We start from the raw sequence: 72,089 nt of genomic DNA, 5'->3' as shown, positions 1-72,089 counted from the left end.
CAATCTCTGTGTCTATGTGTCTGTTTGTTGTTGTTGTTGCTGTTATCCTCTATTTATGAGTGAGATCATATGGCATTTGACTTTCTCCATCTGACTTATTTTGCTTAGCATAATACCCTCTAGGTCCATCCATGTTGTCATAAATGGCAAGAATTCATCTTTTTTTGTGGCTAAGTAGCATTCCATTGTGTATATATATCACATCCTATTTATCCATTCAGCCCTTGATGGGCACTTAGATTGTTTCCAAGTCTTGGCGAATAATACCACAATGAAGATGGGGTGCATATATCTTTATGCATTCGTGTTTTCATGATCTTTGGATAAATACCCAGCAGTGGAATAGCTGGATCATATAGTAGTTCTTAATTTTTTGAGGAATCTCCATACTATTTTCCATAGTGACGGCACTGGTTTGCATATGCACCAGCAGTGTATGAGGGCACACTTTTCTCCACATCCTCAACACTTGTTATTTCTTGTCTTCTTAATTATAGTTATTCTGATGGCTGTAAAGTGATATCTAATTGTAGTATTCATTTGTGTTTCCCTATAATTAGTGATGTTGAACATCTTCTCACATGCCTTTTGGAGCTGAATATCTTCTTTCAAAAAATGTCTGTTCATATCTTTTGCCCATTTTTAATTGGATCGTTAGCTTCTTGATGTTGAAATGTATGAGTTCTTTATATAGTTTGGATATTAACTCTTTTTCACATATATGGTTTTCAAATATCTTTTCTCAATTGTTATGTTGTCTTTTCACTTTGTTAATGGTTTCCTTTGCTAGAGGGAGCCCTTTAGTCTGATATAGTCCCATTTGTTTATTTGTTCTATTGTTTCCCTTTCCTGGTCACACATGGTATTTGAAAATATGCTTCTAAGACCAATGTGGGAGAGGGTACTGCCTATGTTTTATCTAGAAGTTTTATGGTTTCAGGTCTTAAATTCAAGTCTTTAATTCATTTTGAGTTAATTTTTGTGTATGGTGTAAGATAGTGATCTATTTTCATTCTTTTACATGTGGCTGTCCAGTTTTCCCAACATCATTTATTGAAGAGACTTCCTCTTCTCCATTGTATGGTCTTGGCTCCTTTGTTAAAGAGTAGCTGTAAATAGATGGGTAGGTTTATTTCTTGGCTTTCAATTCTGTTCCATTGATCCATGTGCCTATTTTTGTGCTACTACCATACTGTTATGGTTCCTATAACTTTGTAGTACATTTTGAAATCATAGAGTGTCATACCTTCATCTTTGTTGTTTTCTCTCATGATTCCTTTGGTATTTGGAGTCTTTTGTCATTCCATATTAATTTTAGGAATATTTGTTCTATTTCTTTAAAATCTTTCATGAAACTTTGAAAGAATTGCATTGAATCTGTAGACTGCTTTAGGATGTATGTAATTTTTAACCATGTTAATTCTTCCAATCCAATAGCATGGAATATCTTTCCATTTCTTTGTGTCTTCTTCATTTTTTCCAGCAACGTTTTATATTTTTAAGTGTATAGCTCTTTCAGGTCATTAGTTAAATTTAATCCTGGGTATTTGATTCCTTTTGTCCCATTGTAAATTTGATTGTGGTCTTAATTTCTTTTTCGGGTACTTTGTTGTTAGTGTATAGAAATGCAACTGACTTTTGTATGTTGATTTTCTATCCTGCAACTTTACTGCATTCGTTTATTATTTCTAAAATTTTTTTGGTAGATTCTTTAGGATTTTCTATATGTAAAATCATGTCACCTGCAAACAGCAAAATTACAATTCTTCCTTTGCAATTTGAATCCCTTTTATTTCTTTTTATTACCTGATTGCTCTCGCTAGGACTCCCAATACTATAATAAATAAGAATGGCAAAAGTGGACATCTTTGCCTGGTTCCTGTACTTAGAGAGATAGCTTTCAGTCTTTCTCCATTGAGAATGACATTAGCTGTTGGTCTGCCATATACGGTCTTGACTATGTTGAAATATTTTCCTTCTATACACATTTTATCAGAGTTTTTATCATAAATGGATGCTGTACTTTTTTGTCAAATGCTTTCTCTGCATCTATTGAGGTGATCATGTGATATTTATTCTTCAATTTGTTAATGTAGTGTATCACATTGATTGATTTGTGGATGTTGAACCATCCTTGCATTCTTGGAGTGAATCCCACTTGATCATGGTGTATCATCTATTTAATGCATTGTTGTATTTGATTTGCTAGTATTTTGTTGGCAATTTTTACATCAATGTTCATCACTGATATTGGCTTCTAATTTTCTTTTCTGTATTGTCCTTGTCTGATTTTGGTGTCAAGGTAATGCTGGCATCATAGAATGAGGTAGGAAGCCTTCCCTCCTCTTCAAACTTTTGGAAGTGTTTGAGAAGGATAGGTATTAAGTTTTCTTTGAATGTTTGGTAAAATTCACCAGGGGAGTTATCTGGTCCTGAATTTCTATTTTTGGGAGGTTTTTGATTACTGTATTGATCTCCTTACTGATGGTTGGTCTATTCAAATTCTCTATTTCTTCTTCATTTAGTTGTGGAAGGTTGTATGATTGTGAGAATTTATCAATTTATTCTAGATTATCCCATTTGTTGTTGTATAGTGTTTCATAGTTTTCTCTTAGATTCTTTTGTATTTCTGAGTTCTCCATTGTAATTTCTCTTCTTTCATTTCTGAGTTCATTTATTTGTGCCTTCCCTCTTTTTTTCTTGTTGCATCTAGGTAAAGTTTTGTGAATTCTGTTTATCTCTTTAAAGAACAAGCTGTTAGTTTCATTGATTTTTAAAATTATTTTTCAGTCACTATTTCATTTATTTCTGCTCAATTTTTATTATTTCCTTCCTTCTACTGCTTTGAGATTTTGTCTGTTCTTCTATTTCCAGTTCCTTTAGGCATGCTGTTTCCCTGTCTATATGGAATTTTTCTTGCTCATTGAAGTAGGCCTGAATTGCTATGAACTTTGCTCTTAGTACTGCTTTTGCTGTATCCCATAAATTTTGGTATGTTGTAATTTTATTTTCATTTATCTCCAGGAATTTTTTATTTCTCCCTTGATTTCTTCATTGACCCAGTCATTTTTCAGTAGCATTTTGTTTAATCTCCACATGTTTGTGACTTTTCCATTTTCTTCCTGTAGTTGATTTTTAGTTTCTTACCTTTGTGGTCAAAAAATTTGTTAGTATTATTTCAATATTCTTAAATTTATTAAGGCTTATTTTGTGTCCTAATATGTGATCAATCCTGAAGAATGTACTATGTGCAATTAAAAAGAATGTACATTCTGTTGTTTCAGGTGTAATGTTCTGTATATATCTACTAAGTCCATCTGGTCTAGTGTGTCATTTAAGGTCAATGTTTATTGTTGGTCTTTTGTTTAGATGATGTATCCATTGGTGTAAGTGGAGTGTTAAAGGCCCCTACTGTTATTGTGTTACTGTCTATTTCACCTTTTATCTGTTAATAATTCCTTTATATGTTTAGATGCTCCTATGTTGGGTGCATATATGTTTACAAGTATTATATCCTCTTTCTGGATTGTTCCCAATATCATTATGCACTTCTTCTTCCTCTATGTTACCTTTACCTGGCAGGCAATATCCTCCCTGTTATTTAAAAATTTTCCCCACCAACAGAATATTACTACCACTTGCATCCATAGTGTATGCCAGCTCTGGACAATGACTCTCTTGAAAAATCACTACTAGGCTCTTTCTATGCCACTTTCTTCCATGCATCACTGCCTGGCCCAAAGCCTCCAATAAGCACTCACAAGTTAATTATTAGACCAATTTCAGGGTATTTTACCATTTAACCATAAATATACTTCTAAACATCTGTGCATACTTTTCTACATGAGAATCCCTTTGATAGCATGAACAAAGATATAAAGGTAAAAATGGATAAAGTTTACTGTGAATGTGACAAAGTCAGCTAAAAGACAATTATTGGGTAGGAGGGAGATATAAATTTTGGACTGAAGACAAGGAAAGAACAAATAGAGTTGATATAAAAAGAAGAAAGATTTAAAGAGGTTGTTATTAGGAGATGACAGATATAGAAGTAAAGAAAGTTTGGAAATGAGTGACTAAGTAAAGAAACAAGGGATGGAAGAACGAAAGGAGTGAGGGAAATAAAAAGAAAGGAAGTCAGGTAGGAAAAGCAATTATATGAGCAAAAATCATCTCAGCTGATGTGTAACCAGAGGAGGGAGTTTATACTTAAATTCTTCTAATGTATATGTTTAAAGGTGAGAAAACAGAATTTTCCTGATACAATAAAATGTGATTTTCCACTATAATCAAAGTGAGGAAGTCATTAGAAACAAAACCGTGGTCCTATCATACCTTTTATTCCTTACATATGCAGGTGAAAAAGCTGTTGATAAGAGTTTTGAGGAAATAGTGCCTAATATCTGGTGATAACTGGACTGACCATGAACAGTCTTGAGAAGTCTATACTTTCTAAATGAAAACAGAATTAGAACCAATTACTGCACTTTCACATAGACAGACTTGATTATTTAGGAGTTATGAATTACATGCAAACATGAAATTGATGACAAAGTAGGGGACTTATTTAATTAACCCTTTTTTCTACAATTGGTCATATATATTATGTATACTTTTTCTCCTTTACTTACTTGTGTATAAAAATGTGATTACTCATTATTTAAGATAAGATTTTACCCTGGAAAATGTTCAGTCAAAGCTACAAAAAAATTACATATCTGAATAAATAATGCTAAATTACTTTCTTGAAAGATTTTACTAACTTAGAGTTCCACCAAGAATAGCAAGTTCTTATTTCTCCACAGATGGCATCCACGTTTTGCAAGATAAATTGAGACACAATAATGTGGTCTTTAAATGCTGTTTGAATTAGGAATATACACAATGGGTGAGAGTCAGGTGGAGCGCTCATGATGACTTTACTATAATGGAGCCTCAACCTCATATCCCTATCACACTTTGAAGGATTTCTCTGAATACACTAAATTTTAACTTTCTGTAGTTTTAGAAAAATGTATGGCTATTGATTATATTCTGTTTTTCTTAGCATATATGTTTTTAATCATTAGTGGAAAAAATGAGGTGGTACATGGTACTCTGGGATGACCACCCTGAACATTTTCCCAATTCACAATAGAGAGGACACCCCTTTTCTGTCCTATCTTCCACTAACTCCAAAATTAGTAAACAATATTTGATATCAAATATTTCTTTAATGATGGTTAATATGCTTTTGAAGGAAAATGTACACATTAAATACATTAAAGAGAAAAAATCTGACCTTCCCACTGCAGACCTGGTGCACAGCCAACACATTGCAGACTCAGTAGGGAGCTGCAGCCAAGGACTAGGACCCATTGGCTGCTCATGTTCTTACACATTTTCTCTCCTAGCTCTGGTGGAACCTTTCTGCTGGGCCTCTTTATCTGAGGTCTTGGCCAGAGGTCCTCTTCAGGTGGCTCTACCAAGACCTCCTTAAGGGTGGGAAGAGGAAAAACTTGAAGACACATTTGCCTATTCAGACTCAACAGCTGGTACGTTCCCCCTCTTAGCCTTTTGCCCTCACTACCACCCCTTTGACCCGACAGTCCATAAAAGAATATCAAAAGGTCAAATAATTCAGTCAATATTTAAGACATCACTAATATTTTCTCACATTATTGACAGGAAAAGTTATTGCAGTTGCATTTTTATGTCTTTCATAGATAGGAATCTGTAAGTTATCTGAGTGTGTGTGGTAGAAAGAATCCTGAGCTGTTCCCATGATCTATATCCCCTGGCATTGCTTCCACGATTAGGATATTCCATAAGGCAAGAGTTAAGTGATTGTGAAGATGTCATGAAGATTCCAGTTAGTCGGCTGTAAGTAATCCAGGAGAGATTGTCCTGCAATGGCCTGACTTAACCAGATGGTGGACCTTCAAAAGAGGACTTAGGCCTTCCCTCCTTTAATTTGTTCAGTGATTCACTGCTTGTTCAATAGCATATTGTTTAGTCTCCACATCTTTGTCCCTTTCTCAGCTTTTTTTTTGTAATTAATTTCTAGCTTTATAGCATTATGATAGGAAAAGATGCTTGTTATTATTTCAATCCTCTTAAATTTGTTGAGGCTTGCCTTATTTCCCAACGTATGGTCTATCCTTGAGAATGTTCTTTCCACACTTGAGAAGAATGTGTCTCCTGCTGTTTTTGGATGGAGTGTTCTATATATGTCTATTAAGTCCATCTTGTCTAGCTTTTCATTTAATTGCACTGTCTCCTTGTTGATTTTCAGTCTGGATGATCTATCCATTGATGTGAGTGGAGTGTTGATTTCCCCTACTATTATTTGTTATTATTAATATCTTCTTTTAGGTTTGTTAATAGTTGCTTTATGAAGTTTGTTGCTACTGTGCTGGATGCATAGATATTTTTAAGTGTTATTTCTTCTTGATGTAGTGGCCTTAATAGCTCTACCAACTTGAGTTTTTTGATGATAGCCATTTTGAATTCATTCTCATTTAGATTACATATTCCTGTGTCCTCAGGACTGAATTCTGGGTGCTTGTCCTTCTCTTTCTGGTCTGGAGATTTGATATACTGTCTGATGTCATTAGAGGAGATAGGTTGGGTCTTTTGCATTTTGATATTATTTGGTTTCAGTTACCATGTACTGGCTCTGGATGGGGGTTGAGAGCTGGGTATTCTGAGCCCTGCACCTTCAGCCAAGATACCAGGCACTGGGCAGGTTTGGGGAGGGGCACTTTTTCCGGTGTTCTATCAGGGCTTTCTCACTTTCACTATCTGGTCTCCTGAGGTGTTGGCTTAATGAGGTCACCCCCCCTGCAAAAGCTTTTGCCCCATTAGAGGGCTTCCCTCTAGGCTGCAAGGGCCCTAGTGAGTCCTTGATGATCCTGCAAATGAGCAACACTTCCCCCATTCCTTCCCTCACAGAACCTCCCATGGTCTTGGATCACAGTTTTTAGTTGAGGGGTGAAGTTCCCTCTTACCCCATTGCAGCTCATCTGATGGGGGCTCCAGCCTCTCTACCCTTCATCCATTGTGTGGCTCTGTGTCTCTCTGTCATTTTTTCTGTTGTGTTAGGATGTGATCTTTTGGAGTGTGAATGCCCCTTTTCATTGTATGTTGGAAGGGAGGGAGTCCCGGGAAAGTTCACTCTGTCATCATGCTGACATCACCAGCTGCTCCCTTAGGCCTTCCCTGAGGGCAGAGAGACTCTCCTGCTGGCCTTGAAGAAGCATGCTAGCATGAGTTACTCAGGTACAAGAAATAAATTATTTCAATGACTACATGGGCTTGGAATATGAACCTGAGCCTCAGGTGAAACTATGTCCCAGCCAGCACATGGATTGCCACCTTGTGATACCTTAAGCAGAATACCCAGGTTAGTCACACCAAAATTCCTATTCATATATACTATGAGATAATAAATAGGTGTTATTTAGAGCTGCTAAGCTTGTATTAATGTTATATTCAGTGAAGGAAATAATATAGTGGGGATGTTACAATGGAGTTTTAAAACAACAGTTTAAGGCATAGTGATTGTTTCTCATAAAAACACAAGATTCTTCAGAATTGCAGTAAATTTTATATAAATATCATTACAACAATACCTATAATGATGTCACACATGATATATAGAAAATATCTAGACTTCATAAAACCTAGATTTTTTTTATTTACAAAACTGATCACTTTTACATGCAAAACAGTACATGACCCACATAAGGGTCAAGATGTCTAAGGATGAAAAATCCAAATTTGAGGATTCTTGTTCACATTTCAGTCTCCCATGTAGAAGGCTGATGTCTGTAGAAAAAGGAAATAAATGGGGGCTCCCAAAACTCTTATATCCTGAAGGAGGATGGTGTTCATTACTAGATAGGCTCAATAAGCCTAACCACCAGTCTAATACCTGTGTTATCTACTGGATAAATTTTATTAATTTTTTAACAATCTCATATATATAGCTATAACTTTGAATATAATTAACTTGATCATTCATTTTAACAAGTTGACCAATTTGAGGTATGATATTAAACTCCTCAGAATTCTTTGATTGGCCAAAGATAAAACTATTATATGTTGAAAACCACAGAATGTTTATAAATGCTCTGTGGCATTATGGTACTATGTGGTATTATGATGAGTAAATACCTCTCATTTTTTAACTATTATGGTATAGAACAAACTATGCAGTTACGCATATTATGTTGCAACAAATATTTACTTGTAGTCATACTTCAAATTTCCATAACAAAAGAAATATATTATTTGAACAAGCAAGCACAGAGACAGTTTTTCAATTTCTACATCTTTTACACTTGCCTATAAATCTATTGATACAAATATGGGTAAATATTCTGTGCTGAATTATATGAGTTAAATATCTAAATTGAAGAATAAAGCAAAAAATGTAGAAAAAGTTAATTAGGCAATTTGCTCTCCAGACTTGCCCTTCCCTAACACCTCTATAAATGCTCTGGCCATTTCCTTGTTGCAGAGGCTGTCGATGAGGGGATTCAGCATGGGTTTAAGAATAGCATAGAAGAGAGACATCATCTTTTCCTGCGTGGGGGAATGATCAGAAATAGGCTGCATATATATGAACATACCAGCTCCATAGTACATTTCCACCACCATGAGGTGGGAGGAACAGGTGGTGAAAGCTTTGTGGCAACCCTGCCCAGATCCCATGCAAATGACAGCCAGGATAACATGAACACAGGAAGCAATGATGACTGCTACAGGGAAGAGAAGCATAATAACACAGCAAATAAATATTCTTTTAAATAGTAATGTATTACTGCATGAGAAAGTGAGAAGGGCAGGGAAATCACAGAAAAAATGGGTATTTGCCAGGCACCACAATATGAGAAGGACAATGCAAATGCAATGAGAATTATGCCATCAAGAAAGCCAAAAATCCAGGAAGAAACAACTACAAGACCACAGACTTTCTGGCTCGTGAGACTTGAGTATCACAATGGGCAGCAAATGACAAGATAACAGTCATAGGCCATTGCAGCCAACAGGAAACATTCAGCTCCAAGCAGGGACACAAGGAAGAATATCTGGGCACCACAAAACTGGCCAGAGAGATGTACTTCTTGCCAGACAAGTAGTTGAAGGCCATCTTGGGTACAGTGGTGGAGATGAGCATGAGGTCCATGAGGGACAGTTGGCTCAGGAGGAAGTTCATGGGAGTGTGGAGCCGAGTGTCCAGGTAGATGAGGAGAACCATAGCAGTGTTATCCCCTGAAGGCCACTGTGAAGATGACCAAGACCCGAGAAAAGAGAAAGATGCAGCTGGGTCTGTGACTGAAAATTCCCAGCAGGATGAACTCAGAGTTGAAAGTCTGATTCTCCCATGCCACGATAAATATATTCACTGTGGAAAATACAACATGTGAGAAATGGCTGACATTGTGTTATGGAAATGTCAGGGACTTCCAGCCTAGATCACCACTCTTTATGATATTGTCTACACATAAAAAGTTAATTCTCTTGGGGCTGGTCTCGTGATGCAGCGGTTAATTTCTCACATCCCACTTTGGTGGCCCAGCATTCGCAGGTTCAGATCCCGGGTCTGGACGTGGTACCACTTGGCAAGCCTTGCTGTGGTAGGTGTCCCACATGTAAATTAGAGGAAGATGGACACGGATGTTAGCTCAGGTCCAGCCTTCTTCAGCAAAAAGTGGAGGATTGGCAGCAGATGTTAACTCAGAGCTACACTTCCTCAAAAAACAAATGTTCTTTCTCCGGATGTCAATTTTTATAAATTGTAGACTAAGAATATTAAACCTTATTTTTAGCTTGATGTGACTTTAAATCTAAAACATGAACCTAACAGACATAAGAAAGTTCCAAAAATGCATATAGTCTAATTTTAGCAACCAGTCAGCTCAAATATGTTCCATGGATAATCCCTTCAGGAATACGCTGAGTCATCAGAAGACTCATGAATTCCTTGGAAATCAATGGCGTTTTCCACGGAACTTAGCATATCACACTATGATTCTAATAAAAATTCTGTCTACCAAGGTGCAGAGGGAAGCATGTTTTAGTGAAAGTGGGATAAGATTAGTCAAATGCCAGGTAAACAAAAGACATTGAGAACTCATCAATCAGAAGTTCATTAAATAGTACATATTGCTAATAACGGTGAGGTGTGGTGGAATTAGTTCCTCACCAATATGTCCATCCTTTATTCTATCTCTTAAGATGAGGTGAATCCATGAGACATTCTTGGATTGGCCGTTTTACTGGAGAAGCAAACTAGAAGAGAGTGCAAGAACATAGCTCAAACATCTGGAACAGGGTATTTTGGCTGTGTGACTTTAGAGAATTAATTTATCCAAGACTTATTTTTATAGTCTGTACTTTTTGGTATTTGTTAACATTTATATTGGAGCGTGTTAAGACTAAATGAGATCACACTTATAATGTGTGAACATTACCTGAAATACACTGTGTACCATAGAAATATTTTTAAATGAATACTATTGGAGGGATTTATTTTAGATTATTCTAATTTATATAAAATTAATCTCTTCCACTCCCTTATCAAGACTCTTCTACACAGTAGCATATTTTTAATTTTCGATTTTTTCACCTATTTCTCTTTTTTTCTCTTGTCACTCTCTTCATTGATCAAGGCATTGGCTTCCTTTCTATCCTTTTGCATGAGCTTTTCCTCTTCTGGCAGCAATTCAGAGAAGTGTGCCTGATATTTTGGTTTTAACTTTTGGGAAATAAAAATTTCCTTGTGGTTCTGCCAAATGGATTAAAGTTGTGCATTTTAATTTACAAAAACTCTGATTTAAAGCATGACGTTATAATGCAATTTCTTACCTGTTTTGTACCACTATCTAGCAAAAGCAAGCATATTAGACTAATACCATTTAAAATGCACTCTTATAATAGATTTAAAGCCAATTGAAGTGTAATGAACATGTTATCATGCAACCAAGTTATATCAATAATCAAGTAATTATCAAGTATAATTTGGCAATATTATACTGTTGTCTCCTGACATTTGTATATAGTTCTTATGGTAGTGAAACATATATATTGAAAAGAGTGTTGAGTGAATTCATCTTCAACGTACCATGGATAAAATTTTATAAATGGCTAAACTTATGCAACTATCACACAGATAAAAATATGGACCATTTCCAAAGGATTTCCTCACATCCTTTCACAGTCCATCATGCCCTAGACATAACCTATATTTTAATATCTATCTCAAAGGCTTATGTTTTGCCTGTTCTTGATTTCATGTACATCCTGGAGTTCATTCTATTTTATGTGCACAGAAATGGAACCCACTATACCCCTGACCTCTGCACCTACCAACTCATTGGCTCAGCTCCCCTCCAGCCATACTAGCCTCTTCATCTCTGGAACACATTTGAATGCTCTAATACAGGGTGTTTGCAATGGCTGTTCTCTCTGACCACCCTCTGTGCCTTAGACCAAGTCCCTCACTGCTTTCAGGCTCTTATTCAAATGCTTTCCACTTCATAGAGCTTCATGGCCTCTCTCAACATAAGCTACCTACCTTGCTTTTTTTTTCTACTTGGTATTTCTCTCATCTAAGACTATACTAGTTTTTCTGCTTTTTGTCTGACTCTCCTCATTAGGATGTAAATTCCATCAAGACAGAGATTTAGTGAGTCACATTCATTAGACACATGGTGAATCAAGACATTTGTTAAAGGAAATGCTGGTGTTTTTTCTTTTGTGGTTCAGATATTGTCCTTTCTTCTCTAACCCTCTCCTGCAAAGGGGTTGGTTGCTTTAGGAGTTCACACAACTCAGTATGCTGGCCTGGATGAATGAGCAAACTTTATGTTGTGGCTGTAGAAACAGATTGTTGATCTGGAGACAAGTGCCAAAAGAAGAAAAGCTTTCCCAGGCTGCTTATGTTACACTAGAAGCCATAATACCTCCAGGCAGTCTGACCAAGGTAACTCCAACAGATCTTTGGATATTTTTGTTTCTAATAAATATCTCCTTTCTGACTGCACCGTATGTGGAGGTAGGAAAGAAAGGAATGGTGGGGGTCAGGTCTGCATCTTTTTCAGTAAAAGTCTTTCACTTAATCTGCCTCTCAAAGCTACACTCTTCATTCTCATCCATTCTTCCCAGGAGATTTCAAGGCACTCTGAGCCCTTACATGGAGACTATTTCTTTTCAGATTCCTCTTTCATTCACGTATTTGTGCGGGGACTTTGATTATTCATCCACTGATTTCTATCTGCTTTCTGTCACTCTAATGTTTGTTGACATCTCTAGCCTGTTAATTACTTCTTACTATAATTGTTTTAAAAAATTCATTTCTCCTGGAATTCTCAATAACTAGAAAATTATATATAAAGTTTAAAACACACCTCTCTATTTCTATTTACCATATTACAGTGTAATAAATTGCTATTCTAAATGGTCCCCCTCTAACCTGTGAACAAATGGTAGGGCTGTCCTGTCTCTTTCACCTTTATATCCTTCTAAATTCTATCTGAGCGTTATTCATCTATTGCATGAATCTAACAACTCAACAATTCTAATAGATGTTTACCACATCCTAAATTCTTAATATATTCCAAATTATCTTAGAAATGTTTCTCATATTTAGAATGCTTGTCTAGAAACCCAGTCCTTATTGTGTGGATAACTGCAACATATGTCACTTTATTTTTTTAAGAATCTTTACTTTTTTCATTCTTTCTGCACAGAATTCCCATTTAAAATCTAAAAGCTTACTCTGTCATTCACCCTTGTGCAACACTACATTATATGCCACTCCTAAAAAAACCCAAAAACCTAGAAACAATAATTAAGATTGCAAAATGCTGATTTTCTCATGCTTATTGATTACTTATGTTGTCACCTGCTAAAAATTTGCCATTTTTTTCTTCTACAAAATAAATTTTCAAGCAATTGTGCCACATTCTTGAATTATACACAGAATATCAGACTAATCAACTTTTTCAAGTTGGACTTATATTACATACTTAATTAGTTTTTTGTCTGTTTTTGCTGAGGAACATTAGCACTGAGCTGACATCTGTTGCCAATCTTCCTCCTTTTTTTCCTTTGCTTGAGAAAGATCAGCCCTGAGCTAACATCTGTGCCAATCTTCCTCTACTTTATTTTTGGGTCTCTGCCACAACATGGCTGATGAGTGGTATAGTTCCATGGCTGGGATCTGAACCTGCAAACTGGGCCACCAAAGCAGAGTGTATAAAACAACCACTAAGCCATGGGACCAGCCTCCATAATTAACTAGTTTTTAAATTAGGAGATCAGGAGAGCTGAGAAAGCTTTGCAGCCTGAGGAACTCCTTGGACCATATATTTCTTTGATCTGTATTTACTTGTATTCTTATTTAGCTTTTTGCTTAACTGGGGCCATATACTGCTTTAAGCCTCGATCCTACTCACATAGCTGGGATCATCTAGGAACTGAAAGATTACTGTCATCCTGCAGTTCATTCTGTGTCCAAACCTCCAAATTGAATTTGCTGGAGCAGCTTATAAAAGATAAATTGTTTAATGGAGCACTGTGATCGTTTCCTGCTGTGCTGCCATGTCTCCATTACTAACAAATGACTGGACCTGACTCTATAATTAGGTCTCATTTGACATCTAAGATTTTTCTCACGGCTCTGTTTTACAACCCTTGTGCACTAACAAACTGGTATATTTTAACACTATACCTCTCACTGTCTGTCCATGTAAGAAAAATCATCTCTTCATTTAGTCTGTATCAGAACCCTCCTAAAGAATCACAGTATGAGACGGTAGAACGAATCAAGACTAATTGGTCTCTATTATCATCAGTAAGATTTTGGTAAATTTAAGACACACAGTTTTGAATTGTTATTTCTCAACAGAGAAATGCAATGTTTAAGTTTAGTAAGCAGAGAGGTGGAGCCTATATATTTTTCTTTTTTTATGGTTTGTTGTTTCTTCAAATTGAACATGAATATGAAGATACATGAATAGAATATTTTATTATGTTATATTCTATCAGCTCACTTTTTCTCAAAACCAATGTCACAAACTCTCATTTGCTTTACTGCTCTATCACAGGAAACTGGCATGAAGAATCTTTCATGGTCGTCAAGGCCTTTATTTCCAAACCCAGTCAATTCAGTCTCCCCCAAGTGAAACGTATGTACACAAAGCCTTAGTCAGTAATATGATATTAGGAATGATACATTTATTTTAATGTATTTAAATATATATATATATAGGGAGAGAGAGAGAGTGTATGATGGCTTCATAGAGATGTTAGAGGTATGCTTTGAAGAGACAGTGCACGTTATTTCACTGTATATGTGTCGTGTAATAATTTCCTCACAAGCTTATTAATATCATGAATCTCATCAAATCTTCAAAGTATGAAATAAAGAGCCACTATTTGCCACATTACTGACGTTACAAACATACAACACAGCTGTAGTTAAACAGGTAACTTATGCTTTTTTACACTTATATTTACAGGTTAAAATGGAAATTGAAAATATTAGGGTGGACAGAAGAGAGGAGGGGAATCATGTTGTCTGAGTAAAGCCAGACACAGCCACAGAATATTGAAAAGCAGCGAATAATGAAGCAAAAAGTCTTGGAGTTGAAGATAAACTGAGAGAAATAAGAAACAAGGAAGAGAAAAATGAGGCAAGAGGGAGTTGACTGAATGCAGATTGGGCTCACTGAGCCCAAGTGTCTGTCCTGAGTGTGCTGCATTCTGCCAATGGATGTCACATTCCCACCTCCAAATGCAGACACAAAAGCTAGGCTCTATGTTGTAGATAAAATGTCATGCAAAAACTGTCCTTGGCTCCTGACAGAAACTTCAAACCACTTCTCACAGAAAGGATTGCGAATTCCTTTTGAAAAGGCTCATCAGTACTTTTTAAAAAATACTTTTAACATGTAAACTCTTCCACAGTCCATTGCCTTTCCAGGTCATATTTCTCCTTTAAGTTCCAAGACACATGCATCTTTGTTCATTCCAATTTATATAAGATTAATTTACCATCTTGAAAATGTGACTCTTATTGATATTTAAGGTTAAAATAAAATTCTGTCACTTTCTAGATTAATGGTATAAACTGTTTATTTGTTTCCCATGTATCTCCTGGCTCAGTCATATATTAATGACTCAGTTTTCACTTTCTTTTTTACCTTTTGTCATTTTGAATTAGTATGTCACTATTAACTCCATAAGTTTACATGACAAACAGGCAGTTGGATTTCTCATTTTAAAATAAAATGAAGAGAAACACTCATTGTGTTTTGGGCATTATTACCATTAAATCAAGCTCTGTTCAAATGCACCAATTATTTTCAAACTGACAATTCCAGTGGTTTCCTTCTGGGAGTCAATTGACTTGAGGTTTCAGCACAATTCTAATTTATTCTTTTTTGGAAACTTGTCACTTGTGTTTACTCTTTACAGATTCCAGTACTGATTGTCTTGTCACTCTCTCCAAATGCCACACATTTCGTTAATTTTTCCTCCTTGGAATAATCTGATATCCCAAGATCTTTAGATGTGTCCTCCTCCTCTTTGGTTCATAATTATGATGACTGGATCTATATGTCTTCACTCATCTTTTTCTGAATTCTAGATGCTACCAAATGCTTGCTATTTATATATTTTTGATAATCCTTCCTCATCTCATATTCACCATGCTCAATTAAGAATCATTATCTCCCCATTAATCTACTGCTTTTTAAGTATCTGCTTCAACTTCTAAGTCACCCTCCTTATTGTTAATGATGTTCTCTACCTGGGAGTTATGAAGGATAGGAAAAATATTCTAGAAGGGAAATATTTGGTTTTGAAAAGAAATGCCCAGTTGCATGCGAGAATCCTTGGACTATTTCATATTCTCATAGCTTTGTAAACAGAAAGAGCATCTTCTTTCATCAAAATCATTTGATTTTTTTTAATCTTCTGTGAACCTGTTTTGTAAGAAATTGTTTCTCATTCTTACAGTAATATGCATTTTCTCTACTGATTTGGATAGCTGTCTCCAGTATTTCATGGCCATTCATATTTCCTCTTCAATAAATTGCATTAAAATCATTGTTATCTCTCATCAAATCAAAAAGATAGGAATATAATATTGTATTTTTTCATATAGATTTCCAGTTTTCACAGAATCGTGTCTTGAGTTGGATCCTTTCTACACTGATTTACAATGCCATCTATCATTTACAAAATTCCCATGCATGGAAGTATCTGTTTCAAGTCATTAATTGAATCCATTTATATATTACAGTATTATCTAGTTGTTAGTTCTATGGCTTAAAAACAAATATTTGTGTCATTGAAGATATCTCTTGTTTTACACTTCTATTTTCTTAAGACTTAAGCATTGCCTAAATTTTATCTTCCATCTCAATTGCTTAAACCTAGGCTATTTTGTTTAAAACAACAAATAATTTTGTGATAAAATCACATATGTTAGGGAACTTGTTACTCATAACTAAAAGCAATTTTTAAGTTATTTGGATCGTTTTCATTATTCTGGATATTTCCAGGAATTCATTTTGTATAAAGATCCATGAGCACAATTGCTGAGAGATATTTTATATGCAAATATAAATTAACTGCTTACCAGCAGATTGCTCCCAAGATGCTAATATCAGGCCATGTTCCAAAATGCAGTTTAGAATATTCTTATCTGCCCACATTTTGCACTATTTAATATTATTCAGCTTGTGAAAATTTCCTATTCTAATACAAAGTGATATTTTACTGATGTTCAATTTTTATTTCCCTGATTTGTAATTAAACTGGGGTCTCTTCAAAGGTGATTTCTTATTTTAGATCTTATTGGTTGGTTTTTTTTAGGCATGTAAATTATCTTCTTTCAGTCTGTATCAGTGTGCTCACCTTGGCCATGATGTTCTTTATAGAAAAATATTCTTAAGTTTAATTAATTATTTATTTTATCTTTTGTTGTCAAAAAAAACATCCATTCTTCCTTATTAGAAATATATTATTTCATATTATGTTCAAACAATTCTATAATATAATATTGCTCAAGTCTTAAATCAATCGAGTCCAATTTCTATATATGTTTAAATAGCAATATAAATTTATTTTTCTCTATATACTGAGAAAGTTTTCTCCCGACCAGGTAATAGTATTTTTTGTCCTTTTAATGTGCAATTGCTCCTTTATCAGATACTAAGTTTCTGTATATCCTAAGTTGGATTTTGAAATCAGTTGTATCCCAATAGTTTTCTTGTATTTTATTATGATAACTAAATCTTTTCAAAAATTGTGTTGAATATACTTGACATTGTTATAATATTGTGGTCCCATCCTTCAACACAGAATTTCTATTTTTCCAATCATCTTGTATGTCATTTATTTTATCCATAGAGGATTTTTTGTATTCTAAATTACATTAATTTATATATATCCTACACTTATCTTTTTATTGTAAATGGCATTTTACTTTTTATAAGTCATCTCTGCTGGTATGGAGAGAATGTTCAGTAATTTTGTAGGCTGATCTTGATAAACTACCTTCTCAGGTTAATAGACTGTCTGTTGATTTTTTTGATTTTTCTAGTGAGATGATCATTTCTCTAAAAACCAAGTGTTTGCTGAATCTTAAATCTCATATTTGTCTTTACTTTGTTTTCTTTTCCTGTTACCATGGACATCCATTACAATGTTAAACTGTTGTGCAGTGATCATTACCATCTTAATCCCAATCATACAGTTAATATATTTTAGTTTGCATATAATCTTTGGTAAATTAAGTAATTTCCATTCTATTACTGGTGTTCTCAGACTTACTATGTTAAATATGCACTGAACATTATCAAATTCTTTTTATTTTTCTTCTTTGAAAATCATATAACATTCTTTATTTCCCCTAGTAATATAGCAACTTACACTAATGGATTTTATGATAGTAAACCATCCTTGCCTCACAGGAACAAATCCCACTTGTCAGAAATTCAAATTGTTAAACTATTTGATTCATAGTTGCCTAGTATATGTGTTTCCATTCTTTATAGAACTTCTAACTTTCCTATTTTAGAGCTTCCTTTTGAAAATATAACTATTGTTTTTTAAACTGTTTGCATATTTCTGCTTTTGATTTGTGAATTATGCAATTAGTAGTAGAAATTGGGATTTTTTCTTTTTCACATATTTCAATTTATTTCCCATTCTTTTATTTTTTATCACTCTTTATTCCTGTTTTATAATATATAGATTTTTTCCTCAATTTTTTATTGTTATATTTTGAATTTTTATCATTGTCTGTCTTTACAGAAGATTCGTGCACATTTTCCTGTGTCCTTGTTGATTTGATAATTTGCTTAATTGTATAGCTTTCCTAAGAAGACAAGAGCTGCAGTTTATGGTACTGTGAAGCTTTTCTCTTTACTACCACTCACACAGTGTTAACATACATGGTATATTGGTTTTGGACTTTATACACTAATAATAATTTTTAAAAACGTATTTTTTTTCCAAGTATATCTTCACTTAAATCCATAATAGAGCTCTAAATTCAACCTGGATGATATCATGAACAAAAACCTAAGTGAATGTGATAAAATAGATAAGAATTCTTATAAAATGAAAATTTCTATTTTCTTAAAATTAAACATGCAGCAATTTTATATACTGTTTAATAAGACATAGATGTATTTAAAAGTATTAGTAAGGATGTGAATAGAGCACACCAAATAATGAAATTTTGGAAGAAGATGGGACAGCCACTTGGTGAAAATCAAATAGATTTATCATTTTATTAATATTTATTAATTGATGTCTTTAGTCGATCAACAGAAAAAAATATAATACAATATTAATATTTATGAATGCAGGGAGGGGTTAATAAAATACTTGTTATTCTAAACTTTTCTGCATTTTAAGTATCCTAAAATGTTGCACAAAACTAAAGGAATGTAAGCATTCTCAGAGATTGCCTCTTTCTCAAAATATAAATTTTTTCAAAAAGATCCTATTTGTTGACCCTTCACTCACCCAGATGTCCAACACTTATATTAAATTCTTTATAAAAAGTCAATAATTTTCATGTTTTCTTTTTTAAAAATTATTTTACTGAGGTCACATTGGTTTATAACACATGTAAATTTCAGGTGTACTTTTTTTATGTTTCAGCTTCTCTATAGATGCCATTGTGTTCACCACCAAAACTCTAGTTTCTATCCAGTACCATGTGTATGTGCCCTTTTACCCCTTTTGTCCTCCCATCATCCCCTTCCCCTCTGTTAACCACAAATCTGCTCCCCTTATGTATGTGTTTGCTTATTTATCCTCTACATATGAGTGAAATCATACAGTATTTGTCTTTCTGTCTGACTTATTTCACTTAGCATAATACCCTCAAGGACTAGCCATGTTGTCAGAAATGGCACAATTTTATCGTTTTTCATGGCTGAGTAGTTTCTCATTGTATATATATATACCACATCTTCTTTATTCATTCATCCATTTTAACTTGGGTTGTTTCCAAGTACTGACTATTGTGAATAATGCTGCCTCACCTTCGTAAAATATTTTTATTTTGTGTATTGCTGCTTTGTATCATATTATCATTTTCTCTGACCTTTCTTATTCTTTTTCCTTTCATGTGCTGCATTGGGTATTCTTTGCCTAAATTCTTTATGTAGATTCTTAGTCATTAATATTTGCCTTTTTCTTTCTTCTAATATATGCATCAAATGGTATAATATCTCTTTATAAAACTACATTTTAAAAGTTTTAAGTGTTTTTCTTATTATTTCATTTCAAAGTATATGTAACCTACTTTTATTTGTAAGTTATGTTGAATTTTCCACAGAGTATTAAAATCTGTGCCATTTTACAACTTCTCTCCTTAAAACTTGTCAAAGTTTTGTGTTTGAACCAGTAAAACACACTGCATAACTCCCAATACTAGGTCATAAAAGGCAATACTCTTTCTGCTTCACTCACTGGAATGGCCATTCATGAAAGATTTTAGCAATCATGTAAAGAGTCTGCCCTTAGGCCACCAGGTTCTGAAAAGATCCAGGCCACAGAGAGAAACCAAGGATAGGTGCTTTGGCCAACAGCTCCAGCTGATGTCCAAGCTGACAGCCACATCAGCTGTCAGACATCTGAGTAAAGATACTTCCAGTTGATTCCAGCTCCCAGCCACAGATTCTTCCTAGATATTTAAGAACAGAGAGAACCCCTTCCCCACTATGCCCTGTCTGAGTTACTGGACAATAGAATCCATAAACATAAATGGTTTTATTTATTACTCAGCAATATTAACCAGAATAGACTTTATTACCAGAAATTGAATGATACAATAAAAATAAACTAAAAGTATGCATTGGTAAAAGTTGGAAAGATCTGGAAGAGACTGTTAGTAGAAGCCTAAATGGCCTCAAGAAGTATGTTAGCATAGGCTTATAGGTACTCAAGGGGACTGTCAATGAGGACTTAAGGAAAAGTAAGGGAAATGTTATTAAAGCTCAAGGGAAGGGGAGCCATTTTATATAGTGACATAAGGTGTCAATATTTTGTTATCCATGGTAAAGGGGAATATAGAAATATACATAATTAGCATGATAATATAACAAGTTTCCCAGGCAGAATATTGCCATTTGACCTTTCCTTATCATCTACTACAAAAGGAGAAAGGAGAAAATGAGCTAAAGAATAAACTTTCAAATTTAAAGGAATCAAGACTTGCTGGGTTAATAAATAAAATTACCATTTCCAGCCTCTTCATATGGCAAAGGATTCCTGTAATTAAGAAAAGGCCCCAGGCCAAATATCAAATCCAAGATGGGAATATAAAATATCTTATTAAGACCCCATAAAAACCTAAGGAAATAACTCTTATAACACACAGCACATAGGCAGAAGGATTTCCAAAATCTTAAGGGCATAACCCACAGATTCTCTGTGGTACATGATGAAGCTTCTAAGACCTTAGGAGGTCTGTCCCACAGTAGACTCATAGTGATCTCAAGGTACCTAAAAGCTTTCCTTGAAGAGATTGATACCTGTGGTTCCCTCTAATGTACTAAATGCCAACAAAATTCATAGAAAACCCACAGAGCTTTAAACATATATTTTCTGGTCAGCATGGACTAAAGGGACCTGTGCAGTAATGCATTAGCATTTGCTGAAGACAGGTTTGCCCTTTGCCCTCAGCTCCTGGAAGGGAACCTCTAAGCCTTTCAAATGTACTGTCTGAAAATTATCTTTCTTTTCCTGGGACGTTTGGGCCACATGAGATAGTCTGTGTCAACACTGTGACTTAAGGTGGGAAGCCCTGCACCACGCAGTGTCATTGTGACCTCGAGAGGGGCTTGAGACCAAGTTAAGCCACATATGCACTTATTGTTATTGATGTGATTGAACCCAAATTAAAATTCTTGTCATCAAGTCTCAGATAGTCTTGCTTGGTTACAATATTCTGTGCATGAGGCCATACATCAATACTGGGAGAAGTAAGTAAGAAGAACTGGATGACTCCACTAGGAGGGGACAATTGGAAGCTGGTGCCTGCTCTCTCCTGGACCCGCTGTATGCCACTCCTCCTTTGTCTGATTTTAACCTGGATCCCTTTTGCTGTAATCAAACATAACCACAGTATAATGGTTTTTCTGAATTCTATGAATATTTCTGGCAAATTATTGTTAATGACCATGGTTTTAAGGACCCTCAAATTTGCAGTTGCTGTCATAAGTAAAAGTGGTCTTGGGGACTCCTGTACTGTGCAGGAACAGAGACATTATACAATGAAAAGAGGCTTTTAGACACTTGACTGTTGTGGGAATCAGACTGAAATCTCTGCTCTGTTGCAAAGTCAGTTTATTTATTCAAAAGAAGTAAAGACAGAGAGGAAAGACCAAAGAACTCAGAGAGTGAAGCCACAGGCTGTTGAGAAGTATTCCTGGACCACAACACTGAGCCTTAACTATGGGGCATGTGCCTAGCTGGGATTCAGAATTACCATGACCAGTGAGGGCTTCATGCCTTCTTTTTTCACCATTGTTGAACAGGTGTGTCTTTGGCTGTGACCAATGACTGTCCTGTCATTAAATATCATGTGTGGGAGGGCAGGTAACTTTCTCTTTAGTTCACAAGTCATCAGATAAAAAGATGACACTAGAGCTGACACAAGCAGCTGTGCCTCAGATGTGTCATTTCTCCCTGGATCTTATTTATACGAAGAGATCCTAGACATCTACACTGACGAGCCTGGTGCTGAGGTTTTATTTGAGGGGGGTGGGTTTTGACAGAGGAATGAGTATATTTTGCTTTGCAGTAGGAAATATTCGGCTGTGAACTGTGGTAGATTACGTTTTCTAAATATTGGTACAGCTATATCTCCCAGTCATAGCCTTTCTAGAAACTTACTGCTTCCTCCTCAAGAGGTAAAATGTATGTTTCCCTACACTTGCATATGGGCAGGTCTTTAAAATTGCTTTGAACAAGAATGTGCCAGAAATGATGTTCTATGATGTTTGAGGCCAAGACATAACATACTGTGTATTCCACTTTGTTCCTTCAGTAATTCTTGTTCTTGGATATTTCAGCCTCTCTGTAAAGTCTACTTCCCTGAAGCTTTTATGATGGGAGCAATCTAGCCACCTGCAGAGAGAGTGAGAGAGACCAAGAATTCCCAGGCATCCTCCAACTGCTGCAGAAGCCTGCTGTTCCAGTGCCAGTCGACACCTGGCCACAGGAGGTACTCTGCTCTAAGACCTCCCAGCTGAGTTCTTCCTGGATTCATGACTCATAGGAATTATGAGATCATAAAATATAGCATTGTTTGAAGCCACTATGTTTTCGGGTCATTGTTGCACAGCATCAGGTACGTGGAAAAGAAAAATTTTCTCTTGGAAACTTCATTCATGGATGACTCACACACAATTTTTTATTTTATTTGTCTACGTTCTATTAAATAGGTGTATTTTATTTGTAAAATTTTATTACTGTTCACTATTTTTTAATTAAATTAAGAAAATTCAAATATTTTTTGAAATCTTCTTGTATAGTTTAAGTATCAAATACTGTCCACCTTATAATATTTCTTGGAAAGTATTGCCTCTTTTGATATTTTTCAAATTTTGTGAATCTTCATGGAATATTAACTTTTTCTTACAGAAACTTCTTCTACTTTTTCCCCCTTTTTAGTAGATTTTTGATGATTTAATTATTTTCAGATTTTATTAGGTATAATTCGATTTCACTAATTTTAATACATATTTTTGAGTCATTGTCACTTCTGTGATAAAAGATATATATTCAATAAACATAATTGACACCAAAAAGAACCAAAAGCAAGAGGGGTTAAAAGATGAAACATTGTATTGCAATAGATAATGGTAGGGGAGAAAAATGTGACTATATATCTAAACTGAGTGATCTTAACAAACATATATTTCTTTTTTTCTTAATGAGATGTAGCTGATATATACAAAATTGCACACACTTAGTGTATACAAGTTGGACATGTGCACACACCCGTGAAACCATCAGAACACAAAGTAATAGACATATCCATCACTTCCAAACGTTTCTCCATATTCCTCCTTTTTTAATGGTAAGGATTTATGTATATTAAACCTTCCTTAAATCTCAGAGATAAATCCCACTTGATTATGTGTATAATCATTTTCATGTGCTGTTTAATTCACTTTAGTAGTGTTGTTTTGAGAATGTTTGCATCTACGTATATCAGGAATATTGGCCTGCAGTGTCTTTGGATTTAGTATCAGGGTAATGCTGGCCTCATAAAATGAGTTTGAGAGTATTTTCTCCTCTTCAGTTTTTTGGATGAGTTTGAGAGGATTGATGTTAATTATTTTTGGTTATGTGTAAGTGTTTGGTAGAAGTCACCAGTGAAGCCATCTGTTCCTGGGCTTTTCCTTGTTGCAATTTTCTGTTTTCATGGTTCAGTCTTGGTGTACTGTGTTTCTCAGGATGTATCCATTTGTTCTAGATTATTCAATTTATTGGTTTATAAGTGTTCCTAGTAGTCTCTTGCAATCTGTTTTATTTCTGAGGCATCAGTTGTCATATCTTCTCTTTTATTTATGGTTTTATTTATTTGAATCTTTTGTTTGTATTAGTTAATCTAGACAGAGTTTTGTCAATTTTGCTTATATTTTCCAAAAACCAACCTTAGTTTTGTTGATTTTAAGCAAACATTGACAGGACTAAAAGGAGAAATAGACAGAAATGTCATAATAGTAGAGGACTTTAATGCCCTGCTTTCAATATAGACAGGACGTCCATACAGAAAACCAATAAGTAAGCAATGGACTTGAGCATCCCTATAGACCAAATGGACCTGATAAATGCATATAGAACATTCCATCCATAGCAGCAGGACACACATTTTTCTCAAACACACGTGGAACTTTCTCCCGGATAAATTATGTTAGGTAATGAAAAAGGTCTTAACAAATTTAAGAACACTGAAATTACACAAAGTGTATTTTCCAATCATAATGAACTTAAACTAGAATCAGTAACAGAAAAAAATTAGAAAACACTCAAATAGGTGATAATGAAACAACACATTCTTTTACAACAAGTAAGAAAATAGGAATCAAACCAACAAACACACATTTCCTTTCGCAGAATACCTTTCATTCATATTTTATGATATTCAAAAGAACAGATAATTTTCATATTTATTTTTGAATGAATAAGTAACAGTATTTTTATTCTTTCTATAATATAAAATTTGGCTTTTCAAGATTAATTGACACTTTAAATTCTAAGTTTTTAAATATTTGAACAGTAGATGAATATAGAACAGAAATTTAACATTAAATATTTCTAAAGGTAACCTTTTTGGCTTTTTAAAACTGAAATTTTTAGTGACAGCTCTTAACTTGTCAAAGCATGAATGAGGATCTCTTATTCATACTATCAGATCTTTTACCCAGTGGTATATTCAGATAATCCAAAATATTCAGAAAGAAAATGTTTCAATATATGATATATTTTAATTATTCATTAAATTTATATCAGTTATATCTATATAATCGCAAGCACTTATCACTGAAGACTTGGATTTCACTCAATGATTTAGAGTGTCATTATTAGTTCCATACAGTAGATTCTGACTCCTATTGACCCTACATACAGCAGAGAAAACCGTTCTTGGTCTTTTTGCACCATCCTCTCACCTTCTGGTGCTGTATCAGACAATGTTCTTCTGCTATTTATAGGGTTTTCATGGCCAATTTTATTGCCAGTGGGGGGGTCAGGTCCTTCTTCCTAGTCTGTCTTAATCAGGAAGCACCACTGAAACCCGTCCACTGTGGGTGACCCTGCTGGTATTGGAAATGTCAGTTGCATAGCTTTCAGCATCACAGCAACATGCATCCACAACACTGTGGCAACTGACAGGTGGGTGGTGTGGCTCCCTGCCTGGGAAATGAACCCAGGCCACAGTACTGAGTGTACCAAATCTTGACCATTAGACGACCATGGCTGGCTAATTTAGGGTGAGCCTGAGCAATTTCCTATACATATCATGAATAAGACAGTCTTTTTCATGATTTTCTTGATGATACATTTTATTTGTTCAATTCTAAGGTTGTAGATAATACGGTTTAAGAATGGGGGGATTATGGAGTAGAAAACAGAAAGGAGTATGTCCTGAATGTGGCAGAGGTTGCAGGTGGCATAGGTATATGTAAAAGCCTGAGCTGAGGGAGACAGACACAAGGAGGATGTGAGGGACACAAGTAGAAAAGGCCTTTGTTCTGTATACTTTACTTGGACACTTGAGCACAATAGATAATATGTCAATGTAAGACTTGATGATAAATATAAAGACAGCCACCATGAATTCCAAGACCAGAGACAGCAATCACTATCTCATGGCTAAAGGTGTCAGAGCAGAAAAGCTTTTGTACAAAGAAGATGCCACAGAAAAACCAACAAATAACATTGGACTGATGGAAGAGCAGCCAGAATGTGTTGACAGCATGCACCTCTGCACAGGCAAGGTCACTGAGTATGGAAGCTAGTGTCATCTGTATGCAGAATTGAGGGTGCATGATCACAGGGTAGTGGAGGGACTGACAGATAGCCACATGGTGGTCATGGGCTATGATGGTGAGGACAGAAGCTGCACATATACAAAGAAAACAACTAGAAAGAACTGAGCTACACATCTCACCTTTGAAATTGTCCTGCTGTCAAGCAGGGAATTGATGGATGAATCAAGAGAAATTACAGAAATGTAGCATGCAGCCAAAATGGACAGATTCCTAAGGAAGAAGTACATGAGTGTGTGAAGACTTCTGTCAAGAGTGGTGAAGGTAATAATGAGAATGTTACCCATTAGAGTTAACAAATACATCAGAGAGAAGCATGCACAGCCTGTATTTCCCATACATCGGAAAACTCCATGAGGAGAAATTCCATCATCATGATGGAACTCAGATCTGTGGGAGGCACAAGTTGTACCTGGGAAGTAAGGAGAGAAGTCACTAGCACGTGAAGAATCACATTAGGGAAATGTTTCTTAACTATTTTTTGTCTTGACCTCTATCTTATTCTAAACTCTATTGATGTCTCTAATATTTTTGAAGGAAAATTCAGTGGTCCTCCATTAGCCTACATGATCTTCTTCTTATGCCTTCTGTAGTAATGGAGTGACAATCAAACCTAATTGTACATAAACAACATACAAATGTTCAACATATAGTTCTATACATTTCCAATTCCACTGCAATGTTATCATAGTCACATTGGTAGACGTAACTATAGATAGATTACACGAATATAGCTGCGTTTGAAAGGAATTTTGGTGGTAATGTTGTTGAACAGTGGGTAATTAGAATGAAATCTTTTGGTCGTTTTCTAACCTTACATTTTTGTTTAAATTTCAGATGATATTAAAAAATCTGAAAAGGGAAAAGTGACTTCGTTTTTAGAGCTAGACTTTTATGCATAAGTGTCAAAATTATCTTCTGTCCCTGACATAAAATATTAATATCGCTTGGAACTCTACTTACTTTAATATCTCAAATGCATCACAACGTCATTGCCTGATACAATTCCCCACCCTTAATCTACTCCTCAGTGCAATTTTTCTGTTAAAATTTTATATTTCATTATTTTTCTAGTCATTCACCTCTCTTTTTAAAGAGAGAATGAATAAGCCATGTATTCGTGTTTCCTTAGAGACTCTTGAAGCTACCCCTAACTTTCCCTTATTATCTTCTCCAGTTTTCACCTTTCAAAACTTCTTTGATTCTACTAGCTGAAAATCAAAATGAAACAGCAAAATTATGGTACAATATCTCTTAATACTACTTTAACTTTTTTCTGTTAAATTAGTTATTTTTCTTTTTCTTATTTAACCCAGTTTATACAACTAATTTTGTAAATTTTCATCATTTGTTTCTGAATCACTTAACAACTTTGTTGGTGTCACCACATCTTTATTGCTTATGCCATCAGTCCTCAGTTTGTTTGGTTTATTCACCAGTGGCAGTGTTAACCAGCTTTTCTCTTGACTTAACTGTGTTAATTGTATTTTCCCTTATTTCCTTTATCAATCTTTTACAACTCTTTCTTTAAATTTCCTCAAAATAACACTAATAATAATAGTTATAATAAAACTCTAACAACTGGAACCACAAATAACTAAAATGTCCACAGCTAAAATTACTATACTTCACAGTTTATTTGAAATTAAAAGTCTCCTAAATTCTGCTCAAAATCCTACAATCCAGACCCATTCATTGACCAATTCCCTCAGACACCATTTTGTTAGTATCCTCTAAAATGAACTTATGAAACATGATACATATGATGTCTTCATAGACAATCTGAGCTAAAGTCATGAATTTTTTTATCACATCAGTTATGTGACATGTTTCACAAACTGATTCACATTGAAAAGGCAGCAGATTCTTTACTCCATTTCTGTTGTTGTTGTTTATAAGTTGCTCATTGATTAAATTGTATGCGATGAATAAATGAAAAACGATAAGATATACTGGAGTAGAGATCTCGTCAAGATGACAGCATAAGCAGACTCTGAACTCATCTCCTCCCACGAATACAACCAGGTTACAACTATTTTTTGAAAAATTACCCTGGAGAGAAAACTGAAAATTGGATAAAAAGAACCTCCAGGGGAGAGAAGATCCAAGATGGCGCCATGAGTAGTCCTCTTTGTCTCTCCCCGTTCGAGTCTACAATTATTTGGACACTCATCACTTAACAAAGGATATCCAGATAGCATCTCAGGACGTCTGAGAGACCCACGTGACTATACATCGAAAGGTGGATGGACTTCCCTCCGGGAGGAGGTGGAGATAGGTGAAAACTCTCCGACCCCGACTGAACAGCCTAGTACCTGCAAGTGGCTTTCTTCCAACGGATGCCCTCAGAAGATCAACACACACCTAGGGCAGGAGCGAGCACACACCAGAGGAGCGAGGGTGGAAACAGGTCACCAGAACCCTACCTAAACCCCCCGCAATTACTCCTAAACGCAGAGGGAATCTCTAGAGTTACACACTTGAGCCTGTGGGGAGAGTCTCACCCCACCATTGGTGGGGAGATCCCTCCTGGTGTCCACGGTGCCCAGAGGGTCCGAGAGAGAATCAGAGAGGGTGTGGAAGCCCCCTGGCTGCCACTGCCTGCAAGGCTGGGCAAGGGATTGCCAGAGATCTCAGAGAGGACTGGGGCTGGGTGAAGCTCCAGAGGCCGGCTCTGCGCAGCATAGGGGAAGATCCAGAGTTCCACCCAGGCAGCAGACAAAACTCTCTGTCTGCCATTAGTGGAGGGGCCACGCCCAGCATCCACAACACTGTCAGGGTCCTGGAGAGGAGAATATCAGGCAGGGCAGCAGCTGACCAGCTACCACTGAAATCAGGATCTGCAGCTATCCCCCAGTCAGGGCAAAGGGCTTCCCGAGTTCCTGGGGCACAGGACTGGGGTTGGGTGGAGTTCCAGTGACCTGGGTCCATAGCCTAGGGGGAAACCCTACAGGCTCACAGCAGCCTCAGCGAAAGCCTCTGCACAGCACTAGTAGAGAGAACCCATCCGGCAGCCACAAGGCTGGAAGACCCTGGAACAAAAGTAGCATAGCTAGGTGAGCTAACCACAGACTGTAGAAGATGCCAATAGCTCTGCTGTGACCCATAGTGGACAAGTGAGATTTTGTGGGTGCCGACAGTGACGGAGTGGTAAATATAAGTGATCCCACCCCTGGCCGCTGGAAAAGCCCATAACACTGTTGCAGACCCCAAGGAGGGAGCATGTCTAGGTGGGCTGCAACAGTAGTACCAGCAGCCTGAAGCCCCCCGTGATGGCCCCCATGGCAGAAGAGGGAATCAAAAGCACCACTGTGACTATGAGGAGGGTCCAAGGCCCAGTTAGCAACTTCAGATATGGTTCCTAGTTGGTGTAGTATAAACAGCTGCTCCCCCACCACACCAGCAGAAACAAGTGGAAGGAGCAACTAATCTCTATCTCTATGCGGAGGCACAAATCAACAACATCAAGCAATATGAAAAAATACATTAAATCTACAGAACAGAAAGAAAATAACAAATACACAGAAAACAATCCCAAAGAAAATGAGATATATAACCTAAATGATGACTTCAAAACAGCCATCATTAAAATACTCAATGAGTTAAGAGAGAATTCTGACCGACAACTCAACGAGTTCCAGAGCTATGTCATAAAAGAGTTTGATACGATAAAGAAGAACCAAACAGAAATATTGGAAATGAAGAACACAATAGAGGAGATTAAGAAAAATCTAGATGCTCTGAACAGTAGGGCGGATAATATGGAGGAAAGAATTAGCAATTTGGAAGATGGCAATATAGAATTGCTGCAGGCAGAGGAGGAGAGAGAAACAAGACAAAAAATAAATGAAGAAACTCTCCAAGAATTATCAGACACAATTAGGAGATGCAACGTAAGGATTATAGGTATACCCGAGGGAGAAGAGAAGGAAAAAGGGGCAGAAAGCATATTCAAAGAAATAATGGCTGAGAACTTCCCAAATCTGGTGAGAGAGATGGATCTTCAGGTGACAGAACCCAATAGATCTCCAAACTTTATGAACACAAGAAGACCAACTCCACGGCATATAGTAGTGAAGCTAGCAAAAGTCAATGACAAGGAGAAAATACTAAGGGCAGCCAGGCAAAAGAAACTAACCTACAAAGGAACCCCCATCAGGCTATCAGCAGATTTCTCAGCAGAAACTTTACAGGCTAGAAGAGAGTGGAATGATATATTCAAAAATCTGAAGGACAAAAATCTACAGCCGAGAATTCTCTACCCAGTGAAAATATCCTTCAAATACGATGGAGAAATAAAAACTTTCCCAGATAAACAAAAATTAAGGGAGTTCATTGCCACAAAACCTCCTCTTCAGGAAATCCTCAGGAAAACCCTCATTCCTGAAAAATCCAAAAAAGGAAAGGGGCTACAAAACCAAGAGCAGAGGAGATAAGTAGAAGGACAACAACAGAGAGTAGCAGCTCTTCATCAGAACAGATTAAATCATGGGACGAGAAACAAAGGAAATTGAAGAAAACCAGAAAACAAGACACAAAATGGTAGTGGTAGGGCCCCACATCTCAATAATCACTCTAAATGTAAATGGATTGAACTCCCCAATCAAAAGACACAGAGTGGCAGGATGGATCAAAGAACAAGACCCAACAATATGCTGCCTCCAGGAAACACACCTCAGCCCCAAAGACAAACACAGACTCAGAGTGAAGGGATGGACAACAATACTCCAAGCTAATAAAGAACAAAAGAAAGCAGGTGTCGCTATACTAATATCAGACAAGGTAGATTTCAAAGCAAAACAGATAAAGAAAGACAAAGAGGGACAGTATATTATGATAAAAGGGACTCTCCACCAAGAAGACATAACACTTATAAATATATACGCACCCAACACAGGAGCACCAAAATTTGTAAAGCAACTCTTAATAGAACTAAAAGAAGACATCAACAACAATACAATAATAGTAGGGGACCTCAACACACCATTAACACCAATGGACAGAACATCCAGACAGAAAATCAACAAGCAAATAATAGAATTAAATGAAAAATTAGACCAGATGGACTTAATAGATATATATATAGAACACTTCATCCAAAATCAGCAGGTTACACATTCTTCTCAAGTGCTCATGGAACATTCTCAAGGATTGACCATATTGTGGGAAACAAAGCAAACATCAATAAATACAAGAGAGTTGAAATAATATCAAGCATCTTTTTCTGATCATAATGCTATTAAACTAGAAATCAACTACAAGAAAAAAGCAGAGAAAGGTGCAAAAATGTGGAGACTAAATAACACGCTTCTGAACAAACAATGGATCATTGAAGAAACTAAAGAAGAAATCAAATATTATCTGGAGACAAATGAAAATGAGAACACGACATACCAAATCATTTGGGATGCAGCAAAAGCAGTCCTAAGAGGGAAATTCATCACAATACAGGCTCACCTCACTAAACAAGAGAAAGCTCACATAAGCAACCTCAAACGACACCTAACAGAACTAGAAAAAGAAGAACAAACAAAGCCCAGAGTCAGTAGAAGGAGGGAAATAAAAATAAGAGCAGAAATAAACGATATTGAAACAAAAAAGACAATAGAAAGGATCAATGAAACAAAGAGTTGGTTCTTCGAAAGAATTAACAAAATTGACAAACCCTTAGCCAGACTCACCAAGAAAAGAAGAGAGAAATCGCAAATAAATAAAATTAGGAATGAGAGAGGAGAAATCACAACAGATACCAATGAAATACAAGAGATCATAAGAGAATACTATGAAAAACTACATGCCAACAAATTGAACAACCTGGAAGAAATGGACAAATTCCTAGACTCCTACAATCTCCCCAAACTGAATCAGGCAGAAATGGAGAATCTGAATAGGCCAATCACAAGTAAGGAAATAGAAACGGTAATCAAAAACATCCCCAAAAATAAGAGTCCAGGACCAGACGGCTTCTCTGGAGAATTCTACCAAACATTCAAAGAAGACTTAATACCTATTCTCCTCAAACTGTTCCAGAAAATTGAGAAAGATGGAGAACTCCCTAACACATTCTATGAAGCCAACATCACTCTGATCCCCAAACCTGACAAGGACAACACAACAATGGAGAACTACAGGCCAATATCACTGATGAACATAGATGCAAAAATCCTCAACAAAATTTTGGCAAACCAGATACAGCAATACATCAAAAAGATTATACACCATGATCAAGTGGGATTTATACCAGGGACACAGGGATGGTTCAACATCCGCAAGTCAATCAACGTGATACACTACATCAACAAAATGAAAAACAAAAACCACATGATCATCTCAATAGATGCAGAGAAAGCATTCGACAAGATCCAACACCCATTTATGGTAAAAACCTTCAAAAAATGGGTATAGAAGGAAAGTACCTCAACATAATAAAGGCCATATATGACAGACACACAGCCAACATCATACTCAATGGACAAAAACTGAAAGCCATCCCTCTGAGGACAGGAACAAGACAAGGGTGCCCACTTTCACCACTCCTATTCAACATAGTACTGCAGGTGCTGGCCAAAGCAATTCAGCAGGAAAAAGAAACAAAAGGAATCCAAATAGGTAACGAAGAAGTAAAACTCTCGCTGTTTGCAGACGACATGATCTTATATATAGAAAACCCCAAAGAATCCATAGAAAAACTATTAGAAATAATCAGCAACTACAGCATAGTAGCAGGGTATAAAATTAACGTGCATAAATCAGTAGCATTTCTATACACTAACAATGAACTAACAGAAAAAGAACTCAAGAACTCAATCCCATTCACAATCACAACGAAAAGAATAAAATACCTTGGGATAAACTTAACCAAGGAAGTGAAGGATCTATACAATGAAAACTACAAGACTTTCTTGAAAGAAATTGACGATGACATAAAGAGATGGAAAGACATTCCACACACATGGATTGGAAGAATAAACATAGTTAAAATGTCCATACTACCTAAAGCAATATACAGATTCAATGCTATCTCAATCAGAATCCCAAGAACATTCTTCACAGAAATTGAACAAACAATCCTAAAATTCATATGGGGCAACAAAAGACCGCGACTTGCTAAAGCAATCCTGAGCAAGAAAAACAAAGCCGGTTGAATCATAATCCCCGATTTCAAAACATACTACAAAGCTACAGTGATCAAAACAGCATGGTACTGGTACAAAAACAGGTCCACAGATCAATGGAACAGAATTGAAAGCCCAGAGATAAAACCACACATCTATGCACAGCTAATCTTCGACAAAGGAGCAGAGGGCCTACAATGGAGAAAAGAAAGTCTCTTCAACAAATGGTGCTGGGAAAACTGGACAGCCACATGCAAAAGATTGAAAATTGACCATTCTTTTTCACCACACACCAAAATAAACTCAAAATGGATCAAAGACCTAAAGATTAGGCCTGAGACAATAAGTCTTTTGGAAGAGAATATAGGCAGTACACTCTTTGACATCAGTTTCAAAAGAATCTTTTCAGACACTATAACTCCTCAGTTGAGGGAAACAATAGAAAGAATAAACAAATGGGACTTCATCAGACTAAAGAGCTTCTTCACGGCAAGGGAAAACAGGATTGAAACAAAAAAACAGCTCACTAATTGGGAAAACATATTTACAAGCCACTTATCCGACAAAGGGTTAATCTCCGTAATATACAAAGAACTCACACTGATTAACAACAACAACAAAAAAACCCTATCAAAAAATGGGCAGAGGACATGAACAGACATTTCTCAAAAGAAGATATGAATATGGCCAAGAGACACATGAAAAGATGTTCATCATCGCTAATCATCAGGGAAATGCAAATCAAAACTACAGTAAGATATCACATTACACCCGTTAGATTGGCAAAAACATCCAAAACAAAGAGCGACAAATGTTGGAGAGGTTGTGGAGAAAAAGGAACCCTCATACACTGTTGGTGGGAATGCAAACTGGTACAGCCACTATGGAAAACAGTATGGAGATTTCTCAAAAAGTTAAAAATAGAAATACCCTATGACCCAGCCATCCCATTACTGGGTATCTATCCTAAGAACCTGAAATCAGAAATCTCAAGAGTCTGTTGCACCCCTATGTTCATCGCAGTATTATTTACAATAGCCAAGACGTGGAACCAACCTACATGCCCAGAAACTGATGATTTGATAAAGAAGATATGGTATATATACACAATGGAATACTACTCAGCCATAAAAAAAAGACAAAATTGGCCCATTCACAACAACATGGATGGACCTCGAGGGTATTATGTTAAGCGAAATAAGCCAGTCAGAGAAAGACGAACTCTATATGACTCCACTCATAGGTGGAAGTTAGTATATTGATAAGGAGATCTGATGGGTGGTTACCAGGGAAAAGGGGGGGTGGGGGGAGGGCACAAAGGGGGAAGTGGTGTACCCACAACATGACTAACAAAAATGTACAACGGAAATCTCACAAGGTTGTAATCTATCATAACATTAATAAAAAAATAAATAAATAAAATAAGTTCACATATATTCTCTCAAAAATAAAAAAATAAACTGGTGGAAAATTAGAATTTCATGTTCTCTATTAAAAGAATAGTTTTCTTAAACTCTTAGACTGCTCTTCTTTTTTTTTTAGAGGAAGATTAGCCCTGAGCTAACAACTACCAATCCTCCTCTTTTTGATGAGGAAGACTGGACCTGAGCTCACACCCATGCCCATCTTCCTCTGCTTTATACATGGGACGTCTATCACAGCATGGCTTTCCAAGCAGTGCCATGTCTGCACCCGGGATCTGAACCGGTGAAACCCAGGCCGCTGAAGTGGAACATGTGCACTTAACCACTGTGCCACCCGGCTGGCCCCTAAACCGCTCTTGATAAAGAGATTATAAAAGGTTTTTCTTTACTTTTGATTAGGTTTACCTAAAAGACAGAAGATCTAAATTTTGTTAAGATAATTTCCTATGTTCAAAAAGACTGAGGTCTCTCTGCTAAGATTTTTGACTCTTTCTGTTTTCACTTTGGTTAAACATTTTTATGAAGCATTTTTTCAGTGACCCTTGTTTCACAGTGACAAGATCAACAACCCCTTGATCTTGTTTAAGTATTTCTTTTTTGATATTTTTAACAAGCTCACAATAATTCATAGCCTAAATGAAGTCTTTACTTTGGCATCCTTTGAGAATTTCTGGAGGTCCCCTGGGACTTCTCAAAGAAATGTGTTCTCTCTTCCTATAAGAGGGAGCTGCTAATTAGGCTTGTTTGGTATGCTAAATTGCATGGGAAGCTTTGTCAAGTAAATGATGATAAACCTTCTTAGGTTATATTATGTAAGCAAATTTTATTCACTATTTTAACCTTACTACCTTGCTTTCAACATCCCTAGGGGAAAAGACCACAACTGCATTCTATTATTTGATTTTATTTATAAATGGGTCTTATTTAAATGATAAGCAAGGATGTTATTGAGCAGGATATGCTGTCTGGCCTCAAGAATGCCTGTTACTTTCTATTAACTCTGCTAACCCAGTAAAAGATTTTCTTCTATAGGCTCAAGAAGTTGCCATGGAAGAAAAAAATATATATGTATATAAAGGTAACAACAAAAGGGGAAAAACAATACTTTTAGAAACTCTTCCACAGTGACACATAAAGCCTATTGGACATATTATATGCCCAATGTATAATCCAGAGAAACCACTTCGTGAGTCACAAGACCACTTTCCCCTTCCTAAGGGATCCTTTGAGGTATGGTAATCGGGCTTTGTCCAAATGGCACTCTCTCAAGGATAAATATATCTTGTAATGATCTGTATGTTCTCACATTGTATTGAGGCTTTTCCTTGCAGAAGAGTGACAGTTTTAGGTAAATTATTATTCAAAAGGATAATTCCTGTGTGAGGAATTTCTTCCAAGTTACATAGTGACTGGGGAACTCATTTCACTAGATAGATAATTAAATCTATTTGTAACATTTGGCTAATAATGCAGCATTTCCACTGTACTTACAATCACCAATCCTCAGGATTGGTGGAAAGAACTAACAGCATAATCAAAACTCAATTGGCAAAGCTCTCAGAAGCATTTACATTCCATGGCCAAAAGCTCTTCCGCTAGTACTCCTTAATCTTAGATATACACCTTTTTGTAAACATCAGCTGTCTCCTTTTGAAATAATAGGACAGCCTATGCAATTAGAAGAAAGAAATTTGGGAAACAACTTTACATAAGGGATATATTACATTGTTGTCAAGATCTTATTGATGTGCTTAAAATAAATGAAAGGCTGGTAGTTGATTCTTCTTACAGAGACCACTCAGACCTTAAGGATAGCGGACTATAACCTGGAGAATTTATCAGAAGAGGCATCAAATAAAAGATTCTTTGGAGCTCTATTGAAACGGATCACACCAGGATGAGAAGATGGCATCTGTTATAGACAACTGTCCCAAGACTCCAGACCGGGCCCATATTCCCAACCTTGTATTCCCTCATTTAAAGCTTTGTTATGCTTAAACTGTACACCCATTTTATAATTGTTCCACTTAAGATTTCAAAATACTATCCTACTTAAAGAAAGCTACAGAACAACAGCAGCATGTCCATAGTGGTGGCCTGCTGAAGCAGTGACCTGGGACCCAGGCCCCTGGTCTCAAAGCAGCAGCAATGCATCTCCAGCAATGACTTGTCAGGGTGGCAACCTGGGACCATGGGCAGGATGCTGATCAGAGGCAGCTCCTGTGACCAGAGAAGGGCAGAGAGTAGCAGCATTTACAGTCACATCTATGGTGAGGCACTGAGTGGTCCCAGTTCCAGAGAGCAGTGACAACATTGCCTGGGGCCCCTGGAGACAGGTCTCAATGCAGCAACAGCTCTATTTTTTATTTAAAAAATATTTAAAATGGTTTTGTAGAATAATATAGAAGAAGTGCTTCATAACTATTGATTATATTATAGGCAATTAGGTACTTTCTGAATTTATTTTTAGTAGAAAATTTAATAATTTTTGCTTTACAACAAAATAAGAAATCCCAAATTACCATTTACTTATTTTGTTGTGTTTTGTACTGTTTTGTCTTTGGAGAGAAATTTATATATGCTTGCAAACTCTTTTATTGTGGACTCATCACTGAAATGTGTACCGTGTGTGTAATATCTTTATATGGACGAATATACTCTGAAATGTGTAGTATCATGGTAATAAGCACAATCAAGTCATCTCTTAAGTATCATTAGAGTGTCAAAACCTGACTGAGACTAAATGTTTGAAATGTATCTCCTTTACTCATGTCTCTAATTGCACAAACAAATATTAGGGACACATAAATGAGGATACATATAGACTTTCATGTGTAATCACCCTCCTTTTGGCTTTCTTGTAAATACCATGACTTAAGAAGAATGCTCTATTAATTAAACATAGACATCAACAGTAACGGTTAATTTCCAGTGTCAACTCTACTGGGTCCTGAGATGCCCTAATTAAACATTATTTCTAACTGTATCCATGAGGCTATTTTTGGAGAAGAATTCCTTTTGAATCAATAGATTGAGTAAAGCATATTGCGTTCCCTCATGTGGGTGGACGTCATCACTTTTGTTCACAGACTGGATAGGGGCAACAGGCAGAGGAAGGGAGAATTTGCTCTGTGCTTGGCTGAGCTAAGACATTGTTCTTCTCCTGAACTTACAGTGGAGACTACACCACTGCTTTCTCAGGCCTCCAGCATGTAGATGACAGATCAAGAATTTCCCAACCCCCACAATCACAGGAGCGAATTTCTTACAATAAATCTCTCACTCTCCATCACTCTCTATATCTCTATCTATTTGCATGTATCTATCTATCTGTGCAACACACACTATTGGTACTATTTCTCTAGAGAACCCTAAATAATATGTAAACTGCTTTGAATGTTTTCGTGAAATGCTCACCATGGATTTTCATAAATCCCATTTACTACAGATTGACTTATTTTTCAGAGGGGATCCTTGGATTCTAGAATATTTTCCATTTTTGTTAGAACACAAATATCACACTAGCTCTTAATATCTAGGGAAGATTGGCTTAAAGCCACTGACTCCCCAAGATTTGGAAAGGTAAATCCTCTCCCTCTGATTTCTGTGACTCTCCAGGGCATTTAGATTCATGTGGTTTCTTGTACCTCATGATTTCCCTAAATGGCACCAGGATGATTGCATTAATATTTGGCTCCTTCTACCTTCCTTGTCCAACATTTTTAGGACAAGGGTTCCCTTCTTAGTCAAAGACAACTGCTGGGGCTCCTACCATCATACCTACATTTTAGAAACCTGGAATTAGAACTGGCAAATAAACATGCACGTGGTCACATTTTTTCTATGGACATTATGGTCTTTTTATTTGAGCACTCATGTTATCAGTAAATATTAGCTAATTTATTATTAAGGAGTAGGGATAAGGTGAGAACTAAGGAAATCTGGTGTCATCTTCCGCATTCTGCCATGGCACATCTTACCCTTCACCTACATGAGTTGTACTTGTTTCTACCCAAAACACACTTTTCCTTGATGCACAGTCACAATCACACACACTTACACACTTCAACTAAGACTATTTATTTAGAGGATTAAGAATGTTTACCAAGATTTCATGGAAATACTTATTCCTTTTATATGAAAATTTAACTGAAAATATAAAATGCATACTGATGAATTCACAAATATAGCCACACACATAAATTAACACAAACTATGAATACTCATTTACTCACCACCTAGATCAAGAAAGAGAATATTTTCAACACTCAGAAATTCCCCTCATGTCCCCATTGGGTCATCAGAAACAGCCACAACTCTGAATTCTAGCCTGCCTAAGTGGTAGACTTCAGCATATGCTCTGTACACCTAACTTCCAACTTGAATGCCCACAGGACTGAGCCATGCAGCCTGCTTGTATGCGTCACAGTTGTCTTTGCCCCTCACTGCCCCCACTGTTCCTCTAGAGAGCTTCAGTGACGGTAACAGGCTCTATGGATCTTGTTCTCCATGTCTGCTTCTTGGATCAGTCAAGCTTACCTGAATTAATGGTCATTCTATGCATTCCTTTAATGGTTGTAACTCTGGAGAACATCTTTTCATGATGGAGAGGCAGATAACAAGGAATCTGTTTTTATTTTTTATTATTGAAGTAACATTGGTTTATAACATTGTATAAGTTTCAAGTGTACATCATATTTTGAATTCTGTGCAGACTACATTGTGTTCCCCAACAAAAGGTTAGTTGCCTCCACCGCTGTACAAGTGTCCTCCTTTACCCCTTTTACCCTCCTCCCTTCCCCTCTGGGAGCCACCAATCTATTCTTTATATCTATGTGTTTGTTTGTTGTTATTGTTGTTTTTATCTTGCACATACGAGTGAAATCATATGGTATTTGTCTTTCTCTGACTTATTTCACTTCGTGCAATATCCTCAAGGTCCATCCATGTTGTCACAAATGGTAAGATTTCATCTTTTTATGGCTGAGTAGTATCCCATTGTACATATGTACCATTTCTTCTTCATTCATTCATTGATGGGACCTTAAGTTGTTTCAAAGTCTTGGCTATTGTGAATAACGCTGCAATGAACATAGGGGTGCATGTATCTTTTCAAATTAGTGCATTCATGTTCTTTAGGTAAATACCCAGAAGTGGGATAGCTGGATCATATAGTAGTTCTATTTTTATCTTTTTGAGGAATCTCCACACTCTTTTCCACAGTAGCTGCAGCAGTTTACATTCCTACCAACAGTGAATGAGTGTTCCCTTTTGTCTGCAGCCTCTCCAACATTTGTTATTTCCTGTCTTTTTAATAATAGACATACTGAGGCCAGCCCACTGGCACAGTGGTTAAGTTGGCATGTTCCACTTTGGTGGCCCGGAGTTCGCTGGTTCGGATCCTGGGTGCCGACATGGCACTGCACTGCATGGCAAGCCATGCTGTAGTAGGTGTCCTACATATAAAGGAGAGGAAGATGAGCACGGATGTTAGTTCAGGGCCATTCTTCCTCAGCAAAAAGAGGAGGTTTTGCAGCAGATGTTAGCTCAGGGCTAATCTTCCTCAAAAATATAAATAAGTAAATAGCCATTCTGTTGAGTGTAAGGCAATATCTCATTGTGTTTTTGATTTGCATTTCCTTAATAATTCTATACTATTTTTGATTGGATCTTTTTTAAATTTTTTAAAATTTTGTCTTGAGTAATCTGACGTCTACTGGTGTTTGGGATGCCCATGGTTTTTCACCATTTCGTGAGACTACTTTAACTTACAATGTTCAGTGATCTTGAACTTGGGTTTCAGAAGTTACTTTCTACCTCAATTTTGATCATGTTGACCGTATTTAATTTGCTTATGTTTTCATTTGTATTATTTGTATTTATGTGCACATGCTATGAGTTCCCGTCACCACAAAAATCATAGTTTTTCTCCTAAAATTCAGCTAAACACTAAAATATATGAACAATGAAATTTTATTTATATAATTTCCATCTAACACTAAAAACTGAAGTGTTGTTTTTAGGAGTATATATTTATCTAGTACTACCATAAAAAAGTTCTGGTAATGATTACTATCAAATTTACTTGGCAAATTATGCAATCAATATTGTTCAAAGTTTTTCATATCTGATAGGGGAAACATCTGATGCAGGAGACTTAAAAATAATAACTAAGTTCATATAAGATCTTAAATGAGATCCTAGAACAGCAATAGACATAAGTAAAGAAACTGATGAAATGTTAATTTCCTGGTTCTGATCATTGTTTGTGGGCAAGTAAATGATAAAATTAGGAGAAGTGGGGTGAGAGCAACATGGAAATTCTCTGTATTAATTTTGAAACTTTTCTTAATTTCAAATGTATAATATTGTTTTTAAAAATATAAAACAATGTTTACAATAATAATAATTTAGTATATGTTTATCTTTGTGTTGAGGAGAGGAACATGTAGCTGTGCTTCTTGAACGTGGGGGACCATTATGTGAATTGTTTTGGAGCTGTCTCTTCAGTGATTAAATAGCACATTTTGTTTTGTCATATTTTATAATGTAAAAAAGATAAAATTCATTTATAGTGTGATTATTTCTCTAAGAAACCCTGCTGTTGCCTCTGCTGTTAAGTTATAAGAGGAAATTAGCTTTTTAAAATCTTCATAATATTGGCCACAGCCTCAAGGAAGGTAGACAGTCCCTTTGATGGGCACTTTGCACCATGTGTTACTAGACCAGGCGCAGTGGAGCCTCATCTGATACTTATCTTGATCCTACCCACACAAACCCAGGTCTGAGAGCCCAGGAAGGCTAGGACATCATGCCCCCCCACTTTCATTGGCTTCCTAAGCATCGGGACATCAAACTCTGAGTAGCAGTACTTTATCCAACATTATGCTTGAGTATATGATATCATTCCATTAAAGATTATTCTGTAATTTTAAATGTTCATATTTTTCATTAATGAGAAAAAATCATTAGTGATAGCTTGATAAGTTAATTTTGTCATGCAATGGAATAACGTACATCAATTTTGAAATGTTAATTGTGAGTGACATCAGCATTGCAACAGATTGAGTCATTCCCTTCATCTCTCCCTTCAAAGTCACAATCAGTGAGACATCCAGTGACCAATAAAAGACTCTCTGCACAGCACACCAGAACACTGGATTGAATCAAGCATCTATACATCTGCAGGTGGTTGGACTGGACCTCAGAAGAAAGTGGAACTAGGGAGCAGCCCATTCTCTCTCCTCCAGCAGCAGTGATGCAAAATGCAGATCCTCACACTGGCACACATGCCAGTGTCTGCAGGCTGCAAGGATAAACACAGCACTCTTGATTTCGCCCCTGACCCCACAGCAGTGCTGGGTGGTGTACACGCCCTGAGACTACAAGACACAGAGTGGAGCTGGCAACCTGGCCTCCTTGTCCTCCACCAGCAGTGGCACTTGTCTTTCCAACAGAGGGGACTATACCCAGGGTATGAATTTCCTAAACAGGGGCCGGGTGTCCTGTCTGAGTTTTCAGAGCAGACCATCAGTGCATGTGTGCCAGCACCGGCAATGAGAAGCGGTGGCCCCTACCACTCACGGTGGTGACAGGTGGTGTACACAGCCTGATGATTTGGGACACAGAAAAGAGACAGTGACCTGGTCCCCTCTCCCAAGAGTGTCATCAATATTTTCAGTAGTGGAGACTGCATCTGAGGTGATAACTTCCTCAGCAGGGGCAGGGTGCCTTGATTTCAGGTTTCAGAGACCACCAGCATGTGCACCAGCACCAACAACCAGAGCCTGTGGCCCCTGTCTCATCTGAGGGGCAGGTGGCACACACATCCTGAGGCTTCAGGACACAGAGTGGTGCCAGAGACCCAGCACCCTCCTCATCCCCAGGCAGTGGCACTGGTCTCTACAGCAGTGGAGACAGCAAACAAAATGTGGATTTCACTTGCAGGAACAGTGTCCTGACTTCAGATCTCAAATAAAAGCACAACAGTGGATGCCAGTGACCAGAGTCTGCAGGGCCAGCAACAACACTTGTGGCTTGGCCTCTTCTCACCCAGCAGTGGCAGGTGACACCTGTGGCCTGAGGCTTCAGGAACCACAGTAGAACCTGAGACCCAGTGCCCAGTGGCAGCACCCCTTACACTAGTTCCACCACCAGCTGGGGCTGCACACAAGAACTCTGGCCCTTGACATGAACAGCAAAACCTGTGAACCCAGCAACCCTGGCACCAGTGCTATCAACACCACAAAATAACCCAGGAGGAGCAGCACAGGTGGTGCCTGGGGCAGCAGCATTCAAGCCTGTGGAGAACCTACAGAGAACAAGAGGGTGGGCATGAGACTCAGGCTACACCAGAAGCTGCAGAGTGGTCACAGCCTGGTGACTCTGGTGGAAACACCTGAGGGTGAAGAGACATCAAAAGCAATGAGACACCACCGTCCTCAGAGGCATGAGTGGCACAAGGAGGGCACTGATGATGCCCCTAGCAGAGGCAGTTGAGGACGGAAAGTGAAGGCTCTCAAATATAACCAGGAAGGCTCAGAACCAAAGTAGCCAAAGCTTAACCCAAATAAGAAAGGTGATTCTACCACAAATGCACAGGCAGAGGATAGATGCACCAAACACCGTGAACTACAGTAACACAGCAGAACAGAAGAATGACAGCTCTTCAGAAACAAAACCCAAAATCACAGAAGATTACAATCTAACTGACAGGGAATTCAAAATAACTGTTGTAAAGAAACTCAATGAGGAGACAGTGTCAGGATGGTAGTATTGGCAGACTCTGAACTCACCTCCTCCCACAAACACAATGAATTTACAACTACTCTTGGAAGAACACCAATGAAAGAGAACCGAAAACTGGAACAAAAAGAACCCTCACAACAAGGGACAGTGCAGACTGAAGTGGAAGAAGCAGAAATTCCTTTCTGGAGAGAAAAAAGACACCTTTGAGCCGTGGCACTTCACAGCAAGACAGAAGCAATCATAAGGTTTGAGGCCTTCCCTGAATCAGTAGGGGGCCTGAGCAGGGGTGCATTACTGCATAAGCATCCTTCAGACGCAGCACAATGGAGACAAGTGTCATAATCTGGCTTTGATTGCTATTCATAGCAACAGGGAATACACCTAGAAGAGCTATCATACATAAGGGGAAAAAACCCAGCTCTTAAAGGGCTCACATACAAATTCACCCATTTTGTAAAGCAATCTAAAATCACCAGAAAGAAAGGTATGCAGTTTTTTGGTGAAAAGAGTCACCTGATAGGCTCTGGGTGTATCTAGGTGAGAGGTAAGACCTCCTCAAGGACAGAAACATTGGTAGCAGCCATTATTATGACCTAGTTCAGGAGTGCTGACACAGATGTTGGCAAATACAACGAGCACTCTTCTTCTGGCCTGTTAGCGCTGGGTCCGCACCACACATCAGAGCACAAGTTTAATCCAGCTCAGCCAGCACAGCCAGCCTGCCCAAGGGACTGCCTCACCCAGCAGCAAGCCCTCAGGAAACCTGTAGGCCTGCAAAGGTGAAGGATCTGGAACCTTTGCAGCCTGGTGAGTCAGTCCCTCTCTGTGGGGCTGGGCATGAACCCGGGGTGGGCCTGCATTGGTGGGGCCCGTGCAGAGGTGTGACTGGGTCTACTTCAGTGGGTTGGGGCATGCACATTGGGGCAGGACTGTGTTGATGGGGCATGTGGACCTGTGGGTGGTGGGCCTTGACAACTGCAACAGACTTGTGTTTTGCAACATCCACATAAGGGATTGGTTCCACCAACCAAAGCCTGAAACAATTGGCTGCTCCTGTGTCTGAGGCCTGCCCCATGCAGTTTCAATCTGAAAAAGGGTGACAACAACATTGCAGGCCAGAGGCCTACAGCAATTGTAAGCCCCTGAGACTAGCAACCAGCCACATACTGACTTAACAAGAAAAACTGTAATGAGAATGTGCTGTTAGATCTTGCAGCTAACTGTGCTGGGGCTCCCAATGCCTGATAAAGTGACTGAAGTGACCATAGGTGACACACTTAGCTATGAACTACAACCAGGCAGCCAGGGGGACAGCCTAGCCTCCCAAGGCAGCTGCAGCAAAGTAACCCTGCTACAACAGAAGAGCAAAAGTAGCCCACACAGGGGACACTCCTGGAACATTTGGAATTGGTGATGGATGGAAAGCACATGGCTGGGCTTCATAAGGCATCTCTTATATAAGGCCATCTCTCCAAGATCAGGGGATGTATCTGACCTACCTAATATATAGATATGAACACAGAGAAAGAGGCAAAATGAGAAGACAAAGGGATTCATTCTAAGTAAGGGAACAAGACAAAACCACAGGAAAAAACCTAAACAAAACAAAGATAAACAATCTACCTGACAAAGAGTGCAAAGTAGTAGTCATAAGGATGCTCACTGAGCTCAGAAAAAAGAGTGGATGAACACAGTGAAAACTTCAACAACGAACTCAAAAATACTTAGAAAAACCAATCAGAATTGAAGAATACAATTCCAGAAATAAAAAACTCACTAGAGGGACTCAATAACAGATGAGATGATACAGAACAATGGACCAGAGAGCTGGAAGAAAGGCTATAGGAAATTGTCCAAGCTTCACACATGAAAGAAAAATAAAAAGAATGAGGACACTCTAAGAGAACTCTGGGACAACATCAAGTATGCTAATATTTGTATGATAGGTTCCCCAGAAGGACAAAAGAGAGACAAGAAGATAAGAAACTATTAGAATAAATAATAGCTGAAAATTTTCCTAACTTAAGGAAGGAAACAGACCTTCAGGCACAGGAAGCACAGAGAGCACCAAACAGGATAAACTCAAAGAGGCCCACACCAAGACACATTATCATTAAAATGTCAAGAATTAAAGATAGAATCCTGAGGGCTGACCCAGTGGCACAGCAGTTAAGTTCACACATTCTGCTTCATCAGCCCAGGGTTCATGAGTTCAGATCCCAGCCACGGACCTAGACACCACTTATCAAGTCATGCTGTGAAGGCATCACACATATAAAATGAAGGAGGATGGGCATGGATATTAGCTCAGGACCAATCTTTCTCAGCAAAAAGAGGATTGCAGCTGGTGTTAGTTCAGGGATAATGTTCCTCAAAAGAAAAAAAAAGAGAGAGAATCCTAAAAGGCACAAGGGAAAGGCAAAATTTACATACAAAGGAAACGTCCTCAGGTTATCAGCTGACTTCTCAGCAGAATCTTTACAGGCTAGAGTGGATTGGCACAATATTTTTAAATTGTTGAAAGGAAAAAACCTACAACCAAGAATACTCTACTCAGCAATGTTATCATTCAGAATGGAAGGAGAGCTAAGCGAAAACTAAAGGAGTTTATCACAAAGAAACCAACCTTACAAGAAATGCTAAAGGGACTTACTTAAGTGGAAAAGAGAAGATCACAAGAAGAATAAGAAAATTATCCAAAATATAGCCATAAGGGGCCAGCCTGGAGGTGCAGCAGTTAATTTCACACATTCCACTTCAGTGGCCTGGGGTTCACTGGTTCAGATACCAATTGTGGATCTATACACTGCTTGTCAAGCCATGCTGTGGCAGGCATCCCACATATAAACTAGAGGAAGATGGGCATGGATGTTAGCTAAGGGCCAGTCTGCCCTAGCAGAAAGAAGAGGATTGATGGCAGATGTTAGCTCAGGGATAAACATCCTCAAAAAATAAAAAAAGCAATAAAACCACTGGAAAAGGAAAATAAATAGTAAAGGTAGCAGATCAACCACCTATGAACATAAAAGGAAGGTGAAAAGAAAGAACTAGTAAAATGATCTATTTCCATGATAAGAGAGTAACAGATGCACAGGCATACAAAAAAAGAGGTTAGATATATCAAACCAGAAACTGTAGGTATAAAAGAGTAGAGCTTTTGACAAGAGGTCAAACTAAAGAGATCATCAACTTGACATAGATTGCTATATACGTAGGTTAGTATATACGAACCTCATGGTAATAACAAACCAGAAACCTATAATAAATACACAAAAACTTAAGACAAAGGAACTGGAACAAAATAATAAAGAAAGACATCAAAACACAGGGGAAGAAAAGAACATGAAAACATGAGTGCATAAAGATATATGCACCCCTATGTTCATCTCAGCATTATACACAGTAGCCAAGAATTGCAAGCAACCCAAGTGCCCATCAACAGACAAAGAGACAAAGAAGATGTGGTAAAGATACACAATGGAATACTACTGAGACAGAAGAAATGATGAAATCTGGCCATTTGTGACAGCATGGATGGACCTTGAAAGTATTATCCTAACTGAAATAAGTCAGAGGGAGAAAGTCAAATACTGTATGATCTCACTCATAAGTAGAAGATAAAAAAATGATAAGCAAACACATAGAAACAGAGATTATATTGACAGTTACCAAAGTGGAAAATTGGGGAGAGGAGGCAGTAAAGGGATGAGTAAGCACAAGTATGTGGTGATGGATTATAATAATTCTTTTGGTGGTGAGCATGATGTAATGTACACAGAATTTGAAATATATAATGATGTACACTTGAAATGTCTATAAAGTTATAAACCAATGTTACTGCAATAAAAAATAACATAAAATATTGTAATTTAAAAATAAATAAATAAATAAACAGCTGAATAAATAAATAAGAAAAATGAAAACAAGAGTGTAGAGAGCAAAAGAAGAAGAAAGGAACACAGAAGAACTACAAAGACACCTGGAAAAAAGTAAGAAAATGGCAATAAGTACTTTTTTTTAATTAATAGCTACATTAAATGTCAATGGACTAAATGCTCCAGTCAAAATGCATAGGATGGTCGAATGGGTACCAAAAAAACACCATATATATGCTGCATACAAGAGACACACTTCAGAATTAAAGGCATTCAGAAACTAGAAGTGAAGGGATGGAAAAGATGGTCCATGCAAATGGCAATTAAAATAAAGCTGGGGTAGCAATACATATATCAGAAAAAATAGACTTTAAAACAAAAACTGTAACAAGAGACAAAGGAGGGCACTACATAATGATAAAGGGAAGAACCTAACAAGAGGACATTACACTTGTAAATATCTATGCACCCAACATAGGAACACCTAAACGTATAAAGCAATTATTAACAGACATAAAAGGAGAAGCAGACAGTAACAGAATAATATTAGGGGACATTAGCACTTCACTTACACCAATGGATAGATCATCGAAACAGAAGATCAATAAGGAAACATTGGCCTTAAATAACACGTTAGACCAGATGGACTTAGTAGATACATATAGAACATTCCATCCAAAAACCACAGAATACACATTCTTTTCAAATGTTTGTGGAACTTTCTCCAGGATTGATCACATATTAAGCCACAAAACAAGTCTAAATAAATTTAAGAAGACTGAAATAATAGCAAGTATCTTTTCTGACCACAGAGGTATGAAACTAAAAATCAACAACAGGAAGAAAATAAGAAAAGCCATAAGTATGTGGAGATTAAGTGAAAATGCTACAGAACAATGATTGGGTCAATGAAGAAATTAAGGAGAAATAAAAAAATACCTGGAGACAAATGAAAATACAACAGACCAAAATCTATGTGATACAGCAAAAGCTGTTTGAAGAGGACATTTATAGAAATTCAGGCCTACCTCAACTAACAAGAAAATTCGCAAGTAAACAATCTAACAGTCCACTTAATGGAGCTGGAGAAACAACAAACAAAGCCAAAAATCAGCAGAAGGAAATAATAAAAATCAGAGCAGAAATAAATGAAATAGAGACTAAAAAAAAAAAATTAAAGAGAAAAAAATCAATGAAACCAAGAGCTAGTCCTTTGAAAGGATAAATAAAATAACAAACCTTTGGCTGGAGTCACCAAGAAAAAAAAGAGAGAAGGCTCAAATATAAAATCAGAAATGAAAGAGGAGAAATTACAACAGGCACCTCAGAAATACCAAAAAAAAAAAAAAAAAAGAATACTATGAAAATCTCTACGCCAAGAAAATGGATAATTTAGAAGAAATGGATAAATTCTTTGAGTCATAAAACCTTCCAAAAACTGAATCCAGAAAAAGTAGAGAATTTGAATAAAGCAATTATCAGTAAGGAGATCAAAACAGTAATCAAAAATCTTCCCCAAAATAAAAGTCCAGGACCAGAAAGATTCCCTGGTGAATTTTACTGAACAGTCAAAGACAATACCTACCCTTCTGAAATTCTCCCAAAACATGAAGAGGAGGAGAAATTTTTAACTCATTCTACAGGCCAATATTACCTTGATCCCAAAACCAGAGAAGAACAACACAAAAAAAGAAAATCATAGGTCAATATCACTGGTGAATAGCAATGCAAAAATCCTCAACAAAACAGTAGCAAATCAAATGCGGCACTACATGGAAAACATCATACAACATGACCAAGTGAGATTTATTCCAGGGATGGGTGACTACCTACAAATCCATCAACATGATACACCAAATTAACAAAATGAAGAGTACAAATCACATGATCATCTCAATAGAAGCATAGAAAGTGTTTGACAAGAGTACGGCATCCATTTATGATAAAAGCTATGAATAAAATGAGTATAGAAGGAAGATTCCTGAACATAATAAAGGCCACATACGGCACACTCACAACTAATGTCATTCTTAATGGAGAAAAGTTGAAAGCTACCCCTCTAAAACGCAGGAACCAGACAAAAATGCCCACTTCCAACACTCTTATTTAGCATAGTATTGGAAGTGTTAGCCAGAACAATCAGGCAAGAAAAAGAAATATAAGGGAAACAAACTGGAAAAGGAAAAATGAAACTATTATTATTTGCAGATGACATGACTTTGTATATAGAAAACCCTAAAGAATCAACTAAAAGTGTTTCAAAATAATAAATAGAGTCAAGTTGTGGGATACAAAATCAACATACCAAAATCAGTTGCATTTCTATACAGTAACAATTAAGTAGCAGAAAGAGAAATTAAAAATATAATCCCATTTACAATTGGAACAAAAAGAATAAAATACCTAGGAATAAGTTTAAGCAAAGAGGTGAAAGAACTGTACACTAAAATCTATAACACATTATTGAAAGAACTTGAAGAAATCACAATGAAATGTAAAGATATTCTGTGCTCTTTGTTGGAAGAATTAAGATAAGTAAAATGTCCAGACTTCCTAAAATTGACTATAAGTTCAATGCGATCCATGCCAAACTTCCAACAACATTTTTCACAGAAATAGCACAAAGAACCCTAACATTTATCTGGAACAACAAAATATAAGCAGTAAATACCCAAAATATAAGAACTTATATATCTCAACAACAAAATATCTAAAAGCTCAATTAAAAAATGGACAAAAGATCTGAACAGAAATTTCTCCAAAGAAGATATACAGATGGTCAACAGGCACATGAAAGGATGTTCAACATCATTAACTCTCAGGGAAATGCAAATCAAAACTACAATGAGATATCACTTCACTCCAGTCAGAATGGCTATAATTAGCAAAACGGGAAACAATATGTGTTGGAGAGGATGTAGAGAGAAGGGACACTCATAAACTGCTGGTGGGAGTGAAAATTGGTGCAGCTACTATGGAATGCAGTACGGAGATTCCTTGGAAAATTAAGAATAGATCTACCATATGATCCAGCTATTCCACTACTGAGTATTCATCCAAAGAACTTGAAAGCACAAATGCATCAAGGTATATGCACCCCTATGTTCATCGAAGCATTATTAACAATAGCCAAGACTTGGAAGTAACCTAGGTGTCCATCAAGGGATGAATGGATAAAGAAGATGTGATGTATCTACATAATGGAATATTACTCAGTCATAAGAAATGATGAAATCTGGTCATTTGTGACAACATGGACGGACCTTGAGGGTATCATGTTAAGTGAAATGTCAGAGACAGAAAGTCAAATACCAGATGGTCTCACTCATATGTAGAAGATAAAAACAACAAACAAACGCATAGTAACAGAGATTGGATTGGTGGTTACCAGAGAGAAGGGTGCAGGAAGGAGAACAAAAGGGATTACTAGGCACAAGTGTATGGTGATGGATTCTAATCAGTCTTTGGTTGGTGAACATGATGTAATCTACACAGAATTTGAAATATATTATGATGTAAATGTGAAATTTATGTAACGTTATAAATCAATGTTACCACAATTAAGAAAAATTTTGCCCATATTGATGCATATGGAGAAACCATTCTGGTTTAAATCTGATTTTGCCTAAAACTTGTTTTTTCCCAGAGCAGCCTGACTTACAGCCCATCAAACATGCACTGTACATCTGCTTCAAACATTTGCCCAAAGCAAAGAGTGCACTCTTTAAAGATAGGGATGAATGTCTCCCTCTCTTTGACACCAATACCATTACTTCTTTGAAGATAAGCTTTTCTTCCCAGAGAAGCATGGTCAAGTTGACCAACATATGTGCTAAACTGCAGCAGAGTATCTTCTTGTGACTTTGGACAGAGAATTCTGTTCCTGGCATGCTTAATATACATTCTTTGTTCTGAAATGGTATATAACCATGACATAAGCCATTCTTTCCGAGAGTGCTACTTCCCTGCAGTAGGGAGTCCTTCAAGGCTAGTCCTCACATTACGCCCAATAGATATCACTCGTTCTTATCTATAAATTTGTTGTTAATGATTTGTGTCAATAATAGGATACAAAACAAGTCAGTAAATTTAAGATTGAAATCACATCAAATATGTTTTAAACCACGTTGGTGTAAAACAGAAATCAATAATGGAAAAGCTAGAAAATCTGAAAATATGTGAAAATTAAACAACACATACCCAAATAAGCAATGGTTCAAAGAAGAAACCAAAAGTGAAATCAAAAGATATCTCAACATAGGGGCCAGCCACATGGTGTACTGGTTAAGTTTGGCATATTCTGCTTCAGCAGCCTGGGTTCACAGGTTCAGATCCCAGGCATGGCCCTACACCACTCAACAGCCACACTGTGGCAGTAACCTAAACATAAATTAGAGGAAGATTGGCACGGATGTTAGCTCAGGGTTAATCTTCCTTAGGAAAAACAAAATGATAAAAATCACAAATGAAAATGGAAACACAACTTACCAAAACTATGGGATACTGTGAAAGCAGTTTTGAGAGGAATGTTTAGAGTAGTAAATACATTTTAAAAAGTAGAAAGATCTCAAATAAACATCCTAACTTTACACCTCAAGGAAGTAGAAAAAGAAGACCCAAGTAAGCCGAAAGTTAGCAGAAAGAAGGAAATAACAAGTAGAGTGGAAATGAATGAAATAGAGACCCAAAAAACGTTAGAAAATGAAAGAAATGACGCTGTTTTTTCAAAAAGATACACAAAATTCTCAAAAGTTTAACAAAAGTAACTAATACAAAGAAAGAAGACAAATAAAATCAGAAATGACAAATGAAACATTACAACTCATAATACGGAACACACAGGATCATAAGAGACTACTATGAACAATTATATGCCAAGAAATTGTGTAACATAGGTGAAATATAGAAATTCCCAGAAAATACAACCTACCAAGACTGAATCAAAGAGAAATACAAAACCTAAATACAACAATAACAAGTAAGGATATTAAATCAATAATAACTTGCCAACACAGAAAAAGCCAGAAGCAGATTGCTTCATTGGTAAGTACTACCAAACATTTAAGGAAGAATTAATGCCAAACCTTCTCAAACTCAACAAATTTTAAGAGGAGAGAAGACATCCAAATTCATTTTATGAGGCCAGCACTATCCTGATATCAAAGGCAGATAAGGAATCTACAAGAAAAAATTCTATAGACCCATATCCCCTGCAAAATATACAAACTAAATTTAGCAAATCAAATTCAAAAACACATTAAAAAATTATACACAGTGAGTAGGATTTATCACTGAGATTCAAGGATGGTTCTGCATATGTAAATCAATATATGTAATACATCATATTAATATAATGAAAATTTAAAATCATATGTTTATCTTAATTATGCAGATAAAGTATTTGACAAATTACTCCTTTGATAGATAAAACCCTCAATAAATTTGGTATAGAAGGAACAAACCTCAACCTAATAAAGGTCATATGAAGAAACTATAGCTAACACTATACTTCATGGTGAAAAATTGGAAGATTTTCCTCTAAGATCAGGAACCAGACAAGGGTCCCCACTCTCACCACTTTTATCCAGCATGGTACTGGAGGTACTAGCTAAAGAAATTAGGCAAGACGAAAAAATAAAATGCATCCAAATCAGAAAAGAAGGAGTAAAAATTGTTCTTATTTGCAGATGGTATGGATTTATATACAGAAAAATCCTAAAGACTCAACCAAAATACTGTTGGATCTAATCAACAAATTCAGTAAACTTGCAGGATGTAAAATCAATATGCAGTAAACTGATGTTTTTCTATACACTAACAACAAGGTATCTGAAAAAAAATAATGAAAACCATGCTGTTGACAATAACTTCAAAGACAATAAAATACCCAGTATTTAATTTAAACAAGTAAGTGAAAGATCCACCCAATAAAAACTGCAAGAACTTTATGAAAGAAATTAAAATAGACACAAACCAATGGATAGATGTTTCATGTTGATGAATCATATGAATTAATATTGGCCATAGTACAAAAAGTCATCTGTACATTCAGTGCATTCCCTGTCAAAATTCTAGTGGCATTTCTCACAAAAATTTTTAAAAATCCTAAAATTTGTGTTGAACCATAAAAGACCCCAAATAGCCAAAGTAATCATGAGAAAAAAAAATGAAAACAGCTAGGGACATCACACTTCTTATTTCAACTTATATTGCAAAGTTTTTACTTTGTATTATTGCAAAATAATTACTCTATTTATAGTGGTTAAATAATATGGTACTGGCAAAAAAATAGACACTTAGACCAATAGAACAGAATAGAGAACTCAGAATAAACTCTAGCTTATATGGCCAATTAATATTCTCAAGGGAGCCAAGAACATTCAAAGGGAAAAAGTCTCTTCAACAAATGGTGCAAGGAAAACTGAAAAATTACACGACTAAAAATGAAGTTGGATTCTAGATTACACCACTCACAGAATTTACCTCAGAATGGATTACAGATTGAAATGTAAGAACTGAAACCATAAAATTCCTGGAAAAAAACATAGGGAAGAAGCTCCTTGATATTGGACTGGGAAATAAATTTTTGGCTATGGCATCAGAGGAAAACAACAAAATTAAGAATCAACAAGTGGGATTACACCAAGCCAAAAAGCTTCTCACAGAAAAATAAGCAATAAAGTACAAAATGACAATCTATGAAAACAGAGGAAACACTTGTAATGGGTATACTGGATAAGGGCGTAATATCCAAAATATATGAATTTCTTATACAACTCCAAGAAAAATAAGTCATAAGGATTAAATAGACCTTTTTTCCAAAGAATACATACAAATGACCACAGGTACATGAAAAGATGCTCAACATCACTAGTTATCAGGGAAATGCAAGTGACGTGTCACTTCACATCTGTTAAGATGGGTATCATCAAGAAGATAAGCAAAAACAAATTTTGGCAAAGATGTGGAGATATGGGAACCCTTGTACACTGTCAGTGGAAATTTAAATTGGTTTAGTGTTTGGAAAACAGTATGGATGTTCCTCAAAAAATTAAAAATAGAAGTGTGGGTTTCATTCCAGGGATGCAGGAATGGTTCAACATCCGCAAACTTATCAATGTGATACACCACATTAACGAAGAATAAAAGTGACATGATCATCTCAATAGATGCAGAGAAAGCATTTGAGAAGTTACAGCATCCATTTATGATAAAAAGTCTAAATAAAACGGGTATAGAAGGAAAATAACATAATAAAGGTGATATATAACAAACCCACAGCAAATATCATTCTCAACACAGAAAAACTGAAAGCTATCCCTCTAAGAACAAGAACCAGACAAGGACGTCCATTTTCCCCACTCTCATTTAACATAGTGTTGGAAGTCCTAGCCAGAGTGATCAGACAAGAAAAAGAAATAAAAGGGATCCATATTGGAAAAGAAGTGAAACTGTCACTTTTAGAAGACAACATGATTTTATATATAGGAAATCCTAAAGAATCCACTAAAAATCTTTTTGAAATAATAAGTGAATACAGTCAAGTCACAGGATACAAATTCAATATACAAAAATCGGTTGCATTTCTCTAAACTAATAACGAAGTAGCAAGAAGAGAAATTATGAATACAATCCTATCTATAATTGATACAAAAAGAATCAAATACTTAGGAATAAACTTAACCAATGAGGTGAAAGAACTGTACATCAAAAACTATAAAACATTGTTGAAAGACATTGAAGAAGACACAAAGAAATGGAAAGATATTCCGTGCTCTTGGGTTAGAAGAATAAAGATATTTAAAATGTCCATACTTCCTAAAGCAATCTACAGATCCAATGCAATCCCTATCAAAATTTCAACAACATTTTTCACAGAAGTAGCACAAAGAATCCTAAAATTTATATGGAATAACAAAAGACCCCGAATAGACAAAGCGTTCCTAAGAAAAAAAAAACAAAGCTGGAGGTATCACACTCCCTGATTTCAAATTATACTACAAAGCCATAGTAACCAAAACAGCATAGTACTGGCACAAAAACAGACACACAGATCAATGGATCAGCATCGAGAGGCCAGAAATAAACCCACACATTTATGGTTAGCTAATGTTCCACAAGGGAGCCAAGAGCATACGATGGAGAAAGGAGAGTCTCTTCAATAAATGGTGTTGGGAAAACTGGACAGTCACATGCAAAAGAATGAAAGTAGACCATTCCTTTACACCATGCACAAAAATCAAGTCAAAATGGGTTAAAGATTTGAATGCAAGACCTGAAACCATGAAACCTCTAGAAGAAAATATAGGCAATACACTCTTTGACGTCAGTCTTAGCAGCCTATTGTCAAGTATCATGTCTGACTGGGCAAGGGAAACAAAAGAAAAAATGAACAAACCGAGCTACACCAAACTAAAAAGCTTCTGCACAGCAAAGGAAACCATCAACAAAACAAAAAGACAACCTAACAACTGGGAGAAGATATTTATAAACCATATAGGAGATAAGGGGTTAATATCCAAAATATACAAAGAACTCATACAGCTCAACAACAAAATCAAAAACCCAATTGAATACTGGGCAAAAGATGTGAACAGAGATTTCTCCAAAGAAGGTATATGGGTGGCCAACAGTCATATGAAAAGATACTCAACATCATTAGCTATCAGGGAAATGCAAATCAAAACTACAATGAGATATCACTTCACCGTGGTCAGAATGGCTACAATTAACAATACAGGAAACAACAAGTACTGGACAGGATGTGGAGAGAATGCAACCTTCGTACACTGCTGGTGGGAATGCAAACTGGTACAGCTACTATGGAAAGCCATATGGAGTATCCTCAGCAAATTAAGAATAGATCTACCATATGACCCAGTTATTCCACTGATGGGTATTTATCCAAAGAACTTGAAAACACAAATGCATAAAGATACGTGCACCCCTATGTTCATTGCAGCATTATTCACAACAGCCAAGACTTGGAAGACTTCACCCATAAAGGGACAGATGGATAAAGAAAATGTGGTGGTGGTGGTATAGATCTCGTCAAGATGGAGGTGTGAGCAGATGTTGAACTCGCCTCCTCCCATGAACACAACCCGGTTACAACAACTTTTGGAAGAATTATCCTGGATTGAAAACTGAATACTGGATAAAATGAAACCCCACGACAAGGGACAGTCCTGACAAAGGCAGAAGAAGCAGTAATTCCTGCTGGAGAGGAAATAATCCACCTGTGGGAGCAGTGGAGCTTCTCAGCTGGCCAGGCGGGAGTCAGCCTAGGGTATGCAGCCCTCCCTGGAGCAGTGAGGTCTAAAGTGGGGGCGATAATGCAATAAGCATCCTTCGGACTCAGCCCAACTGAAACGGGGGTCTTACTGTCTGGCTTTGCTGGCTTTTAACTGCAGCGAGGACACCCCCAGAAAAGCGATCGGATGAAAGCCAAAAAGACGCAGGTGTTAAAGGACCCACATACAAAATCACTCATTGCAGCAACCTAAAATCACCAGAGAGAAGGCTGACAGTCCTTTGGTGAAATGAGACTCACCTGGTGGGCTCTAGGGGTATCTAGGTGAGAGGAGAGACCTCTCCAGAGACTGAGACATTGGTGGGGGCTGTTATTCTGAACTGGTCCATGTGTGATGATAAGGACACTGGTGGCGGCCATTGAGGTGCATCCCTTGGGCTGTTAGCTCAGGGGTCTGCCACACCCACTAGAGCACAGATTTAATCCAGTTCAGCCAGGGAAGACGACCAGCCCTAGAGAATGGCCCCACCAAACAGCAAGCCCTCAGGCTACTTTTCAGCCTGCATTGATTGGGTGCCTTGATCCTCTATAGGCAGGCAAGGGTGTCTGCCTCTGTAGGGCAGTGCCTGTGTGAGGATCAGATGAATTGTGGGGGTCATTAGGGGAGAGGTGCAGGCCTCTGCTTGTGCTGTTGGGGTACGCTCCAGGGGGTTGAGAAGTGTTCATGGACCAGGACTGCATTGACAGTGTATGTGGCCCTGTGGCGGGTGAGGCTTATCAGCAGCAGAAGACTTGTTCTTCACAAATAGCCATAAAAAGGATCAGCCCCACCTTCCAAAGCCAGAAATAATTGAGTGCCCCCATGCCAAGAGCTAGCCCAACTCAGCTGTACTCCTAAGAGAATTGACAACAGCCTTGTTGGCCTCAGGACTATCACAACTGTATGCCCCTGAGCCTAGCAACCAGCCACACTGGGTACCAACCCAATTAGGAGCACAACTGCAATAAGAATGTGCTGATAGACTTTGTAGCCAACAGTGCTGAGTCTCGCAAAAACGGATTTACAAACAGCTGGCCAGGGAAGGAAAGATCCGACTCCCTGGATACCTGCAGTGGCAGCAACCTTGCCAAAGCAGAAGGACACAAGTAGCCCACAAAGAAGTCATTCCTGGTTGTTATGGACTGGTGATGAGAGGGAAGCACACTGCTGGGCCTCATAAGGCATCTCGTACATAAGGCCACCTGTCCAAGTTCAGGAGTCATAGCTGACTCACCTAATACATAGAAATAAGCACAAAGAAAGAGGCACAATGAGGAGACAAAGGAATACTTTCCAATCAAGGGAACAGCAAGCAACTCCAGAAAAAGGGCTAAATGAACAGAAACTAGCAAGCTACTTGACAAAGAGTTCAAACAAAGTATCATGAAGATGCTCACAGATGTGCAGAGAAGAATGGATGAACACAGTGAGCACATCAGCAAAGAACTGGTGGATAAAAAAAATAAAAAAATGAAGAATACAATACTCGAAATGAGAAATTCACTAGAGGGGCTCAATAGAAGAGTAGAGGAAGCAGAAGAACAAATCAGCAAGCTAGATGAAAGACTAGAGGAAATCACCCAAGCAGAACAGAAAAGAGAAAAAAATAATTAGACAGAATGAGAACAGTGTAAGGGAACTCTGGGATAATATCAAGTGTGCTAGCATTTGGATTATAGGTGTCCCAGAAGGAGAAGAGAGAGACAAAGGGGCAGAAAATTTATTTGTAGAAATAATAGACGAAATCTTTCCTAACCTGAGGAGGGAAACAGACATCCAAGTTCAGGATGCACAGGGAGCTCCAAACAGGATAAGCCCAGAGAGGCCCACACCAAGACATATTACAATCAAAATGTCCAAAATTAAAGACAAAGAGAGAATCCTAAAAGCAGCAAGAGAAAGGCCACAAGTGACATATAAAGGGAAGCCCATTAGGCTATCAGCAAACTTCTCAGTCCAGACTCTACAGGCGAGAAGAGAATGGCATGACATATTTAAAGTGCTAAAAGGAAAAACCTACAGCCAAGAATACTCTATCCATCAAGGTTGTCATTCAGAATGGAAGAAGAGATAAAGTGCTTCCCAGACAAGCAAAAATTAAAAGAGTTTATCATCAAGAAACCAGTTCTGAAAGAAATGTTGAAGGGGCTAATTTAAATGGGAAAGCAATGACCACAAATAGAGGTAAAAAAATTATCAAAAAAAACAGAACAACAACAACAAAAAAACAGGCAATAAAATCACTTATAAGGTAAAAATATACTAAAGGCAGCAGATCAACTACCTGTGAAGGTAATATAAACGTTAAAAGACAAATGTACTAAAATCACCTATTTCAATTATGAAAAGGTAATGGATAGATACACACTAAACAAAAGAGTATATATGATGTGAAAAACATATAATGTTGAAGGAGGGGAATGAAAAAGCAGAGCTTTTAGAAAGAGGTCAAGCTAAAGAGTCTATCTACTCAATATGGACTGTTATATGCATAGTATATTAAAAAGGATCCTCATAGTAACCACAAATCAGAAACCTATAACAAACCAGAAAAAATGTAAGACAAAGGAAATCAAACATATTACTAAAGATAGCCATCAAACCACAAGGGAAGAGAGCAAGAGGAAAATAAAGAAACAGAGAAGAACTACTAAAACACCCAGAAAAAAGAAAAAGTGACAAAATGGCTATAAATACATATTTATCAATAGCTACTTTAAATGTCAATGGACTAAATACTCCAATCAAATGCCATAGGGTGGCCAATTAGATAAAAAAACAAGACCCATGTATATGCTGCATACAAGAGACACAATTCAGACCTATAGACACTCACAATCTGAAAGTGAAAGGATGGAAAAATATATTCCATGCAAATGGCAAAGAAAAAGCGGGGGTGGCAATACTTAGATTAGACAAAATAGACATTAAAACAAAAAATATAATAAGAGACAAAGATGGTCACTACATAATGATAAAGGGAACAATCCAACAAGAAAATATTTTCTTATATACACTTGTAGAGGGTGACATCATCAAAATGGCGTGGTGAGCTGACCCTGGACTCTCTCCCCTCCAAACTACAAGCAAAAACCCAGAACAACTGCATTTCAACCAAAAACTCTAATACAGAGATTGTCAGAAACCCACAGCACCAAGACGATGGAGGACGGAGAGGCTGCAGATGGCCTCAGAGGAGCTGGAATAGGGTAAGAGGGAAATTCGCTCCCTTCCCTAGAGACTGAGATCTCTGCTGAGGGTGAGGGAAGGAGTGGGGGAGGGGCTGCATGACCAGGGAATGTCCAGCAATCCCACCACCAGTGCAGTGGAAACCCGCTAACAGGGGAAAGCTTCCACGTCCGGGGACCCCATCAAACCAGGGCCCAGGGAAACCAGAGAGTGAGATTGGATTGGAATCCAGGTCTGCACAGGAGAGAAAGTGCCCCTCTTCCCCCAACCCCTGCTGCATGCCAGCCATTGCGACTGAAGGCAGAGGGCTCAGAACGTGCAGCACTCGACCCCCATCTAGTGGCCACAGGCTGTAACTGCAAGTGAATACTACCATCATGCGCAAAAACGGCTCCTCTACCATCCAGCAATTTATAAAAGCTCCAGACTAGAAGGAAAAGAATAAAAACACAGAATTAAGTCCTGAGGACTTGGAAATAGCTAAACTAAGTGAAAATGAGTTCAGAGTAGCTATCATCAAAAAACTCAATGACGTAAAGGGAAAGATAGAGAAACAACTCAACGAGTTCTGGAGTTACTTCACAAAAGAGATTGAAACTATAAAGAAGAATCAATCAGAAATACTAGAGGTGACAAATACAATGGACCAGATAAAACAGAATACGGATTCCCTGAATGCCCATGTAGACACCATAGAGGAGCAATTCAGGATAATCGAACATAGACAGGCTTAATGGCTCCAGACAGAGGAAGAAAGAGAAGTAAGAATTAAAAAGAATGAGGAAAATCTCAGAGAAATAACGGATTCAATGTGGAGAACCACCTTAAGAATCATCGGAATTCCTGAGTGCATAGAAAAGGAAAATGGAGCAGAAAGTGTGCTTAATGAAACTATAGAAGAGAACTTCCAAAATCTAGGGATTGAGGGAGAAATGTGTGTGGAGGAAGCTTTCAGACATCCTAGATTTTTCAATGTAAAAAGACCTACTGCAAGGCATATAGTAGTAAAAATGGCAAAAATGGATGACAAAGAAAGAATATTCAGGGCAGCAAGACAGAAGAAAATAACCTACAAAGGAACTCCTATCAGACTTTCAGTGGATTTCTGTACAGAAACCTTACAAGCTAGGAGAGAATGGAATGACATATTCAAAACTTTAAAGGATAAAAATCTTCAGCCAAGAATACTCTATCCAGCAAAAATATCCTTCAGATATGAGGGAGAAATTAAATCTTTTCCAGACAAACAAAAGTTAAGGGAATTTGTAACCAAAACTCCTCCACTACAACAAATCCTGAAGAAGGCTAGCATACGTGAAAAAAGGTAAAAAGGGAGAAAGGGTCACAAAACACAGAGTAGAGAGACAAAAATATAGAACCAGAATAGGATAGCAAATATTCAACTGCAGCATTAGGATAAAGGGAAGGAACCCACCAAAGCTAAGACGATCTTATCTCTCTAACCACAAACTCATAATATGACTTGAAATAAGAGATGAAAATAATAATTTAGGAGGTGAAGAGGAAAGGGACTAAGTCATTCTAGGCCAAGTAAGTAAGAGACCACCAGAGAATGGTCTATATTATACATGAGATTCTAAACACAAACTTCAGGGTAGCCACTAAACTGAAAAATAGAACAGAGCCACAAAATATAAATAAGGAAAAATCTAAGAAACCCAGCATAAGAAATTGCAGAAATCGATGGGTAGGCTAAAACACATAGGAAGAGAAACAAAGGTAACACAGGAAAACCAGATAACGAATGACAGAATGACAGCATTAAGCCCACATGCATCAATAATCAACCTCAATGTAAACGGATTGAACTCTCCAATAAAAAGACACAGATTGGCAAAATGGATTAAAGAACAAGAGCCAACAATTTTCTGCCTCCAGGAAACACACCTCAGCCCCAAGGACAAACACAGGCTCAGAGTGAAGGCGTGGAAACCAATACTTCAAGTTAATAGCAAACAAAAGAAAGCAGGTGTTGCAATGATTATATCGGACAAAACTGATTTCAAAATAAGGCAGGTAAAGAGAGATACAGAGGGACAATATATAATGAGCAAAGGGACACTTCATCAAGAAGAAATAACACTTATAAATATCTACGCACCCAAGACAGGAGCACCAAATTTCATAAAGCATCTATTAACAGACCTAAAGGAAGATGTTCAAAACAACAAATAATAGTAGGGGACCTCAACACCCCACTCACATCAATGGACAGATCATCCAGACAGAAAATCAACAAGGAAATAGCGGAGCTGAATGAAAAACTAAAACAATTGGACTTAATAGACATATATAGATCACTTCATCCAAAAACAACAGAATACACATTCTTCTCAAGTGTGCAGGGAACATTCGCAAAGATCGAACATATGTTGGGAGACAAGGCAAGCCTCTACAAATTTAAAAAAATTGAAATAATAACAAGCATCTTCTCCGATCATAGGCTATAAGGCTAGAAATTAATTACAAGAAAAAAAAAAGCTGAGAAAAGCACAAGGATGTGGAGACTAAACAATATGCTATTGAACAAGCAATGGATCATTGAAGAAATTAAGGAAGAAATAAAAAAATACCTCGAGACAAATGAAAATGATGACATGCCATACCAACTCATATGGGATACAGCAGAAGCTGTATTAAGAGGAAAATTCATCGCAATACAGGCACATCTTAACAAACAAGAAAAATCCCAAAGAAGCAATCTTAAACTACACCTAACTGAACTAGAGAAAGAAGAACAAATAAAGCCCAAAGTCAGCAGAAGGAGAGAAAAAATAAAAATCAGAGGAGAAATAAATGCCAGAGAAATGAAAAAGGTGCTAGAAAGGATCAATGAAACAAAGAGGTGGTTCTTGGAGAACATAAATAAAATTGACAAACCCCTAGCCAGACTTACAAAGAAACAAAAGGAGAAAGCTCAAATAAACAAAATCAGAAATGAAAGAGGAGAAATAACCACAGACTCTGCAGAAATACAACGGATTATAAGAGAATACTGCGAAAAATTATATGGCAACAAAATGGATAACCTAGAGGAAATGGATAAATTCTTGCACTCCTACAATCTCCCAAAGCTCACTCAAGAAGAAGCGGACAATTTGAACAGGCCAATCCCAAGGAAAGAGATTGAAACAGCAATCAAAAGCATCCCAAAGAATTAAACCCCAGGACCACATGGCTTTCCTGGGGAATTCTACCAAACTTTCAGACAGGAGTTAATACCTATCCTTTTCAAGCTATTCCAAAAAACTGGGGAGGATGGAACACTTCCTAACACATTCTCCGAGGCCAACATCATGCTGATACCAAAGCCTGACAAGGACAGCACGAAAAAGAAAACTACAGGCCAATATCGCTGATGAACATAGATGCAAAAATTCTCAACAAACTTTTGGCAATCAGAATTCAGCAATTCATCAAAAGGATCATACATCATGATCAAGTGGGATTCATACCAGGAACACAGGAATGGTTCAACGTCAGCAAATAAATCAACGTGATACACCACATCAAAAAACTGAGGAATAAAAACCACATGATCATCTCAATAGATGCCGAGAAAGCATTTGACGACATCCAACAGCCATTTATGATAAAAACTCTGAACAAAATTGGCATAGAAAGGACCTACCTCAACATAATAAAAGCCATATATGACAAACCCACTGCAAACATCATACTTAGTGGGCAAAACTGAGCGCCATCACCCTGAAAACAGGAATGAGACAAGGATGCCCTCTATCACCACTCTTATTTAACATAGTAATGGAGGTCCTGGCCAGAGCAATAAGGCAAGAAAAAGGAATAAAAGGAATCCAAATAGGGAGGGAAGAAGTGAAACTCTCGCTCTTTGCAGATGACGTGATCTTATGTATAGAAAACCCCAAGAATCCATTGGAAAACTTTTAGAAGTAATCAAAAACTACAGCAAAGTTGCATGGTATAACATCAATTTACATAAATCAGTAGCATTTCTATATTCTAATAATGAACTAACAGAGAAAGAACTCAAGAACCCATACCATTCACAATCCCTACAAAAGTTATAAAATACCTTGGAGTGAATTTATCTAAGGAAGTGAAAGACCAATACAATGAAAATTATGAGGCCTTTCTGAAGAAATGGATTGTGAGATAAAGAGATGGAAAGGCATTCCATGTACATGGGTTGGAAGAATAAACATAGTTAAAATGTCCATTCTACCTAAATCAATCTACAGGTTCAATGCTATCCCAATCAGAATCCCAATGACATTCTTTACAGAATCAGAAGAAAGAATCCTAAAATTCATATAGGGCAACAACAGACTCTGGATTTCTAAAGCAGTCCTGAGAAAAAAGAACAAAACGGGAGGCATAACAATCCCTGACTTCAAAACATACTACAAAGCTACAGTAATCAAAACAGCATGGTAGTGGTACAAAAACAGGTGCACCAATCAATGGAACAGAATTGAAAGCCCAGAAATAAAACCACACATCTATGGACAGCTTATCTTCGAAAAAGGAGCTGAGGGCATACAATCGAGGAAAGAAAGTCTTTTCAACAAATGGTGCTGGGAAAACTGGAAAGCCACATGTAAAAGAATGAAAATGACCATTCTTTCTCACCATTCACCAAAATAAACTCAAAATGCATGAAAGACCTAAAGGGGAGACCTGAAACCATAAGGCTTCTAGAAGAAAATGTACGCAGTACACTCTTTGACATCAGTATTTAAAGGATCTTTTCGGAGACTGATCTCAGAGAAGGGAAACAATAGGAAGAATAAACAAACGGGACTTCATCAGACTAAAGAGATTCTTCAAGGCAAAGGAAAACACAATTGAAACAAAAAAAAACCCCACTAACTGGGAAAACATATTTTTGCAAGCCATACATCTGACAAAGGCTAATATCCATAATATATAAAGAACTCACACAACTCAACAATAAAAAATCAAACAACCAGATCAAAAAATGGGCAGGGGGCATGAAGAGATATATCTCCAGAGAAGATATATGGATGGCCAATAGGCACATGAAAAGATGTTCATCATCACTGACCATCAGGGAAATGCAAATCAAAACTACACTAAGATATCACCTTTCACCCATGAGAATGATAAAAATATCTAAAACTAATAGTAACAAATGTTGGAGAGGTTGTGGAGAAAAAGGAACCCTCATACACTACTGGTGGGAATGCAAACTGGTGCAGCCACTATGGAAAACAGCATGGAGATTCCTCAAAAAATTTAAAATAGAACTACCATGCGACCCAGCTATCCCACTCGTGGGTATCTATCCAAAGAGCTTGAAGTCAGCAATTCCAAAAGTCCTATGCACCCCAATGTTCATCACAGCATTATTTACAATAGCTGAGACATGGAAGCAACCTAAGTGCCCATCAACAGATGAATGGATAAAGAAGATGTGGTATATATATACATGAGGGGATACTACTCAGCTGTAAAACAGAACAAAATCATCCCATTTGCAACAACATGGATGGACCTTGAGGGGATCATGTTAAGTGAAATAAGACAGATAGAGAAGGACAATCTCTGTATGACTCCACTCATATGAGGAATTTAAAAATGTAGACAAAGAGAACAGATTAGTGGATACAAGGGCAAAGGTGGGGTGGGGGTGGGCACAAAGTGTGAAGGGATGCACCTACAACACGACTGACAAACAATAATGTACGTGTACATGTTCATGAACTCAATAAAAATTAAAATACTATATATATATATATATATATATATATATATAACTTGTAAATATCTATGCACCCAACACAGGAGCACCTAAATATATAAAGTAATTATTAACAGACATAAGACGAGAAATAGACAGTAACACAATAATAGTAGAGGATTTTAACACTCCACTTACACCAATGGATAGATCATCCAAACAGAAGATCAATAAGGAAACACTTGCCTTAAAGGATACATTAGACCAGATGGACTTAGTAGATGTATACAGAACATTCCAATCAAAAACCACACAATACACATTCTTTTCAAATGCCCATGGAACATTCTCCAGGATTGATCACATATTAGACCACAAAACAAGTCTCAATAAATTTAAGATGATTGAAATAATATCATGCATCTTTTCTGACCACAAAGGTATGAAAGTGAAAAATCAACTCCAGAAAGAAAACCAGAAAAGCCACAAAAATGTGGCCATTGAACAAAATGCTACTGAACAATGATTGGGTCAATGAAGAAATCAAAGAAGAAATCAAAAAATTCCTGGAGACAAATGAAAATGAAACCGGACAAGCCAAAATCTGTGGGATACAGCAAAATCAGTTCTATGCGGGAAGTTTATAGCAATTCAGGCCTATCTCAACAAAGAAGAAAAATCCCAAATAGACAATCTCAAAGTGCACCTAAAGGAACTGGAAAAAGAACAGCAAACAAAGCCCAAAATCAGCATAAAAGAAATAATAAAAATCAGAGCAGAAATAAATGAATTAGAGACTAAAAAGCAATAGAAAAAATTAATGAAAGCAACAGATGGTTCTTCAAAAAGATAAAAAAAAAAATTGAAAAACCCTTAGCTAGACTCACCAAGAAAAAAACAGAGAAGGCTCAGATAAATAAAATCAGAAAAGAAAGAGGAGAGATTATAATAGAGACCTCAGAAATACAAAAGATAATAAGAGAATACTGTGAAAAGCTACATGCCAACAAATTGGATAATCTAGAAGAAATGGATTAATTCTTAAAAACATACAACCTTCCAAAACTGGACCAAGAAGATGTAGAAAATTTGAATAGACTGATCACTAGTAAGGAGATCGAAACAGTAATCAAAAACCTCCCAAAAGGTAAAAGTCCAGGACCAGATGGCTTCCCTGGTGAGTCCTACCAAACATTCAAAGAAGACTTAATACTTATCGTTCTCAAATTCCTCCAAAAAATTGAAGAGGAGGGGAGGCTTCCTAACTCCTTCTAAGAAGCCAACATTATCCTGAATCCAAAGCCAGACAAGGACAACACAACAGAAGAAAATTACAGACCATTATCACTGAAGAACATCGATGCAAAAATCCTCACCAAAATACTAGTAAATGGAATACAACAATACATTAAAAAGATCATACATCATAATCAAGTGGGTTTCATTCCAGGGATGCAGGGATGGTTCAACCTCTGCAAATCTATCAAAGTGATACACCACATTAACACAATGAAGAATAAAAATCACATGATCATCTCAATAGATGCAGAGAAAGCATTTGAAAAGATACAGCATCCATTTATGATAAAAAATCTAAATAAAATGGGTATAGAAGGAAATTACCTCAACATAATAAAGGCAATATATGACAAACCCACAGCAAATATCATTCTCAATGCAGAAAAACTGAAAGCTATCCCTCTAAGAACAGGAACCAGACAAGGATGCCCACTGTCACCACTCTTATTTAACATAGTATTGGAAGTTCTAGCCAGAGCAATCAGGCAAGAAAAAGAAATAAAAGTTATCCCCATTAGAAAAGAAGAAGTGAAACTGTCGCTCTTGCAGACGACAAGATTTTATATCTATAAAACCCTAAAGAGTCCACTAAAAAACTTTTAGCAATAGTAAAGGAATACAGTCAAGTTGTGGGATACAAAATCAATGTACAAAAATCGGTTTCATTTCTATACACTAACCACGAAGTAGCACAAAGAGAAATTAAGAATACAATCCCATTTACAACTGCAACAAAAAGAATAAAATACCTAGGAATAAACTTAACCAAAGTGGTGAAAGATCTGTGCACTTAAAACTATAAAACATTGTTGAAAGAAATCGAAGAAGACACAAAGAAATGGAAAGATACTCCATGCTCTTGGATTGGAAGAATTAACACCGTTAAAATCTCCATACTTCCTAAAGCAATCTATAGATTCAATGCAATCTCTATCAAAGATCCAACAACATTTTTTACAGAAATAGAACAAAGAAGCCTAAAATTTATGTGGAACAACAAAAGACCCCAAATAGCCAATGCATTCCTGAGAAAAAAGAACAAAGCTGGAGGTATCACACTCCCTGATTTCAAATTATACTACAAAGCCCTAGTAACCAAACTGGCACAAAAACAGACACACAGATCAATGGAAGAAAAGTGAGAGCCCAGAAGTAAACCCAGACGTTTATGGACAGCTAATATTTGACAAGGGAACCAATAGCATACGATGGAAAAAGGAGAGTCTCTTCAATAAATGGTATTGGGAAAACTGGACAGCCACATGCAAAAGAATGAAAGTAGACCATTCCCTTACATCATGCACAAAAATCAACTCAAAATGGATTGAAGACTTGAATGTAACACCCAAAACCGTGAGACTTCTAGAAGAAAACATAGGCAGTATGCTCTATGACAATTGTCTGAGCAGCATATTTTCAAGTCCCATGTCTGACTGGGCAAGGGAAACAAAAGAAAAAATGAACAAACCGAGCTACACCAAACTAAAAAGCTTCTGCACAGCTAAGGGAACCATCAACAAAATAAAAAGACAACCTAACAATTGGGAGAAGATATTTGCAAACCATATATCAGATAAGGGGTTAATATCCAAAATATACAAAGAACACATACAGCTCAACAACAAAAATACCTAACAATCCAATTAGAACATGGGTAAAAGATCTGAACAGAGATTTCCCCAAAGAAGATATATGGATGGCCAACAGGCATATGAAAAGATACTCAACATCATTAGCTATCAGGGAAATGCAAATCAAAACTACAATGAGGTATCACCTGACTCCAATCAGAGTGGCTATTACTAACAAGAAAGGAAACAACAAATGTTGGAGAGGGTGTGGAGAGAAGGGAACCCTTGTTCACTGCTGGTGGCAGTGCAAACTGGTGCAGCCACTATGGAAATCAGTTTGGAGTATCCTCAGAAAATTAAGGATAGATCTACCGTATGACCCAGCTATTCCACTGTTGGGCATTATCCAAAGAACTTGAAAACACAAAGGCATAAAATACTTGCACCCCTATGTTCACTGCAGCATTATACACAATAGCCAAGACTTGGAAGCAACCTAGGTGCCCATCAAGGGACGAATGGATAAAGATGTGGTATTTATACACGATGGACTACTATTCAGCCATAAGAAATGACAAAATCTGGCCATCTATGACAACATGGATGGACCTTGAGGGTATTATGCTGAGGGAAATAAGTCAGAGGGAGAAAGTCAAATACCATATGATGTCAAACATATGTAGAAGATATAAAAGACCAAAAAAAACCACGTAGAATTGTACATTGGATTGGTGGTTACCTTTGGGGAAGCAGGGAGGGAGGAGGGCAAAAGGGATGATTAGGCTCACATGTGAGGGGATGGACTATAATTAGTGTTCGGGTAGTGAACATGATGTAATGTACACCGAATTCAAAATATGATATACATTTGAAAAAAAAGAAAGAAAACGTGGTATATATGCATAATGGAATACTACTCAGCCATAAGAAATGACGACATCCGGCTATTTGTGACAACATGGATGGACCTTGAGGATATTATGCTAAGTGAAATAAGTTAGAGCGTGAAATTCAAACACTGTATGATCTCACTCATAATTAGAAGATAAAACAACAACAAACAAACACATAACAACAGGTATTGGATTGGTGGTTATCACAGGGGAAGGAGGAGGAGGGGAGAGCAAAAGGGGTGATTAGACTCACATGTGAGGTGATGAACTATAATTAATTTTTGCTTTGTCAACATGATGTAATCTACACAAAATTCAAAATGTGTGTATATATATACTTCCATGTTTATTACAATATTATTCACAATATCCCAGATATGAAAATAAGTTCTGTTTATTGCACAGAAAATATTTACAATTGCGATAGCACTGGATTTCTCAGTTGCAATAGTCAACATCAGAAGACAAAGCAGTGATATCCTTAAAATCATGAGGAAAAATGATTTTCAACCTAAAAGTCTCAACTTAACCGAACAACCCTCAAGTGGGGTCATAAAATAATGTCATTTTCACACATGTAAGTTCTCAAAAAATGTTCCTTCTGTGTACCTTGTTTAGGAATCTGTTGTAGGATATGCTCCGCTAAAATGAGAGTAAACAAGAAAGAGAAAGGCTGGGGGTGCAGACATCAAGGGATCCAGGGAGGAGTATTTGTGGTGGTGAAACATCCCGGGAGGAGCTCTGTGCAGCTAAGCTCCAGGAAAACAGTGTGTGTAGGAGCAGGAGGACAGAGGCTACATGAGGGATGGCCTACGAAGAAGATTTGGAGAATTCTGAAGTAGTCACAAGATCCAGAGGATATTTATCAGTAGGGAACTTATACAATATGGCAGAGGAGAAAACTAAGCAAACAAATCAGCCTGAGACCTGATTAATTCCAGGGGGGAAAAAAAAGAACATTAAAATGGCATGTTAAAAGAAATGTACCCAGTATGCTACTAATGTCTTTAATGTTATTTTATACCATCTTAATATAAAAATTGAACACTAGTTTTACAAAACCAGTGGAGCTACAATTTTATTGGAATGATGAGATAAAAGTATGTGCATGTTTGTAAGGCCAGGAGAGTGGGAAGGACCTAAATCCACATTACTGGCAGTCAAACCTGTATCAGTTATTTATCTTTGGGTTCTCAACTCCAAACCCACCATGCTTGTTCTGCACCTTGATCCTGGGGCTGGATCTCCGCAAACTAGTCACTCTGAATTCAGTACAAGTTTGCTTCATTTTCCTCCTAAGGGAATAACCAGAAAGAGATTGAAAACAGAAAAGAAGAGGAAACAAAATTCTCTGCTTATTCCTGGTTCCTTCTTAGTCTTCCAACAATTCAACACCTATATAACTAATTCCTTGTGTTAATTTCCCTGTTTTTGAAAAAAAAAAAACTATTAGGTTACTCTTTCTGTATAACCATACTACATTTAAGCCACGTGAAGGAAAAGGCTTTTTATTCTCCACTATACTATAATCTTGCCCCTAGTATAGTACTTGATGTTTAATAAAATTAAACAAAAGGGTTTTGTAGGATAACATAGAGTGTTTTATTACTATGGCTTATATTATATACAACTATGCACTTTCTGTATTTTATTTTTTAATTGTATATTTAATGATTCATGTTTTTCAACAAAATAAGAAATAGTTATTATTTGCTTACTTGATAATTTAAAGCTATTTTTCTTGCTTTTTTTAGAGAGACACATTAGTATACATTTGTAAATTCAGTATATATGGACCCATACACTATGTGTATTATGTGTTTATTGATCATAATCAAGTCATTTCTTCATCACTACAGTGTGGATATCTGTTTGAGATTAAATGTATTGAAATGTGTTTCTTTTACACAGATTTCCAATTGATGGGAGTAGGCATAATTCAAACCATAAAACTCCTGGAGGAAAACACAGGCAGTAAGTACTTTGACATCAGTCTTAGCAATGTTTTTTTGATCTGACTCCAAAAGCAAGGGAAGCAAAAGCAAAAATAAACAAATTGGATTTTGTCTAACTAAAAGGCTAGTGTGCAGTGAAGGAAACCATCAGCAAAAGGAAACTGAAATCTACTGAATGAAAGAGGATATTTGCAAATGATATATCTAATAAGGGGTTAACATACAAAATATATAAAGAACTCATACCACTCAATTAAAAAAATACAATAGATTGATTTAAAAATGGCAAAGGTCTTGAATAGAATTTTTTCCAAAGAAGATATATAGATGACCAACAGACACATGAAAAGATGCAAACATCACTAATCATCGGGGAAATGCAAATCAAAACCATAGTCAGGTAGCACCTCACACCTCCAGAATGGCTATTATCAAAAAGACAACAAATAACAACTGTTGGCAAGGATGTGGAGAAAAAGAAATCTTTATACACTGTTAGTGGGAAAGTAAGTTGGTGCAGCCACTATGGAAAACATTACAGAGGTTCCTCAAAAATTCCTCTGTAATGGAAAACATTACAGAGGTTCCTCAAAAAATTAAAAATAGGACTACCATGTGATTCAGCAATTCCACTTAGTATTTATTTGAAGAAAAGGAAAATACTATTCAAAAACTTACTTGTACCCCTATGTTCATTGCAACATTATTTACAGTAGCCAAGATATGGAAGCAACATAAGTGTCCATTGATGGATTAATGGATAAAGAAGATGTGAGATATATATTACTCAGCTATGAAAAAAGAAGGAAAGCTTGCCATTTGTGATAATATAGGTGGACTTAGAGGATATTATGCTAAGTGAAATAAGTCAGAGAAAGATAAATGCCGCATGATTTCACTTATACGTAGAATCCAAAAGCAAAACAATTAAACAAACAAAAC

At 36.9% G+C, this 72,089-nt stretch overlaps 2 pseudogenes; both read right to left on the bottom strand.

Moving 5' to 3' along the window:
- OR2M31P (olfactory receptor family 2 subfamily M member 31, pseudogene) lies at positions 8,434 to 9,416 on the bottom strand (annotated as a pseudogene).
- Positions 25,546 to 26,436, bottom strand: OR14C51P (olfactory receptor family 14 subfamily C member 51, pseudogene; annotated as a pseudogene).

The sequence above is a fragment of the Equus caballus genome, chromosome 15 (genome assembly GCF_041296265.1).
Source record: "Equus caballus isolate H_3958 breed thoroughbred chromosome 15, TB-T2T, whole genome shotgun sequence".
Lineage (NCBI taxonomy): Eukaryota > Metazoa > Chordata > Mammalia > Perissodactyla > Equidae > Equus > Equus caballus.
Note: the sequence above shows the minus strand (reverse complement) of the source record. Positions and strands in the feature narration are given on the sequence as shown.